At 33.9% G+C, this 66,771-nt stretch overlaps 2 protein-coding genes and 1 pseudogene across 3 annotated transcripts; 1 reads left to right on the forward strand and 2 right to left on the reverse strand.

The window, feature by feature from the left end:
- Positions 1–22,001: 22,001 nt before the first annotated feature.
- Positions 22,002–41,259, forward strand: LOC114271166 (indole-3-acetaldehyde oxidase). Its single transcript, XM_028212776.2, has 10 exons — positions 22,002–22,552; positions 23,890–25,521; positions 25,989–26,248; positions 26,401–26,610; positions 27,262–27,480; positions 28,788–29,753; positions 31,530–31,625; positions 32,287–32,385; positions 39,065–39,254; positions 40,852–41,259. The coding sequence occupies exons 1-10, from the start codon at positions 22,393–22,395 to the stop codon at positions 41,064–41,066; spliced, it is 4,047 nt and encodes a 1,348-aa protein (XP_028068577.2). The 5' UTR covers positions 22,002–22,392; the 3' UTR covers positions 41,067–41,259.
- Positions 34,880–38,088, reverse strand: LOC145807851 (urease accessory protein G pseudogene; annotated as a pseudogene). The gene is made up of 2 exons (XR_014351275.1): positions 37,112–38,088; positions 34,880–34,905 (listed from the first exon to the last, which is right to left on the reverse strand). The product of XR_014351275.1 is annotated as an urease accessory protein G pseudogene (transcript).
- Positions 41,260–59,596: 18,337 nt separating the features above from the next.
- LOC145806807 (uncharacterized) lies at positions 59,597–60,119 on the reverse strand. Its single transcript, XM_082904625.1, has 2 exons — positions 59,797–60,119; positions 59,597–59,633 (listed from the first exon to the last, which is right to left on the reverse strand). The coding sequence occupies exons 1-2, from the start codon at positions 60,117–60,119 to the stop codon at positions 59,597–59,599; spliced, it is 360 nt and encodes a 119-aa protein (XP_082760751.1).
- Positions 60,120–66,771: the final 6,652 nt, after the last annotated feature.

Genomic DNA, 66,771 nt, shown 5'->3' on the forward strand with positions numbered 1-66,771 from the left:
ACTTCAAAATCATCATCATCATCATCACCACATTTGCTTCTTCTAACAACCATTTTCAAACACTAAAAAGTTTTCCTATATCAACAGTGTAATATTTTACTATAAACAACAATGTGACAAAACAAATAAACACTAAACAAAATGCACAAGCATTGTAATGAGACAGTAAAATTTTACTCTGTTTGGCAGTAAAACTTTACTTTTATTGAAAGTAAAATTTTACTCTGATTGGAAGTAAAATTTTACTCTGAAAAATTCATGAAGCAAGTGAATTTGAAAGCATTGAAATTACAGGACCAAAACACTACAGAAATCAAAGCGTAATGAGCAAAGGCTAGAGTTAAAGTAAAATTTTACTCTCATTATAAACAAGTGAATCTGAAAGTAAAACTTTGATTTTATTGAAAGTAAAATTTTACTTTGATTGGATGTAAAATTTTACTCTGATTGGAAGTAAAATATTGAAATTGCAGGACCAAAACACTACAGAAATCAAAGCGTAATGAGCAAAGGCTAGAGTTAAAGTAAAATTTTATTCTGTAATAAGTAAAATTTTACTCATTATAAACAAGTGAATCTGAAAGTAAAACTTTACTTTTACTGAAAGAAAATTTTTACTCTGATTGGAAGTAAAATTTTACTCTAAAAAATTCATGAAGCAAGTCAATTTGAAAGCATTGAAATTGCAGGACCAAAACACTACAGAAATTAAAAGCGTAATGAGCAAAGGCTAGCGTTAAATTAAAATTTTACTCTGTATTAAGTAAAATTCTACTCTCATTATAAACAAGTGAATTTGAAAGCATTGAAATGCCAGGACCAAAACACTACAGAAATCAAAGCGTAATGAGCAAAGGCTAGAGTTAAATTAAAATTTTACGCTGTAATAAGTAAAATATACTCTCATTATAAGCAAGTGAATTTGAAAGCATTGAAATGCCAGGACCAAAACACTACAGAAATCAAAGGGCAATGAGCAAAGGCTAGAGTTAAAGTAAAATTTTGCTCTGTAATAATTAAAATTTTACTCTCATTATAACCAAGTGAATTTGAAAGCATTGAAATGGCAGGACCAAAACACTACATAAATCAAAGCGTAATAAACAAATGCTAGATTTAAAGTAAAATTTTACTCTGTAATAAGTAAAATTTTACTCTCATTATAAGTAAAATTTTACTCTGGTTGGAAGTAAAATTTTACTCTGAAAAATTCATGAAGCAAGTGAATTTCAAAGCATTGAAATTGCAGGACCAAAACACTACAAAAATCAAAACGTAATGAGGAAAGGCTAGAGTTAAAGTAAAATTTTACTCTGTTAAAAATTTTTAAACCTTAACATTCTCACATGATTTAGTAATTTAAAGTATTCTAAGATAATGATAAAATTTTTAGAACAGATGATCCTTAGTCCAACCAAAAATCCCAAATTCTACTCACCCAACGTAATCTCATACACCACTCCCAAAATGATAAATCAAAGCGTAATGAACAAATGCTAGATTTAAAGTAAAATTTTACTCTGATTGGAAGTAAAATTTCACTCTCATTATAAGTAAAATTTTACTCTAGTTGGAAGTAAAATTTTACTCTGAAAAATTCATGAAGCAAGTGAATTTCAAAGCATTGAAATTGCAGGAGCAAAACACTACAAAAATCAAAACGTAATGAGGAAAGGCTAGAGTTAAAGTAAAATTTTACTCTGTTCAAAATTTTTAAACCTTAACATTCTCACATGATTTAGTAATATAAAGTATTCTAAGATAATGATAAAATTTTTAGAACAGATGATCCTTAGTCCAACCAAAAATCCCAAATTCTACTCACCCAACGTAATCTCATACACCACTCCCAATATGAAAACAAACCCACGCAGACTTCATAATATGGAAAACCTAGCAGAAAGAGGAAAAAATCACCTGTAAAATGTGTGTCCAAGAGAGAGAGTAAAGCATAATGCCAAGCGACGAACCAAGCGACGAACCTGTAACCTTGCTAGGGTTTCAATCGACGAAACTGTAACGAAGTAGCTCCAGAGAGCCAGAGTAATGAGACTCAGAGAAGGGTTACAATCGTTGCTAGGGATTTCGAACGATGATATTCAGAGGAGACGAGGGTTTTCAATCGATGAAACAGAGAGAAGGGAGAGAAACGGTGTAATTGTTTCATATTTCCCCCCTTATATATGGATGGACATTTCGGTCAATTCATGCTATTTTTTTAATTGAGGGCTTTTGGGGCCATTGTTTTCATCCGTGGGCTTGAGACAAAATAGGCCTCATGGAAGGGGGTTCTCACCAAAAATCCCTAGTTTAATAGCAAAAGCACAAGTTCAAAAGTAAATGGGCTTAACCGTCGGCCTTTTTCGGCCCAGTCATTAAAGGTCCTTTGTAAGCATCCAGGCAAAATTAATGGGCCCAGACCAACCCAACGAAAAGAAGAAAAACAAATTATGTTCCGTTGCCGGGAGTCGAACCCGGAATTATATTAGTTCCAAAGCAATTTGTGCTACAGCGGATAGAGACATTAGTGTATTACTAAACAATTATTTTATATATACATAAAAGGTTTGGATGATCTTAAATTCGGCTTAGTGAGCCCGTTTCGGGCCAACCTCGGTCATCAAAACCATTTATTTTTTAGGGATCATTGAATAGTATATTCATACAAAAAATAAAGATAATCAGATATCAATAGCTATATATTTAAATTACATTTGTTTTAAAAAAAAAATAGATGATAAATATAATTTCAAGAAACTATTCATTTTTTGTAATATAAATGTGATTTAAACATATAGTTAACAATATACAATTACTTTAATTTTTTGCATGAATAATATATTTAATGAATTTTAAAAAATGAACGGTTCGAATTACCGAAATCGGTCCTAAAACAGACCACTAAGTTCAAACTATTCTCTTAAATTCAATAGACAACTTGAGAGAATTCAAATCCTTGTTGATAAACACATAATCCAATTCATATAAAAAGTTGAAGGATTTCGGAACTATTATATATGTTGATCCCCAAATTTTAAAAATAATGAAAACAATGCAAAAGGTTTATTAAAATGGTCTATATAGTTCGTATTATGTTAAGTAACATGTCATGCCAAGTTTATTTAAGCCTCGTTTGCGAACAAATTATTTTAGCAAATTTTTAACTTTTTATGAAAAGTTGTGCATAAAAGTAAAGAGAGTAAAGTGACAATTTATAGCGACTTTTTAGCTTGTTGACTAAAATGTATAGTTGACAAACGAGGCCTTAGTCTTAGTCAAAAGTAGAAAATGTATATGAAATTTTTTTTTAACAAGTTAAATTTAAGAAAATTAATATCTATTAAATGAATTTATTTATAAAAATATTTAATTTTGATACAATTCTATTTTTCTTACTTAATAATTATTATAGTTTTTTTATTAGATTAACTTTAAAATAATAGAAAAAAATAAATTATCTTTAATTTAAAAAAATTATATTTTTTATTTTGTGTACTTTTTTTATTTTTTAAATCAGCTATATTGAGTTATATAAGCAATTCAAAAATTTCATAACATCTCTTAGGGCATTAAATGATCATTCGCATTGATTTTATATTATTTCATATTATGTGATGTCAATATTATTTATATAATATTCGTGTTATCAGGTATATCATATTCCTATTTGTGTTAAAAATAAGGGAGCTGTTAAGATGTGCACTTTATTAAGAGTGCACATCATGTACACATTTATTCTAAACCATTAGATATTTATAAAATAATCTCAACCATCAAATAGTTTGATTGAAAGTATTGAATATCCTCTCAACCGGTTACAATTTTGTTCACCGATTGTTGTATGTTCAGAAACCCTCTTCACTTTGTTTTCCCAAAACCATTCTTCAGACCAATCCGAAGCTCCTATTCGCCCTCTTTAGACACGACTCCGGAGCTCTCTTCAGAGACGACTCCGAAGCTCCTCTTCGCCTTCTTCAAACACGACTCTGGAGCTTTTTTCAGACACGACTTCGAAGCTCTTCTTCGCCCTCGAAGACTATCCCGCGAACATGACGTGCCCTCGACTTTGCCTCAAGGCATGTCTCTCTCTCTCTCTCTCTCGCTACAACTTGTTTCTCTCCCTTTCTCCATCTCCATTCTATGAAACCCTAGACTAAAATTCCCTTCTTCGAAACTGCCCCTTTCACCATTGTGAACTCACTAGGTTGGTTTATAAAATTAGGAAAATATGAATTGAATCGGTTTAGGTTTTTGATGTTTGTTTGCTTTGGTAGTTGTCCCTTTTCAATATTCCTCTGGAAATCTAGGCATGATGTAGTGAAGCCTTCCCTGTGCCAAAACAATTCGGTCAGTTATATGAGGAAATCAGATAAAGTAAATTCTAAAACTGAAGTGCTGGTAATACTTTTATGGAAACTATCACACACAGCTTTGAGAGATTTTTATTTGGAAAAAGGATTGCAAAATTCCAGGTAATGGAATTGTATTAGACATTCCAATAGCTGTTAAATAATTTCACAAAACCTCATCAAATGTCAAATAGAGAGAAATACCCATAAAACTTAACATGAAAGAATTACTAATTTGCTCAACATGTGGATGGGTTTCAGAAGTATATACATCAGCTTATCTGTGGTAAGCACATTACACCCATGTTTCTCTCCTAATCTACTGCATTATAAAAAATTGCTAACAGTGGAGCCGTGTAGAGGGAATGTTCCAAACGACAATTATAGCTCTACAGACATAGTAATAGTACAGTGAATCAAAGAATTAGCTTTTTTACACTTCTTAACACAAGACTTCACAAAACCAAACCAAGCATGCTGGTAGCATCCAAAATTATTAAAGGCAACAAATCTTATTTGTGAAAGAACATAAAGAATATGCAGACACCATTTGTTATCTAGAACAATGAGTGCACTAATTATGTGTGGAACACTATGAAAGTGAAACTGCCAACCTCTTTTGCGGTTGAACAATTTAATCCTGCATTGAAATGTAAATCGATTAAATCTGACAACATAAGAACAGACCAGAAATCTCAACAAGAGAGTTGAAAAACAGAGGAATATACAAACTACTCTTTTATGTTATCCAAATATAACTGTTTGAACTTGATTATTGATAATCCAAGTTTACTAACATGAATTAGTCCGTGAGACAACTTCATCACAAATGCTGGAGAAACTGCATCTCTAGATCTATAAGCTTTAGTTGATCACTGTCTGATAGTAGATAAGATATGGAGTACTAAATCAGGGAGTTTGTACAGTAATGGCTGATTATGATGACCAATAAACCATTTAGCTCATGAAAGACACTTGTAAGTTGAGAAAGAGGTTTAGAAACTTTTAAGCAAAGGATTCATAAACAGCCATTGTACATATAAATTCCTCACTCTAAACACCTCTCTCTCTCTCTCTCTCTCTCTCTCTCCATATATCTGTTTCAATTGTGCAAACTGTGCAAACAATATTGAGACTGGCCAAACCGCGCAAATTAAGAGATTCAGATAACCTGTAGTATTATATTTATTTTTTTTATGCACATTCACATAGATCTTGACCAGTACCGCATGTTGTTAATTCTTTGAAGGATCTCATCATGCTTCATCCTTAGACAACATAACTCCTCCTCCAACAGTTTTACTGAGGTTCTTGAATCGGCTATGAAAAAACATGACAAAAGAGAATTAGGAGATGAAGAAAATAATAATGCTGCACTATGAGAAGGAAACTCATAAGTTTGCCATAATTCACAAGGAAATTCACTGTGCTCCCTTAAAATTTTAATTCATATAAATTTTGTCTCTTTTTTCATCTCTTTTACGCTAAATATAAAATTTAGCATTGATAATCGATGTGTCTATACAGTATCTATCAGCTCCGATTGCTTTAGCCTTAATAAAAAGGATGTCAAAATATGAATTGAATCGGTTTAGGTTTTTGATGTTTGTTTGCTTTGGTAGTTGTTTTGATTTCATATATATATATATATACACTTGAAGTTTGGCTTGAGTGTGTAAAATCTGATGTGTGGGTAATTGAATTTTGTACTCATGTAACTGATATGAGACTGTAATTTTTTATTTGTTTATTGAAATCTGTTATGTTTGTAACAATTACTCTTGTGCTGGCTTGTTTTTCCTATTAGAAAGAAAATTACAGTGGTTTGGGATGTATTACCTTTAGCAATTGTTTGGGAATTGTGGAAAGTGAGAAACGAATGGATATTTTGATGTTACTGTGACTTAGTTGAATATCCATTTAGTTATTTTTGTTTTTTTTCATCAAAAGTGATAAAAAATTATCTCTAATTATTTCATTAAATCTCATGAAGGGAGAGTTATTTTTTTTAGCAAATTGAGAACCAATAAAGTAAATCTAAATTTGATGGGAAAAAAAAAAGAAGCATTGGAGGTGGGTTTTCTTGATCAAATTTGATGAAACGGGGAATTTTGGATAAGAGGAAGGTTTTTAAAAAGATTTTAATGAAAGGATTTGAGTAGTTCATATAAAATCAAGTTTTTTTTACTCAAATTTGAAATCAAATTAGTTGAAAAAATTGGTGAAAGGTTAGAGATGCTATAAAATGGTCTATGAGTTACCTTGGAGACAATGAAATGCCAAAATTTGATAGGACTAAGGCCTAAATTAGAAAATCTACAAGGTATTAACAATAGAATAAAAGTTATGAAATGATGAGATTTTTAACAGTATATGAGGACACCAATTTCTTACAACTATTTTTGGGATTCTATGTTTTAGGAGCAAATTATTTGTGCAAAGTTCATAGAAATTTAATTTAGCTACCAAGTTGTTATGATTTGAACTTCTAATTGACCGTGCAAAGAAGTAAAAATAGGGATATCTATAACTAGTGGTGTGATTTGTAGAACGTATGTATCTTAATGTGTTGAAATAAACTAGCAAGACTGATAGTTAAAAAGTAAGTTTGTGATGATCGGTATAGGTTGCTTGCATTAGGCTAGGTTGAGAAGCATGCATTGCAGGCATAAGATCAGTCTAAGTGTGATGCTTGTCTTTTATAAGAGCCTTGCTTCTTGGGCTCAAGCCTTTGTTTTTTTAAGCTGCAAGGTTTTGTTGTAAGCTGCTTTCCTTGATCTTCGAAGTGAGTCTTAATCCATAAGCCTCAACAACCTTTTAAATTGATTGTGACATTGTTTGAAAATACAAAAACATGTATTAACAATGAACATGGAGGTAATGCATCTTTTGCTGATATGGCTAGCAAGGTAGGCAATAGAAAGCGCGCTTGCCTAGTAACATCATAATCATAAGCAAGCTTGTAATTGTGGTGGTGGAGATTGTATATTAAAATTCAAATTCAAATTCAATTTTTGTGCCGTGATGGGTTGTTGAGGTGTCTGATTTTGATGACGCTGAATGGGATTTACAACCTTTCTTTCTAAAGGAGCTGGGATTCTGGCTAGTGAGCTAGTCTCTGCCTTCCTTTTATAGGGGAAAATTCAGATTTTACTCAAGCTTCATAAATATTTTCTTGAAGGATGTCTGGAGGTTTCTCTGTCTTCTAATTCTATTTGGTCATTTTCCTTATTTTTGTCTGCTCTAATAATGGCTTACATATCTATTATAGAGGCTTATAGGGTGTTAAATCTTTGCTTTACCAACCATGCTATTGCATCATCAATTTTTCTGTGTTGTTTATAATCCTTTAAAAGATCATTAGGGTTAGGCTTGAGCTGTTTTGGTGAAAAATTCTCAGGAAAATTTTTAGGAAAAGAAATTTCCCTTACCATCCTTTACAAGGGCATTAGTGGGAATGTTTCTTTGGGCTCTATTAGGTTGATGAAAAATTCTTCAGGAAAAAATTCTTTAGGAAAAAAAGAGGGTAACTTAGTGGTGTCAATAGACATTTTCCTCACATGAAAAGACCAGATCAACTTTCTTGAAGCTTTATCCTCCGCTGTAGCTCCTTTTCCAACAAATTCACTGAGCAGCATTAGTTTGTTAATAAACTGACAGCTTATTCAGACCTCCAACTATGACAATCTCCTGTCTACAATTCCCAATGTTGGTACCTGTTAATTTATGTTTTATTTTTATTATTTTTATTTTGTATGTCCTTTTAAATGAATGTTAAAATTGAATTGGTGCTATGGTATCTTTGTTCATTACATTAGGACACTAGTTATTGATTTTTTTTTTAAGCAGAAACACACTATTTTTGTCACATCTATGGATTGCCACTGCATTAGCATTTTGCTAGGATATTGTGTTCTTTTGAGCTAAACAATTTCATCAAACCACAGTATGAAGCTTGGAGTATGGCTTATGCACCAAACTTGAAAACTTTGTCTAGGTGCGTTTCATTTCATTCACATAATTTATTTTGGATGTGAAAAAAAATTTAGTTTCCTTCTGTAAGAAAATTGTTAAGGATGTCTCTATAAATTCAACTGGTTTTGCTAGTTTATTGATATCCAAAAGGTCATCTTCCTGAAAGGTAAATCTGGTTTCTTTGGCTCCCAAAAAAGATGAATCCAATTTCTGTGTTTGTCAACTTAGTCCTTTTAAAAATACTTGCACATTTAGCCACTATATTTTGTAGTGCACAATCAAGATTGGTTCAGACCTGTGATTTGAGAGTTACAACATATCAATTTTCCTAGTTTTATCATAAATTGTAGGTGGGCATTTGTAAACTTCAATCTCAAAACCAGGGGATCTATTTATCCCAATCAATATTGGATGGTTGGGAATGGTAGATGCTCCTCTTTAGTAAATGTTAACCTAACCTTTTTTTCTGCATACAGATGCAAACCAAACATGAAACATATTGTTATTTGTAGGAATTGTTTTTCTGCATAAAAAGTTTGTCCTACATTTTGTAGGGTGGATCAGCACTTCTATACTGTGTTTGGATTTACGATTTGAGAAAAGAAAATAACAGAAAATAGAAAGAGAAATATGATTCTATTTTATTCATTTTCCTTTTCTTATTTCCTTCCCACCACAAATACTTCATCCAAACATAGCCTAACATTGCCTTAAGGGATGAGGTTGTTGGACACAGCAATTAATAATTCAGTTGTACTCCTAGAGAACTGAGGACCACCAAGATCATGTGGTTGTTAGTGCATGAGACCTAAATCATGTGGCCATGTGTGCATGAGTTAGAGGGACAAAAGGCTTTTTAGGTACAAAGGATCCAGTATATGCATGGCTGCATGAGCTATGGGTGAAACTTCGGCGAACAACCTTAGCTTGCAAAATTTAACGCCTTTGGTTAGTATAATTCCAAATTTAGAGTAAAAATTTGTCAATCCAAATTAAATTTGAACATCGCATGGGATCTCTCTAACCAAGCAACCTGGATTATGTTTCATGTTTATAATTTCTCAAGACTTTTATATTTAAAAACAAATTGCAATACATTAGTTTAAGATAATTGAAAAGTTTTGTTGTATTGAGTTTGGATAACTCAAGCTGAGATAAGCTCAAACTTAGACTGGATGGGTAACTCAAGCCGAAATAAGCTCAAACCTAGACTGGATAGGATAGATTTTCTCATCTTAAATTTGCCAAATAGGACTTGTGACAACTGACGGAATGTCGGACCTATAGGTTGGGATTTAGAGACGAATACGCCCAAAACTTAATCGAAAAAGGGCATTTCGGGGGAGAAAATTCAAAACAACTCCCGAACCTCCATTTGGCCGACACGGGCAGCTTCCCCATGCCAAATAGGACTTGTGACAACTAACGGAATGTTATTCGGACCCGTAGGTTGGGATGTAGAGACGAATACGCCGAAAACTTAGTCGAAAAAGGGCGTTTCGAGGGCGAAAATTCAAAACAGCCCCTGAACCTTCGTATGGCCGACATAGGCAGCTTCCCCATGCCAAATAGGACCTTTGACAACTGACGGAATGTTATTCGGACCCGTAGGTTGGGATTTGAAGGCGAATACGCCCAAAACTTAGTCGGAAAAGGGCGTTTCGGGGGCGAAACTTCAAAATAGCCCCCGAACGTCCGTGTGGCCGAAACGAATAGTTTCCCCATGCCAAATATGACTTGTGACAACTGACTGAATGTTATCCGGACCTGTAGGTTGGAATTTAGAGACGAATACGCCCAAATCTTAGTCGAAAAAGGGCGTTACGGGGGCGAAAATTCAAAACAGCCCCCGAACCTCCATTTGGCTGACACGGGCAGCTTCCCCATGCCAAATAGGACTTGTGACAACTAACGGAATATTATTCGGACCTATAGGTTGGGATTTAGAGCCGAATACGCCCAAAACTTAGTCGAAAAAGAGCGTTTTGAGGGTGAAAATTCAAAACAGCCCCCGAATCTCCGTGTGGCCGAAACGAACAGTTTCCCCATGCCAAATATGACTTGTGACAACTGACTAAATGTTATTCGGACCTGTAGGTTGGAATTTAGAGACGAATACGCCCAAAACTTAGTCGAAAAAGGGCGTTTTGGGGGCAAAAATTCAAAACAGCCCCCAAACCTCTGTGTGGCCGACACGGGCAGCTTCCCCATGCCAAATAGGACATGTGACAACTGACGGAATGTTATTCGGACCTATAGATTGGGATTTAGAGCCGAATATGCCCAAAAGTTAGTCGAAAAATGGCGTTTCGGGGGCGAAAATTCAAAACAGCCCCCGAACCTCCGTGTGGCCGAAACGAACAGTTTCACCATGCCAAATATGACTTGTGACAACTGACGGAATGTTATTCGGACCTATAAGCTGGGATTTAGAGATGAATACGCCCAAAACTTAGTTGAAAAAGGGCGTTTCAGGGGCAAAAATTCAAAACTGCCCCCGAACCTCTGTTTGGCCGACACGGGCAGCTTCCCCATGCCAAATAGGACTTGTGACAACTAACGAAATGTTATTTAGACCTATAGGTTGGGATTTAGAGCCGAATACGCCCAAAACTTAGTCGAAAAAGGGCGTTTCGAGGACGAAAATTCAAAACAGCCCCCGAACCTCCGTGTGACCGAAACGAACAGTTTCGCCATGCCAAATATGACTTGTGACAACTAACGAAATATTATTCGGACCTATAGGTTGGGATTTAGAGACGAATACGCCCAAAACTTAGTCGAAAAAGGGCGTTTCGGGGGCGAAAATTCAAAACAGCCCCTGAACCTCCGTTTGGCCGACACGGGCAGCTTCCCCATGCCAAATAGGACTTGTGACAACTGACGGGATGTTATTCGGACCCGTAGGTTGGGATTTACAGATGAATACGCCCAAAACTTAGTCGGAAAAGGGCGTTTCAGGGGTGAAACTTCAAAACATCCCCCGAACCTCTGTCTGACTCTTGCGGGCAGCTTTCCCATTACAAATAGGACTTGTGACAACTGACAAAATGTTTTAAACTTGCTAATTTTGTGAACGTACACACGTGTGTTATTATTTTTATCACATGTTCTAATATCCTCTCTGAAATGGCACTGACATACATTAATAAGCACCGATGGTTTTATATCAAATCTAATGATTCAAGTGCCTTTTGCAAACAAATAATGAGGAAGTTGGTAAAAAAGAATACTTTCTATTCACATTGGGCTTTGATATTGGTTTAGCCACAGAATTTGGATACATGTTGCATACAAATAGAAGATTGTTACATTAGCTGTATGTTACTAATGAAAGATTTAGTAATGATTGTTCTGCATTTAACAATGTTCTGTATAATAAAAGACTTTAGAAAGACTGTACAATAACTGATAATTGATTCATCATGGAAGGTTGCTTCTCACTTATTTTTATTTGTCACTTGTTCACAAATTCATTCATGAAGTTAGGCATTTTTTGGGTCCAATTCTAATTTTTTTTTTTTTGTTTTTTGTAGATGACTTCGTTGCGTGGACTTGCAAAGATATTTTTGTGTATGGAGAAGAAATTGTACTTTTGTATAGAAGTAATATAATTCTTTTGTCGTCTCTAGCTTTTGTGCAGTTTACTATTCCTAATACAGAAAACTATTGGCAGTGAACAGATAATTATTGGCATGGTAGATAGATCACCTTTTGACGTCGTCCACTAAATTGATTTTTTGTCGTGGTACATAGATGTATTTTTGGCTTGGTACATACATCACTTTTTGTCGTGGCACAGATTACGATGGTAATTTGTACCATGCCAAATGGTCATTTCACATGGTATTGTAAATGTAATTTTTGTATATGGAAGGCTTTACTTTTTGTATAATTGTATATGTTGTATGGAATTATTATTTTAGTTTGGACAATAGTTCGTTTGTATATACTTGGATAGTTAAAGTAATTTATTTTTTGTATACGGATGCATATTGTGGAATGATTGATAATTTATGTATCATTTTATTTATATACGTATTACAGGTTGAATGGAATACAAACAGGTTATGGACACATTATGATATTAACAATAAAACATAATATCATGTTTTTGCCGACTAAACGTTTTGTAGCCAATAAAAAGGGAAAACAAAAAAAAAACAAACATTTGGCTACTAAAAGTTTTGTAGCCAAAAGAAAATCAAACATTTGGCTACTAAATTTTTTGTACGCAAAAGAAAAACAACCATTTGGCTACAAAATGTTTTGTAGCCAAAAGAAAATCAAACATTTGGTTACTAAAAGTTTTGTAGCTAAAAGAAAATAAAAAATTTGGCGACTAAAATATTTTGTAGCTAAAAACAAAAGTTGAAGAATAAATATGACTTTTGGCGACTAAAAATTTAGTAGCAAAAAATGTCGTAGTTTAGGCGACTAAATTTTTAGTAGCCAAAAGAAATAGTATTTGGCGATTAAAATTTTAGTAGCAAAAAAAGATTGACTTTAGGCGACTAAAATTTTAGTAGCCAAAACACCAGTCTTTGCTTTTGGCGACTAAAAAATTTAGTAGCTAAAAAGTTTTTGGCCACTAAATAATTGGCTTTTGGCGACAAAAAAATTGGTCGGCAAAAATGTATTATTTAATTAATTTTCAAACCTATTGGTGACTAAATTAGGTTTAGTCGGCAATTATATTTCCCGACTACTCTTTGGCTACTAATTTTTCGACCAAAAAATTTAGTCGCTAAAGACTATAGGCGACTAAAATATGACTTTTTGCGACTAAATTTAGTCACCAAAAGTGAAAATTCTTGGCGTGGAGAGAGAGAGAGAGAGAGAGAGAGAGAGAGAGAGAATTGTAAAACGACAAACGTAGTTGGAGTGTCAGGCATTTTTGTTAGTGATAATGTTTGAGGTAATGAAAACACAACAACAAAATTACATATAAATGGCAACCGATCAATTACTAGTTGAATATTGACTAAATTGATATTAATGATTAGGCTTTTACTAATTCATTGGGAACTGTGAATAAGCTGGGAATTAATTGGTTTAGTGTGGCTTATGAAAACTAATTGATTATTGAATCAATTAGGTTTATTATATCAAGGATCCCTACAATCAATTGTCAGATTTGAATCTCCCTTATATTCTAATGGATTGTACAATCAATTGTGAAAGTTCAAAACTCTGGCCACTAATCGATTGTATAATCAATTGTGGTCTTTCAATCCAATCGATTTCGCAATTAATTATGATTTTCCATTCACTCCAATATGCTATACCAATTGATTACACAATCAATTGTGTTTGAAATTCTAAAAGTTACGATGTTTTGTTAATGTTGTTATGATTTTCGGGACAAAATTACAATCAACATGCTATGTTATGATTCATTGATAAAAGTTATGATAGTTTGTTAATGTCGTTATGATTATGGGAAAAAATGTTATACTCAATATGTTATGGTTATGATTCATCACTAAAAGTTATGATTTGTACCGCCAAAAGTTATGATTTGCCATAATAAAAAATGTTACGATTCAAATGTTATGATAATTAATTACAAATAACTATATTTGTTATGAGTTGTTATTATATTGTTATGATTTATAGTGTCTTTGTTATGACACTTAGGTCAATATTATGACATTGTTATGATTTGTTGTAGTATTGTTATGATATTTGAAAAAAAGTTATGATTCTTTCTGTAACCTGTTACATGACCAGTTTAGCAGGTCACTTTTTATGATGTGGCACGATATGGACTACACAATAAGTGCATATTATATGCCTTTTTATAAAGTGCACATTGTAGACTTTTCCTAAAAGTAATCAACTGTAAGAACATTTTCAATAAATATAAATAATGAGTTAGTTTAAGATATTAAGTAGTGCATTGTTTATGGACAAGTTAAAAAAAAAAAAAAAAACAAGGACAAGTTAACTAAGTCTTCGTTCGGTAAACATTTTGAGGTTACAAAAGCATAAAAAGATAAAATATGTTATATAAGTTAATAAGATAAAATATCACATTCAAATCATAATCATTATATTTTTTCTCTCACAAAAATAGAAAAAGCTCAAAAATAAAAACCAAACGAGACTAAAAAAGTTAGGTTAAAAAAGTCCTAACACAAAAAAATTGACTACCGTATCCAATATCAAACGAAGCGTAAATATATGTGTATCACACTCTTTCTTCTCCCTTCCTCTTGGTGTATTGATTTAATGAGTCCTATTTATTTTATACACATTAGTTCAAATGAGACTCACAATATAAAATTTAAATCCACACACAATAATATGATAAGGGATATGAATCTGAAATAGATAATAGTGTTAACTTTGAAGAAAAGTTTGATTGATGTGGTGAATTGGTTCAAAAAATGTCAACTATTATAATTGCTCATAGGAAAAAAAATCAAAAAACTTTATTAATGTGGTGAATTTTTTGATGAATGATTATTTTTCAAATGTATGAATTGTGTATAATATATTATTGAGTATACTTGTTAAAAGTTTGATTGATGCGGTGAATTGTTTGATGGATGATTGCTTTTCAAATATATGAATGGTGTATAAAATATTATTGATTATAGTTGTTACCATTGATTATGAAAAATGAGTGTTTGGTTTGGTTTTAGGAGATAAATTTTAAAAAAAAATCTAGGAGAAAGAGTTTAGAAATTTTTTTGGTTTGTTTGGTTGTATATTTTAGAAATAGTTTAGAGTATGAAAGTTTGGGATGATTTAATATTTTGTTATAGTTGAGTAGATGCGTGTGAAAGAAAAAGTAATTGAAAATGAAAGAAGAGAGAGAAAAAATGATTGATTGATGTGTAGGAGAGAAAAAGCAATTTTGAAAATTTTTACCAAACAAAAATTTTGGAATTTTTTTTAAAAAATTGTGTTTTGAGAGTTAAACCAAACAAGGTTAAAGTTTTTTAAGTTGAAATTGATTAAATTTGACATTCAGACAACTATGTCACAAAAAATTTGAATATGCAAGCTTGATTAGTAATCTTACATGTTATACTTTGTACATTTTTTTTTTTTTTTTGTACTTAATTTTATTATAAACTTTGTTATATATTTTAAGTAAAATTTTAGTAAACATATATAAAAGTAAGTGTGAAGATATAATTTTGAGTTGTTCACATGATCTAGGTGGTTTAGCCAAGGTGCCAACTGGGTGATTGGCTGAGGTGCGGTCAAACCACATCTGATTCTGAGATTTTTGAATGAGGAACTAGAGTCTTATAGGATGACAGACTCTCTGTTTAGATAGATTAGAACTCTTAATAGAGTTAATCCTAATCCAAGTAGGAGGAGTCCAATATAAGTGCTATTCTTCTAAGGTATAGAGTCTTTTGAAGTAAGACTTAAAGAAGACAAGAGCACCAATGATTACAAAAGGTAGGCATTCCCGTGAATTTAAGATACGCTTTTACTTGAGAGTTATTTGTTTACTTGAGCCAAGATATTAGTGGAATTGTTTGAGATCTTCGGAATGTCCCCTAGTGGATGAGTCACCGGTCGCATGTACTCTACAGATTAGTTTTCAAGATCTCGGCAAAAAGATCCAATTAGATTGTGAGATCAAAATTCCTATAGTAACATTTTTTGTGAGCACAGTGAATTACAAACAAAATTGGATACATAATCTTTTCTTCACAATTTTTTTTTTATTATGTATGAAAAAACCTGGTTTATAAATCGTGTATATTACAAGCTTAGGTACTCTTCCTTCTTTTTTTTTCATATATATATGCCCATATGAAAATCCTGCTTTGAGTTTTGAAAAAATCAGAACCAGCCCTGATTGTTAACATATCAAATTGTTAGAACTTTTTCAGGGATTTCAAATATTTTTTTACAAAAAACTGACTTTTAGGCATATCGCAAAATCGTTTTTATCCCTCTCAAAATTACTTCTATTTTTTTTTTTATTTCATCCCTAAATGTCAACTATTAAATAAGCTCAGTGGAGCTTCCAAAGTTAATAAAGATTTAATAGTTCTGTTGGGTTAATTTTACTTTTATCCCTTCTAAATTATTGTTTTTTTTTTTTTTCCCAATCTATAAACTATCAATTACATCTATTAAATTTCTATAGTTTTAAATTTATACTAATGCAAGGATATAATTGTCCAAATTAATAATCATTAAAGTCTAATTTGATATGCAAAGATTATTTTAAATTTTGAATAGCTTAAACTATTCAACCAAGCACTTTTTAAATTTTTTTTTTATTTTTTTTTTTATTTTGAAATAAGAAGCGGAGAAAAAGATCAGTGTTTGGTTTTAAGGTATAAGTTAACTAATATATTAGTGTGAGGGATGGGATTGGGGTATTTTGGTTTTATGATTTAGGAAATGGTTTGTCTCCAGTTGAAATTTTAATTAGATCAAATAGTTGAGGTCTTTAACTAGTAAGTATCATTAAACAGAAGATTTTGACGTTTAGAAATCATTAAACAGTAAGAGTCTTTGAAAAAATTCAATTGGACCATATTTTGATAAACTCTTAGTAGGTAAGAATACTCCATTTAATGACTCTTACCGGTTAAAGATCACAATTTTGTCTAGTTCAATTTAACTTTTAATTGGAGACAAGCCAAATCTTATAATTTATTATTTAAGTTATCTGAATTGTAAATTATATTTTCGCTCATTAAGTTAAGCTTTCACCATTATCTTGAATTTTGTGGCACAGTAGAATTATTAGATATTATTATTTTACTAAATATAATTGTTATATATATATATATATACATAAAGGGTTTGAATTATCTTAAGTTGAGTTTAGAGAGTCTATTTTGGGACTAGGTCATCATAATCGTTTACTTTTTAGAGATTGTTGAATAGTATGCTAATACAAAAAATAAAAATGATCGAATATCAATATTTATATATATTTGAATTGTATTTGTCTTTAAAAAATAGATGATAAAGATACTTTCAAGAATAATCATTCATATTTTGTAATACAAATGTGATTTATGCATATATATATATATAGTTATCGATATTTAATTATCTTGAATTTTTATATAAATATTCTATTCAACAATTTTTAAAAAAGTAAACAGTTTGAATTATCGAAATCTGCTCGAAATGGACCCACTAAACCCAAACTGTTATATCAAGTTAAATGGCTAAATTGAGAGAACCCAAACCCTTGATAAACAAATTGCCCAATTCATAGACAAAGTTAAAAGATTTCATAGCTATTATATGTGTTGATCCCAAAATTTTAAAAATAATGAAAACTATGCAAAAGGTTTATTTGTTTATATTCGATTCATGTCATGTGAATGTGATATGTCAAGTTTTTTAAATCATAGTTAAAGATAGAAAGTATATGAATTTTTTTTCACAAGTTAAATTTAAAGAAACTAATAAATTTATAAAAATATTTGATTTTGACACAATTCCATTTTCTTTATTCACAAAAACTAATCATTATAATTTTTTTATTAGTTTCACTTTTAAATTATAGACAAAAACTACATTATCTTTAATTTTAAAAAATTATATTAATATTAAAATCTTATTTCATGTATTTTTTTTTCAACAGCTACATAGAGTTATATAAGCAATTTAAAAAATTCATAAGACCCTTAATGCTCGTGTTATCAAATTATATTATATTTGTATTTATATAAAAAAATAATCAACTCTAAGAACATCTTCAACAAATATAAATAATGAATTAGCATAAGACATTAATGTTATGTTTGGTTGAGGGATTTGGGAAGGGATTTGGAAAGGGAAAGGGAAAAGGTGTGTGAAACTATGTGAAATGTAAGTATATTTTTTTCACATTTCACTTACCTTTTCCATTTCCCTTTCCAAATCCCTCCTCAAATCCTTCAACCAAACACAGCATAAGTAATGCATTGTTTATGGACAAATTAATATGAAATCCAAAAAGAAAAGGATAAGTTAACTCTATAAAAATAAATCAATAAATGTAGAAGTTAACAACTTGATCAAATTTGTCATATGTTTATCACACACTCTCTTCTCCCTTGTCTCTTGGTGTATTCTCTCCACATAGTTCTAATTATTTTTTAATATTGACTTCAACACATTTTTAACAACTCCATTGCAACATCTATGTACTTACTAAATTAATAAATTCTTAATACATAAAATTGAGTCTCATTATTATTATTTTTATCATATAATAAATTTTAACAAGTATTTTTAATATTTTCCTTGAAGATACTCTAATCCAATAATTTGGTATAGGAATCGAATTGTGTTATCACATATTCTAAAAAATTTACATCCCTAACTTTGGGAAATTCACAATTGTGCACTTGTACAAGTTCTATTTTGATGGTTTGAACCGTTCATTTTTAAGAATCTGTTGAATAATATACTTACGCAAAAAATAAATCAATTGAATATTGATAACTTTTTGATAAGATCATATTTGTATTTAGGTTAGCACTCAAGATCACACTTACCATTTATTTTTGTTAGATAGAATTGTGTTATGTTCAAAAGGTTATCAGTATCTAATTAACTTAATTTTTTATAAAAATATATAACTCGACTCCATAAATTCTAAAAAATTAATGTTGAACTCAAAGTGGATACTATCAAATGCACAACCGTAATTATTGTGCATAGGTGCACAATAGTAACCCAATTTCTCCTATGCTAAGAACACACAAGAGAACATAGATGTATTGTATAGTTTTTTTTTTTTTTTTTTTTTTTGAGTAAAGTGATAGTGTCATATAAAAGATAACCACTTCAACATCCAGTTCATCTGTTCAAAATACAAACTAGATAAGCAGCAAATCAAGCCAAAAAAACACATTTGCAATAATAATAATAATAAAAAAAAAAAAAAGCAAAATGTATTTGAATAGTTAATATTTATTTGAATGTAGATGATGGGTGGTAACTGTGCTAGCAATCACTTATTAAACCTATTTTGTCAATTAGGTTAGAAGTCAATTTTTTTTTTTTTTAAATTTTTAACTTTTTTGAATTATATCATTTCTTTATTTTTTTTTTTACATTTTTTTAAAAAAATTAAAAAATAGTCAAAAAGTGGACTTTTAACCTATTTCCCAAAATAGGTAGTCTCAATTTGATTATTCAAAACCCCTCACTTTATAAAATATATCAAGTAGATTATATTTATAAAAAATTAAAAGATAAATTACAAATACACCCTCTAAAATTTGCTTAAAGTACTGATTGCTCATTGTGATTTTAAAAATTACAAATACTACATTGTCATAGTTTTTTATTTAACACAATTAACTAAAAAAATGAAATTCATTATTGTTTTCCTATTACTTAAATTATTAATTGAAATATATTTCCAACATCATTAAAAACTGTTACTTGATTTGATGATTTATTAATAAAATAAGCAATTTGTTATGAAATTAGAAATCTCAGGGAGTGAAATGTAATTTCCAGAATTATAGGGGGCGATTCGTATTTTAATCAAACCTTAAGGAGTATATTTGTAATTTATCCAAATTAATCAAATATCAGTATAACTTTCATCAAATTACATTTATATGTAAAACAATAAAGAAAATTTACCTATAAATCTCATCTTGAGGAATGGTGATCCATTTAGTCTTAAGGATTTTCTTATAGACCAATTAATCCCATTGATTTTGGAAAGACAGATTTAATATATTAGTTAAAAATTAGATTTATGGTAATACCCTTATTTCTATTGTGTTTCCTTCTTTTTCTTTTTCTTTTTTTTTTTCCTTTTGTACTAGAAAGATAAAATACACAATTTATGAGAATCAAATTTAGATTAAATTTTATATGAAAATCTTTTCTATTTGGAAAACATTTCAAAATAAGTAAAAAAATGACTTGAAATATAAGATTCTTCAAACATTTCAAAATGACGTGGGATTCTTCAAATATTTTCAAAGGAGTATAAAAACTATTTTGTAAGTTTTAGCCACATGTATAATTTTATACTGTAATATTCTAATGTAACACTCTAAAAAAAAAATTAGTGTAATACCCTAATGTAATATCAAAAAAAAAAAAAAAAATTTCTTAGTGTATTTTTTTCCCAAACTTAACACTCTAATATAATGCTCCATAAAAACTCCTTAATGTAACATTCTAATGTAACACAAAAAAATTTCTTAGTATAACACTCTAATATAACACAAAAAAAAATTTATTAGTGTACTTTTTTCAAACGTAACACTCTAATATAATACTTCAAAAAAATTTCTTAGTGTAACACTCTAATGTAACACATATAAAATTCCTTAGTGTAACACTTTAATATAACACACAAAAAAATTCTTAGTGTATTTTTTCTAAATATAACATTCCAATGTAACACTAAAAAAAAAGATGTGAGATTCTTCAAACCATTTCAAAATATGTACAAATATTCTTTAGTAGGTTTTGGACAAATGTATAATTTCAAACTCTGAGTGTTGCGTTTTGACAAAGTACACTAAGGAGGTTTTTAGTATTTTTGTGTGTGTTATATTGGAGTGTTATGTTTGGAATTACATTGATTAGAGTGTTCTGTTTGGAAAAAGTATACTAAGGATTTTTTTTTTTTAAGTGTTACATTATTACGTTTAGGAAAAATATACCATGGAGTTTTTTAGTTTGTTAAATTAAAGTGTTATATTATTAGAATGTTACGTTTTTGTTCATAATGTGAGATTTGTTTTAGAATGAGAAAAAAATTCAAAATTTCTATAGTGCAGATTGCCTAAATATGTAATTTTATATTTTGAGAAACTCACCTTTATTCTTAAAAAATTAAATCCAAACATGTAAGTGATTATCCTTTTATGTAATTTCTATTTTAATGAGATCTTTAGATTCAAAAAAAAAAAAAAAAGAAGAGATGACGAAATAGTTTATAAAATTATATTTTAAAATTTATTGATACTTCACCCAAACAATAAACAATAAAGATGATTTTCAATATAAAATTAAATATAAATATTGTTTAATAAAAAATATTAACATCCAATCAACTTAATTTTTGTAAAATATAGCCGCTCGCTATATACCATAAAAAATAGAAAATGAGTGGGAGCACTAATTAGTGCTACCACTAATGATGTAGCAGTAGGCCCCACCATGAATGATTTGATGTTTTAGTCTTGGTGTTTTATTTTTTTTCTTTTTTTATTGAGTGTCATATCGATCTTTTTAGAGTTCCAAAATTAGTGGTCTCTATCAATTTTGTAAAAAATAAAGGAGTCCAATTGAGCGCGCACAACGGCCACCCTCCTTTCAAACTATGCCACGTGGTTCGGTTTTTTTTTTTTCCACTGGCCATGTGACATCAAATTTTTTACTAAATTAGTTAATAAAAATAAAATTAACTAATTTAATTAAAGAAATAAAATATCACATTTAAATTATAATGATTTTACTTTTTATCTCATAATTATTAAATCAATAAAAAATAATTAAAACTTATCTAAAACACAATTTTTTTATAAGTCTCGTTAGCCACTTATACATTTTAATAAAAAAAAGTCAAAATATCTTTATAAATTATTATATCATTCTCTTTATTTTTTTACATATTTTTTTTTTATAAAAAATTAAAAAACTATTAAAATTATCTATCTCCAACCGAGGTTTAAAATAACTAAAAAAAACAGGCTAAATTAATTGATGCAAAGGAGGGCTGAATTTAAAACAAGGGTGCAGCTTACCATAAGGAAACCACAAAGCAAAGCAGAGCATCAGACACTCTCACTGACCCCTACAAATTATTCATTTTTCTGCAACAGTTGAGAAAATGACAAAAGCCATTACAGGAGGAGTGTTTTTTTTATCATTTTACTTCACAATTATCGATTCTCTACTCCACGCCACCACTAGAAATTCATCAAACGATATAGACAGAGATTTGACCCCAGCAAAAATGTGAAACTCTTTGTAAACTGACATCACTGTGGATGTCAGCATATGCCTACGATTTTGCACCCTTGTTCTTCAATTTTGGGTATTTTGTTGTTGGAGAGAGAGAGAGAGAGACAGAGAGAGCTTGGCTGTGCCTTGGTTGGTGATGGAGGAGAGAGAAACAGCGATAAGAAGAAGAGAGAATCTTCTCTTTGCTGTTAATGGAGAGAGGTTTGAGCTCTCCACAGTCGATCCTTCTACTACTTTGCTCCAATTCTTGCGATCCCAAACTCGGTTCAAGAGTGTCAAGCTCAGTTGTGGTGAAGGTCTCTCTCTCTCTCTCTCTCTCTCTCTATATATATATATATATATATATTAGTTTTTTCTATGTCATGTGTATGTATTGGTGGGAATTGATGGATGGCAATTTGGGTTTCTTTTGCATTGATTAGTTGGTTGGTTGGTTGGTTGGTTGATGGGTTAAGGGATTTTCTTATCCTGAAAGTTTGACTATCTAGTAGTGTTCTGTTATTTTGATTTCGATCATGTAGCCATCATCAGCACACCTTCACAAAGCTCTTCTTTGAGCTCTCTCTGTCTCATACTCTATTAAAATATTGATTCATGTATATATGTTGAGAATTTGGATTTGGATTTAGTACAGTTCAGCAGCAAAATGTGGAGATCTATTTTCTGTAAATCTGCAATCCCCAAACAAAATGCCAGATTCATTCATGACCTCCATGGCTGCTTCCCTTAAAATTGTTATCTAGTACTGGTTTTCAATCGGCCAAGAGGATGAAGTTAGGGAAAGAAAAAAGGAGGTGGTATGAGTGCTTGTGGGCAGCAATGGTGATGAATCAATCAATGATGACTCTTGTTATCAACAAAGCACAACACTAGAACAAAAATACCGACTCTAGCTTCAATAACAAAGCCAAATAAGACAAATGGCCATGAGAAGAATGGAAGTCATGTTGTTTTTTCTTCCTACGCAATTGTTGAGTCACTGAAAATGGTGATCAAATCCATCCATTGATTTATCACTACTTCTACAATGTTGTTGAACTTGTGCAACTCAGCCCGCAATGTGCAATTCAAAACGTCATCACTCGAGGTTTAGACATGGTGGAAAATTTAGGGGTGGTGGTACAGGCAATAAAGGAGTTGATGGGGGGAGAAGAGAGAAAAGTGAGGACTAAAGTACACGAATGAGTGGATAGAGAGACGGATTTGGGGGAGAGTGTTCATGGGGATTGTTCAATGGTCACAAAGTACGCATGTAACCATTGTTGGTCCAAAATTTTGACAAGCAGTTATTAATTAGACTAAATTGATACAATGTGAAAAATTGCAAGCAAAATTTGTCGCAATTGGAACTATGGGAATTAAATTGACACATGTTGTAAAGTATAGGGATCACTTGTGTAATTTTCCCTTAGTTTTACTTTCTTTTTCCTTAATTTCACTTCTCTTGGCAACCAAGAATCAGGTCACATTAAGTCTTCTGGTTATGCTACTTTCTGTCAATTGTCTTGGGTTTATAACAATCTCTCTAAGTGTTCCTTGGTATTGACAAGGGTTAACAGGTTTGAATTTTTGTTTAAAAGTCTCATATCTTCATTTATCTGATAATAGTTTTTTCAAATTTTTATGGTCACAGGTGGTTGTGGTGCTTGTGTTGTTCTACTGTCGAAGTATAATCCCGTGGATGAAGAAGTTGAAAATTTTACAGTAAGTTCATGTCTTACCCTTCTTTGCAGTGTAGACAAGTGTTCAATTACTACAACTGAAGGCCTTGGAAATAGTAAAGATGGGTTTCACCCAATCCACCAAAGGTTTGCTGGTTTTCATGCTTCTCAATGTGGATTTTGTACACCTGGAATGTGCATTTCGCTCTTCTCGGCTCTTATCAACGCTGAAAAAGCACCACGGGCAGAGCCCCCTCCAGGATTCTCCAAGCTGACAGTTTCAGAAGCTGAAAAGGCTATTGCGGGAAATCTCTGTCGATGTACTGGGTATCGGCCCATTGTTGATGCCTGCAAAAGCTTTGCCGCTGATGTTGACATGGAAGATTTGGGAATCAATTCTTTTTGGAAGAAAGGAGAGAGTAATGAAGTGAAGGCAAGTAAATTACCATTTTACAACCCAAGTGATCAGATTTGTACATTTCCTGAGTTCTTGAAAAACGAAATTAGATCTTCTATGCTTTTGAGTTCCAAAAGTAATTCTTGGTATCAGCCAGTTAATGTTAAGGAGCTTATGAGCATGCTGCTGGCTGAAAATGATACACGGGTTAAATTAGTTGTTGCTAACACAGGGACTGGTTATTACAAGGAAGTAGATCACTACGACAAATACATTGATCTGAGGCACATTCCTGATCTCTCAATGATTAGAAGGGATCAGATGGGGATCATAATTGGAGCAACTGTGACGATCTCTAAAGCTATCTTAACTTTGAAGGAAGTAAACAATGGTGAGTTTCATTCACAAGGTGAGTTAGTGTTCCAAAAAATTGCCAACCATATGGAGAAGATTGCTTCAGGGTTCATCCGAAACTCGGGTAGTATAGGGGGAAATTTGGTAATGGCACAACGGAATTATTTTCCTTCAGATATTGCTACGATACTTCTTGCTGTGGATTCAGCGGTGAATATAATGACAGATCTCAAACATGAAAAGCTTACATTGGAGGAGTTCTTGGGAAGACCTCCTTTAGATCCTAGAAGTGTGCTTTTAAGTATACAGATTCCATGTTGGGAAACAGCTAGAAATGGTTCCACAAAAACTGACACGAAGTTACTGTTTGAAACCTATCGTGCTGCACCTCGATCCCTAGGGAATGCTTTGGCTTATTTAAATGCTGCTTTCTTGGCTGAAGTTACTTCATGTAAAACTTCTAATGGAGTTATTATAGACAATATTCAATTGGCTTTTGGTGCTTACGGTACTAAACATGCAATAAGGGCAAGAAAGGTCGAGGAATGCTTAGCTGGAAAACTGTTAAACATTGATGTTCTTTTTGAAGCTATTAAATTACTTGAAGCCACAATTGTGCCCGAAATCGGTACTTCAAGAGCTGCTTACAGGTCAAGCTTGGCTGTTGGTTTTCTCTTTGAGTTCCTTCGTCCCTTCATTGATGTTTGTGGTGAATTAACTAATGGCCTGGTAGATGGATTTAATGAAAACCAAGCATTGTCGTTGTCTGCAAAACAGGTGGTGGAATCAAACCAAAAGTACTATCCGGTGGGTGAACCAATTACAAAATCTGGTGCTGCTATCCAAGCTTCTGGTTTGTACTGCCCTTTATTTTTGTTTTGACATGCATGGCTTACTTCATACTGCCACGCTCATTTATTCATTTCAATGAATGCTTGCAGTTGGAGAGATGTATCTTGTTTGATATAAGGCCAGGTGTTACAGAGTCCAAAAGATTTTTAATGATGTTAACTTCTAGCTCTGATCAGCTGAATTGAAATGTGTTTTTAGATTAACAACTTCAAAAAAAAAAAAAAAAATTCTTCTTATTTTTGTTTTCTACGCTTTCCTCCCTTCCTCTAGTGTATTTTTGTTTTTTGTTTTTGTTTTTGTTTTTTTTTTCCCCGTGTCTAGAATATAAAACTTGCAAGGGGTTTTATTTAATTGGATATTATTTCTATTGTTTTCGCCTTTATTTATTTTTCACAGAATGTTGTCTCTTCAACCCTCAAGCAATACAACTTTTCATCTTACTTGTAATTTGATTGGCCAAATTTGCAGGTGAAGCTGTCTATGTGGATGATATTCCTTCGCCAACAAACTGCCTTCATGGTGCATTCATTTATAGCACAAAGCCTTTGGCACGGGTAAAGAGTGTCAAAATTAAATCTGAGTCACAACAAGATGGCATAGCTGGAGTTATTTCTTACAGAGATATCCCTAATGGTGGGAGCAATATAGGTGCTCAGGCCATGTTTGGTCCTGAACCTTTATTTGCTGATGATCTTACTAGGTGTACTGGCCAGGCCCTTGCATTTGTGGTAATTCCGTGTTTCAATTGTTTCTATTTGATAATCTAATTGGTCTATATTCTATCATTGGTCTATATATAATGGATATATACAAGAAAAGGTATTCCATTTTTTTCTTCTGGTTATTGTCTTATATGTAGTAAGTTGAACGTTGTTTTTAGGTTGCAAATACTCAGAAGGTTGCAGATATGGCTGCAGATACTGCCTTGGTTGATTATGACACTGAAAATTTGGAACCCCCTATTTTAACCCTTGAAGAGGCTGTTGAGAGATCAAGTTTTTTTGTAGTCCCTCCTTTCCTAAATCCGGCACCGGTTGGTGACTTCTCTAAAGGAATGGCTGAAGCTGATCACAAGATTCTCTCTGCCAAGGTACTTGTGATAATTTTATTTCTTCTTTTTTCCTGTTATTTATTTATTTTTGATTTTTTCCCCATTTCTATGGGATATATTTTAAAAATGATCATTTCAAATTTGACATTGTTATAATGATTAAGAACTTTGTGGGGTACAAACTCTCATAATGTTTGCTTCTAAGAAGCACAAACACTTCTAAGAAGGTGGCATATCACTCATCAGACACTTCCCAACGACTGTCAAATACACGTCCAAATATGTCCTACTATTTAAAAAAATTTCTAGACTCGTATATGCTTTGAAAGCTTGGAGAACGCATGTCTATCGCTTAAACACACATGAAACACACTAAAAATTTGAATAAAATGATTTAGAATCTAATGATAAAAGAAAAGCAATGTAAATTTAGACATATTCTCCTCCTTCAAACATTAAAAGTTATTATATTTGAATAAAATATTCATGTATATGACATATAGTTATTGTTTATCCTTAAATATAACATATAAGAAATATATAAAATTATATATTTTGCTTGTACATGTCGTGTTCTACATTTTTTGAAAATTTCAGTATTGGCAGGTCCAACTGTGTCAAGTCACATGTCCGTATCTGTGCTTCTTTGGTATGCTTAAATCAAATTCCTTTCTTATTTTTGGTATGCAGATCAAACTTGGGTCTCAATACTATTTCTATATGGAAACACAGACCGCCCTTGCTATCCCAGATGAAGACAACTGCATGCTGGTTTACAGTTCTAGTCAGTGCCCTGAGTTTGCACATGCTTCAATTGCAAGCTGTCTTGGTATTCCTGAACATAATGTCCGTGTGATTACAAGAAGAGTTGGAGGAGGTTTCGGTGGCAAGGCCATAAGAGCTATGCCTGTAAGTATCCAATTGAATGACTATTAGAAATTAACTTTAAGAAAAATTAAAAAATGAAAATTTGTTCCTTTATGAGGATTTCATGGTGTAAGTTTCCGGACTGACTTTTTTGAAAACCTCATGGTAAACTATTGGATTTTCTTTAATTTCAGCAAACTAACTTTTTAGGATGATGCATTTGTTCTATTCACTATTCAATGAGGAAAAGTAAAAGGAGACTCTTGATTCATTCTTCTCCTCTCTTTTTTTCCTTGTATATTTTTGTTGGAAATATTCTTTTGGGTTTGCACATCATACAGTCTAGTATTTGTTTCGTCTTAGAAAATATCTTAACCAAAAAGAAAAGAAAAGAAAAGAAAAGAAAAAACTTGAAGTAAGTTTGATTCCTTTTTTTACCTTCCTTTTTGGTGTTTGTTCTTTTCCTCATTTTGCTTATTGGAAAGTGGGAAAGGTAAATTGGAAATTACCATTACATTTTCTTTTGATGGACAAAGAGAAAATAACAATTAAGAAACAGTATTAGTAGATACAAGATTCATCCTGAAGAGCCATTCTTTCTATCACATGAGCTAATTGATTTCCTTGTCGACGAATGTGTACAAGTATCACTGGTAAAACTCCTCAGAATTAATCTAATGGAGCGGATGAATGCACCTATATTGGAAAGGTCTTCCGACTGCGCCTTAACAGCTTGCACCACTGCTAGTGAATTCCCTTCCAATAGAATATAGTTCAAACCAATCTCCTTGGTGAACATAGTAGCTTTGAGTGCACTTAAAGCTTGAATATGATCTACATCTCAAACTTTATAAATTCTTTCCAAGCATGATGCAATAACGTCACCTATGTGATTTCTCACAATAACACCAATTCTTGTAGTCCCATCTTTAAACAGGGCACCATTGGAATAGGATTGCCTGCGATCACCAAAGGTGACACTGTTTCTATGGTTAACACACCGTTATTGTAGCTGGATTAGTTTTGTCCTTCACTCCAAACCACAGGGTGGGTCAGTGTAGATTTCTAAGCCCCAAGGGTTACGTGTTTTCGAACTAAACATCAGGGATAAAGTGTAATTAGCTCTTAATAATATTGTTAATGTTACTGTACTATTTGGTTATGACATTTTTTAGCCTGAAGGGGTTTTTCCCCATATATATGTTTGTTTAAAAAGTTTTTATCCTCTCTCTCTCTCTCTCTCTCTTTGGATTTTAGATCTGCTTCCTCCAGTTACTGTGGAATAATGCTTTGTTTCTGCCCTTACATGTATGAACCACTTGGTGCAAGTACTTACATGTATACTTTAGGTTGCTACAGCATGTGCACTTGCAGCACACAAATTACAGTGCCCTGTCCGGATATATCTTAATCGCAAGACTGATATGGTAATGTCAGGAGGAAGGCACCCCATGAAAATAACATACAGTGTTGGGTTCAAATCCAGTGGGAAGATCACTGCTCTACATCTTGATATATTAATCAATGGTGGATTGTCTGTAGATATAAGCCCAATCTTGCCACTGAACATGTTGGGTGCACTAAAAAAGTATGATTGGGGTGCTTTATCTTTTGATTTTAAGGTGTGCAAGACAAACCATTCTACTAAATCTGCAATGCGGGCCCCTGGGGAGGTGCAGGCATCTTTTATTGCCGAATCTGTAATAGAACATGTAGCGTCTGTGCTTTCAATGGAAGTGGATTCTGTGAGAAACAAAAATCTCCACACATTCGACAGCCTGAATATATTCTACGAGGGTAGTGCAGGTGAATCTGTGGAGTATACTTTGCCTTCTATCTGGGATAAATTGGCTAGGTCTTCATGCCTTCACCAAAGGATTGAAATGATACAACACTTCAATATGTGTAATAAATGGCGGAAAAGAGGCATTTCTCGAGTTCCTATTATACATGAAGTGATTGTGAGACCTACCCCGGGGAAAGTAAGTATTCTTCGGGATGGGTCTATTGTTGTAGAAGTTGGAGGGATTGAGTTGGGCCAGGGGCTGTGGACAAAGGTAAAACAGATGACCGCATTTGCTCTCAGTATGATACAATGTGATGGAACTGAAGAACTCTTAAAGAAAGTTCGGGTCATACAGTCAGATACCCTGAGCTTGATACAAGGGGGTTTCACTGCTGGAAGCACGACATCCGAATCAAGCTGTGAAGCAGTTAGACTTTGCTGCAATATCTTGGTTGAAAGACTAATCCCCCTTAAAGAAAAGTTGGAGGAGCAAACAGGTTCTATAAAATGGGAGGCTCTGATTCTCCAGGTATATTTATCTTCACTTTTGAATGTTTTTTTAAAAAAATTTCATTTCTTTAATGTATTAGAGTTAGAAGACTAGAAGTCATATTGCGGGGCTGATGTATGTTGCCTGTCTGAGAGTGATTCTCACTCTAAGACACTCTTGCATTTTTATATTGTGTATAATAATTGTTCACACTAACCTAATCATGCTCTTCAAATGAAAGCTTTGGCAAATGTCAGAAACTATTGTGAGAACTTTCTCAGTTTTAATGTTGTTGGTTCGTGTGCGTCCATCCAAATTGAGTTTGCGTATTCTATGGGTGACGGCATCTTGCAGTGTATAGGTGCAAGAAATTAGAATTCCAAGTATTCAAAATATGGAAGAAGAGAGTATTGAGAGAATGTGAATGTGATGGCTAATGAAGGAGGGAATGAAAGATTAAGGTTCTCTCCTTTGTTCACTTGTGTTTATACTACCTTGACTCAAAGTATAAAATAACCTTTTAGGCAAATATATTGAAATGACTAACAAGAAGGACATATTCTATCACTCCCCTTCAAGTTGGTGCATAGGTATTTCTTATGACCAAAGGACAAACAATGTGGTGAAAAACCTTACTACTGAACCCTTTAGTGATTATATCGGTCAACTAATCTTCCAAATGTCACAAAGGTCATACAAAATAATCCTTTATTCAATTTTTCCTTGATGAAATTCTTGTTGATCTCAATATGTTTGGTTCTACGCTGAACGGATTGTGGGCAATATTGATGTCAACCATCTTGTCACAATATAATTTCATATGTCCATCATCACATACCTCTAATCTCCTAGTCAAACACGAAGCCATGTAACGTCACAAATTTCATCTGCAATAGCATTATATTATGCATTTGCACTGGATCTAGCCATCACTGTCTATTTCTTGCTTCACCAAGCAACTAGATTCCCTTTTATAAATTTACTGTATCAAGAAGTAGATCGTCTATCATTAACTGGATCAGCCCAGTTTTAATCAAATCAATAAATGCCTCAATCTCAAGTGAACATGGTTGAAAAGCAAGATTCCTTTCCTTGGAGTTGACTTAAGGTACCTCAAAATACGACAAACAACACCATAGTGTGCATAACAAGAATCATGCATAAACTGACTGACAACTCCCACTAAATATGCAATATCTAGTAGAGTATAAAAGAGATATATCAGTCTCTCTGGTACCTCTCCTTGTGTATTGTCACCAACACCACTGCTTGACTTGACTTGGAAAGGATTTCAAAGAAAGAAAGACTGCAGAGAGCCAAGCAGTCGGCAAGGATTTCAAAGATGACGGGGTCCTCTGGATGGTAAGTCAAGTAGGAGCTTTTTGGTGGTTGGAGGGCATTTGTATGTTTGTGTGTGAGGAAGAGAGAGAAGGGGTACGTGGAGAGCAAATCATGGAGGCTTTCTCAATGATTTTTTTTGGAGTTTGGAGGAGGGAATTGAGTGCGTCACTTGATTTCATTGGTAGAACTCACAACTGAGGGGGAGGGGCACTTTAGCCTCTTTTTTTTTGTCTTGGGGTATAATATTAGCTTACTCCTGTAGCAGGTTGGTTTACTTCCATATTATCAAGTTGGTTTTGTATATTTGAGATAATGAGATTTCCAATGATAAATTGTCAACAAAATGTTTGCTCAATTTTTTGGACTAGATTTTATATGCTGGTTGATAATCATGTTTTACAAAATGCGACAATAGAATAGTTTGAGGTTTTTGCTATGATGCTGTCTCACTTTTTTGTGATGTTCTAAATGCAGGCACATTTGCAAGCTGTGAACTTATCAACAAGTTCTTTCTATGTGCCTGACTTCACTTCTATGCAATATCTGAATTATGGTGTTGCAGTGAGCGAGGTAAGTTCAAGTTCGTCTGTTACTCATTTGTATCTTATCTTGAATTTTTTTTAAAATTTGTGTTCTTTTATGCTTTCCCATTTATTGAACTACACACTGAGCAGTGCTCCTCGAATGCTAAGTATTTCGCTATTGCATACTGTTGAGAGTGATACTGCAATCATTCTAGGAATTGTGTGTCCTGGCCTATGTTAACTGAAATGCAGATTGTTCTGGTACGAGAAACGGGAATGGAAATGTGGTACATCAAGTGCTCTAAAATGTGATATGATAGGGCTAGGCTTGTATATATCAAACTATCAGAATTTAAAGTACTCCTATACCTATGAGCAATTGTCTATAATACCTAGACATCGAATAAAATATTGTCTATTATTTTCAAATTAATCATATATAAAAATAAAAATAAAAACATTTCTATGAGTATTACATCCCAATTTTTTTTTTACATTTTTTCTTCTGCCAAAAATCCACTCTCTAGATTTTAGTTCGTTGTATGATTTTTTATCCTCAAAAAGTAAAAATGGAAAAAAAATGTACCATATTTCAGGAAGTACGTTCCACACTATAAATAGCTAGGTATTAACATTTTTTGGTAACAAAATGGTCTGCCGTATCGTAATATCAAATTGAATAATAAAAATGGCACTGGGTTTTGCAGGTGGAAGTAAACCTCTTGACTGGAGAAACTAGTATTTTGCAAGCAGATATTATCTATGATTGCGGGCAGAGTATGAACCCTGCTGTGGATTTGGGACAGGTTGGCCTGACTGCCATAGTATTTTAAACTCAATTCCAATCCCAAAGTACTTGTCCTTTGTTGTTTTCTCATATGCACTGTAATTTCATTTAGTACAAGATCATATTCTATTAATTGCAAAAAGTTGAGTTTTTGCAAGAGGTAAGTTTTTACAAGTAAAAATGCTCAATATAATTCATCACTGATTGTAGGGTGTGAGAATATATTGTGTATTTTCTATTATTTTCCAAATTAGGCATGATTGTGGTTGTACAACTTAGAGTCTTATTAGAAGTATGGTTGTGTTAGAGTCCTATTAGAGGCATAATTGTATTCTCCCTTTTGGTTTAGGATTTCGGGCTGTATAATCTAAGGTCTGATTGTAATCATTCACACGTTGAATATACGAGATACAAAAAGCTTTCAGGAATCTTACATGGTATTAGAGCCATGTTTGAAACCCTAAGTCTGGCCGGCATCCACGCCTGTTGTTCGAAGTTGTCGCCTGTTGTTCGAAGTCGTCTCTGTTCTCTGGTCTTTTTCACAGTCGCGACTTAGGGTACGTGGGTCTCTCTGGTTCGTGGGTCGCGATCATCTTCAGTCATCATCAGCAACTCGCGATCAGCTTCACCCCCGCTCTACCCATTGGGCTGGTTTGGTTCGCGTTCTTCACTATCTCAGGGATACTATCTTTCAGGGCTTATTATTGTCCTCTACTTTCTCTTTGGACTTGGTAGCCTATGCTGACTCTGATTGGGTTGGTGATGTTACTGATCGTAAGTCTATGTCTGGTTTCTGTATGTTTCTTGGATATTCCTTAATCTCTTGGAAAAGCAAGAAACAATCAATCGTTGCTCGCTCTACTGCCGAAATTGAGTATCGTGCTATGGCTCATGCCACTGCTGAGATTTTTTGGCTTTGTTGTCTCTCGTCTGATTTGGGTGTCTCTCAGTCTTCTCCGACCTCTCTCTATTGTGACAATCGCAGTGCTGTTCAGATTGCTCACAATACTGCCTTTCATGAGCGGACAAAATATATTGAGATTGATTGTCACTTTGTTCGCCAACATCTGCAGTCTGCTTCTATCTCGCTTCTTTTCATCCCTTCGGTTTTACAACTTGCGGACTTCTTCACCAAGACTCACACTATCGTTCGGTTTCAGTTTCTTCTTAGCAAACTCTTAGTGTTTTCTGCTAAAACACATTGAGTTTGAGCGGGGGTGTGAGAATATATTGTGTATTTTCTATTATTTTTCAAATTAGGCATGATTGTGGTTGTACAACTTAGAGTCTTATTAGAAGTATGGTTGTGTTAGAGTCCTATTAGAGGCACAATTGTATTCTCCCTTTTGGTTTAGGATTTAGGGCTATATAATCTAAGGTCTTATTAGAAGGGATGTTTGTCTGCTTTGTCTGTGTTTGCCTCATCTTCTCAGCAATTGCTGATTAAGTTCTACGCTCCTTCTCTGAGTACCATTCGACCTCCCGCCGATTCTACTGTATCTGCTCCGGCTCCTGATCTTGACTTGGCTTCCTTGACTGCTCAGATTAGTCAGCTTCAACATACATTGTCTACCTCCCAGCCATCTCAATCTGCCTCCGTTGTTTCATCTCTTCATTCAGGTTTGCTTGGGTCTCCTTCAGGTATCTCTTCGTCTGTCTGGCTTTTTTACTCTGGTGCCTCTCATCATATAACTCCTCATCTCTCTTTACTTCAGAATTGTACTTCTCATTCCTCTCCTATTACTGTTAATACTGCTAATGGGTCTGGTATGTCAGTTATATCTGTTGGGTCTGTCCTACCATCTGCTATGTCTGCAGTCTCTATTCCATCTGTTTTATATGTTCCTCTGTTATCTGTCAGTTTATTATCTATTAGTCAACTTGATGCCTCTGGTTTTGATGTTATCTTTTCTTCTTCTATTTGTTCTGTATAGGATCGGATGTCCAAGCAGCAGATTGGGACTGGTCGTAGAGTTGGAGACCTCTATGTGGTGGAGAGCTTGCATCTGCCTATGACTACCTCTCCGACTACCTTTTCTTCTTTTCAGTTAGATTCTCTGTCCAGTCCTTTCTATTTGTGGCATTCCAGATTAGGGCATTTGTCTGCTGACCGCTTACGGTCTAGCTCAGTCAGGTATATTGGGCAAAGTTTCTCCTAGTCAACTTACCGAGTGTCGGGGGTGTAAACTTGCCAAAATGACAGCCTTACCTTTCCGTAACAGTACTTCTATATCTACTACACCATTTTCTTTAGTTCATACCGATGGCTGGGGCCCTTCTCTTGTTCTCACCAAGGGGGGTTCTGCATACTATGTGTCATTTGTTGATGATTGCACCCGTTACACTTGGGTTTATCTTGTGACTCATAAGTCTGACTTCTATCAGATATACCGTACTTTTCAGTCTATGATTACTACTCAATTTGGGTCTACAATTAAAGTGTTACGGTCTGACTTGGGTGGGGAATATTTTAAAAATGAGTTTTGTGAGTATTTGACCAATTTGGATACTATTCACCAAACTTTCTGTACAAATACACCTGTAAAATAAATTGATAGAGAGAGAATAAACTGTATGTATTATTGATTCATATATTGTTATGTTTACAATGATTCCTATATATAGAAGAGAAGAATAGGTAGTAGGTGGAGTAGGTGAAATGGAGTAGGTGAAGTGGGTGGAGTAGGTGTAGTGGAGTAGGTGAAGTGGTTGAAGTAGGTGATAGGTTTTAACAGCCCCCCGCAAACTCAAGGGGGATAGGAACTAACCAACTTGAGTTTGGAGAGAGTAACAAAACAAGAAAATAGATTAATACATAAAATAAAAGAGGATAGGAGACACTGTATGGTCGTGTCAGACCGTTGGTGAAGACACTGTATGGTGGTGTCATAACGGTGTAGAGGACACTGTATGGTGGTGTCATAACGTTGTAGAGGACACTGTATGGTGGTGTCAGACCGTTGGTGAAGACACTGTATGGTGGTGTCAGACTGATGTAAAAGACAGTTTATGGGGTCATGTCGGACCGTTGTAGCAGATAATGTTGTGACAGTTGTTGTGACAGTTTACAGAGTCTTGCTGGACCCTTGTAGAAACTAACCGGAATCAATGTCGGGACAATTTACAGAGTCTTGTCGGACCCATGAAGGAGCTAATCGGAATCAATGTCGGGACAGTTTACAGAGTCTTGTCGGACCCTTGTAGAAACTAACCGGAATCAATGTTGGGACAGTTTACAGAGTCTTGTCGGACCCATGAAGGAGCTAACCGGAATCAATGTCGGGACAGTTTACAGAGTCTTGTCGGACCCATGAAGGAGCTAACCGGAATCAATGTCGAGACAGTTTACAGAGTCTTGTCGGACCCATGAAGGAGCTAACCGGAATCAATGTCGGGACAGTTTACAGAGTCTTGTCGGACCCTTAAAAAATCGCACCCTCAAAAGGTGTGCCCAATCTTTCAAAAGGCGTGCCATCAAAAAGCGTGCCCAATCCATAAAAAGACGTGCCATCAAAAGGCGAGCCCAAGTCATAAAAAGGTGTGCTGGACATGATGGCGAGGCGCGTCACCACATTGGCTTGCGCGCCCGTTTTGTCGTCTGGCGGCAAGTGGTGCGCGATGCGCGTGTCTGCCCTTTGTGTTCTGAGAGAGATACTCTGTAACACTCTGTTGCCAATCCTTCTCTGAAAGTACCAGTCGGAAATCGCTGCTTCGCTGAAACACACAGCAACCCAAAAACATGGCCTCTTCTTCCCGTCCAGCGACCCAGAACATGGCCTCCTCTTCCCGTGGTCTGCTCACGCTCTTTCCAGACCTGAACGAGTCCACAAGAGAAATAACTGGTGCGGTGGCCAGTGAACCGCAACCAAACACCTCTGGTTTTGCTCCGTTGAACTTTCCGATGCGGTCTGTGAAGCAAAAAATGGCAGTCCAAACGGATATTGAAGCCAATCAGTATACTTTGAAGTCATGTGTGGAAACCATGACTGCGGTAACAAACTTGTCGCACCGGCTTCAAAGTAGGACAAATGAGGTGCAGCAGTTAAACGCCCAACTGGCTCTGCTCCAACGCATGTATAAGGATGCGCGAGCAGAGATAAGTGTGCTAAAGGCAGAAAACAAGGAGCTGAAGCGGAAGGCCACTGTGATGTTCCGATTTGGAGGTCCGCCATATGCGGCAATGGAGGAGTATGGGGGAGTGAACGTGCTCGGCGGCGTGGGAAACACGGAGGCAGCACCGTCAAGGACCGCCCAGGACGGAGGCAAGAAGAAAAGACCGACGTCAGAGTAGAGAAGAAAAAATCCCACTGTGGGTGTGGTTGTTTTGTTGTGGTTTTGTTTGTTTGTTTGTTTGTTTTTTTTTTTTTTTTTTTTTTTTTTTTTTTTTGATGTAGAATGGTGAGCGGGGTGAATCCCTGATATGAATAAAACAAGTGTGTTTTGCAAACTCGAATGGAAGGTGTGGTAAGGCAGAAAAATCAACTGGAATGAATATAGTTTTGTTTTGTTTTTGTTTTGTGTTGTTTTTTTTTTTTTTTTTTTTTTTGGTGAAAATAATAATAATAATAATAAATAAAATGAAGTGTTGGAAGCCAGTGGAATCAATGAAGGCTAGTATAATATATTTGAGTGGGGAAAAGAATGATGAGTATGTTGATTATATAATAAAATAAAAGTGGGTATTTGAAAGAGATTAAAAGTGGTTTGGAGAAAATAAATAAAAATAATAGATTTTGAAATCAAACGTGGAGCAGACAGAGGGACAAGCCCATGTGAGAAAGTGGAGAGAGGGCTGGGTATGCATATGAGCATGTTTGGTGCTGGTGGAACTGGGTTTGATATATGGAGGAGGTAGTTTGATATATGGAGGAGGTAGTGGAGAATTATTTTATTGGAGAGGGGCAGGAAGTGGGAATAAAGAGAATAAAAAGGAGAGCATTCAGCTCCAACTGCTTGTGCAAGGTCAGTCTTGTTTATTACAAGGAGGTCAGCTTGTGTAATTCCCGGGCCTCCTTTTCGAGGTATTTTATCACCACCAGATACATCAATTATATCAATGATATAGTCAGCCAGTTCTCTGCTGAAGTTGGCAGCCAAATTATCTCCCCCAGATTCACAGAGAAGTATATCCGCTTTATACAAGTTAGAGAGCTCCTCAAGGGGGCCAAGATTTATGCTGATGTCTTCACGAATGGCAGCGTGTGGGCAGCCCCCAGTTTCCACAGCTCGTATCCTTTCCTCTGGAAGTGCTCCATGCTTCACCAAGAATTCACCATCCTCTTTTGTGAATATATCATTTGTTACTGCCTCAAGACTGTACTTGTCCCGCAAGAATTGACACAAAGCCAGCATTAAAGCAGTTTTCCCAGTACCGACAGGTCCACCAATACCAACAGTGAAAGCTCTTTCCCTGAAATCCCTAGTCACAAGAGGCGGTGCCCTTCTGCTGAAATACCCAGGTGAGTAAATGGGTTCATGTGAGTGTGGTGCCAGTCCATCATGGCTGTGGTACACCTTACCATCTGGGCCCACCCATGATGTTGTTTCTGTTGAATCCCCATGAGAGTGGTCGTGGGTTTGATGATGGTGATGATGATGATGATGATGATCGTGTTTATGATCATCATCATGATGGTCTTGCGCTTGGTGATTTTGTGACGCCATTGATTCTAAGCTTGCAAGATTTTAGCAGAGAGAGAGAGAATTAGGGAAGGCTTTAAAGTTTGGTGAATGAATCCATCATGGTGAGTTGTTGAAGAATCTGCCATGAAAGAAGAAATTAAGGAAATTTGGGTTTGTCCGGCGGACGGCCAAGGCAAGATTGCCGCCCGCCGGTGGAACGAAATTACTAGGTTCTTAACCTAGCTCTGATACCATGTAAAATAAATTGATAGAGAGAGAATAAACTGTATGTATTATTGATTCATATATTGTTATGTTTACAATGATTCCTATATATAGAAGAGAAGAATAGGTAGTAGGTGGAGTAGGTGAAGTGGAGTAGGTGAAGTGGGTGGAGTAGGTGTAGTGGAGTAGGTGAAGTGGGTGAAGTAGGTGATAGGTTTTAACAACACCTGCCCAAAATGATTGAGCCGAGCGTAAACACCGTCATCTTCTTGAGACCTCTAGGTCTCTTCTTCTTGTAGGGATGATTAAGATGTGTTTTAGAATCTTACAATTCATGATTTGATTCATACGATTCGATATGAGTTTCAAGCAAAACGATTGATTTGTGCATTTGAATCTTAAATGAGTAAATCTTGAGATTCAATTACAATTCATTACGATTCATTAAGATTCACTATGATTCAAACAATTCAATTTTGTTCGCATAATGTATGAATTGACATTGTCTTCGCAAATTTTTTATAAAAAATCAAAAAAGAAAACTGATGATATTGATCTACATGATTTTATATATATATATACATATATACAATTTAGTTGTATTAATATTTATTCATGTTAAACAACATATGTATATTTTTGTGTATGTATGTATATAAAATTATATATTATGTTAGAGAAAGTGAATATAACGACAATTTACGATTCAATCTAATTCATGATTTGATTCACAATTTGACAACAATGATTATGACTATCAAGTTTTTATTTATTTATTTATTTTTATTGCGTTTGTATTTGCTTTGTTAGCCAAATGGAAGGTTTAATCTTTATTTACTTGCTGCTAACAGGTTGAAGGAGCCTTTGTACAAGGAGTTGGATTTTTTATGTTTGAAGAATATCTCACAAACTCTGATGGATTGGTTGTTTCGGACGGCACATGGACATACAAGATCCCAACTGTTGACAACATACCCAAACAGTTCAATGTTGAGCTACTAAACAGCGGACATCACCAAAACCGTGTTCTCTCTTCTAAAGGTATGTTTTTGAAGTTCGTTCAATTCTTTGTGAAAAAAAAAAAAAAAATCAAAACTTTCTTCGTGGATGATGCACTTAGATCACTCTGTTATTGAAATGGGGTTTGGCTAAATCCTTGGAGATGGAAGTAATGTGATATCTGTTGAAGATTTAAAAATAAATCAAAATCAAAAATGAAAAACTTTGATGGGTGTACCTGATTATTTCGAGATGGACAGAGATTTCATTTTTTGTGTAAATTAAAAAATGAAGAATATGTGAATAGCAGTGTTGGTAATTAACTGATGTAGACGAGATAGGAGAAGAGAGGAAGAGAAACACACAACCACCACGGCCTTTCCTCAAACAACATAACCAAAACTGATCAATACACTGTAAAGCTTAGCATTTATAGACTATGAACCCTAATTGAAAGAGAAAACTATTCCTGTTATTATTTGGAAACACAATTAGATATATCTTACTAATAATTATGTAATTTAACTCTTTCTGTACTCTTTGGATGACTTAATTGGTTACGAGGTTGGGCCTTCCCTTATAGGGGTTCTCCTTTTTGTATTCTTTTGCATCGTCTTGATGCTATTCTAAATATCAATAATAATAATCTATCAACCACATCTTTGAAACCAAAAGGTCTTTGAGCCCATGGGCTTCACCCTAGGCTTCCAAATCTGATGATGAACTTCTAATCAATCAAGGGCTATGCCATCATTAGCCCTCTCAACTTCTTAATACAATGCAAGTAATTTTTTCTTAAATTGTATAAGTGGATTTATTTTAGGGGGGGAATTGCGAATTAGTGGAACAAGTGAAAGCAATTGCAAAAAAAAATCTGGAGGTGCTAGTGGGATTCTTGTTTTGGTGCAAGTGAGGACATAGTTTTCACTTGCACTAGAACATAGATCCACTTGCATCTCCATTTTTTTGCAATTATTTTCACTTGTTTCCACTGGTTTGCAATCTTGGTTAAGTTTATATTCTGAAAATGATTTCATGTTAGCTGAAATGGAAACATTTTGGAATCCTTTCCGAAACAACACAACTTTTGAATTTTGGTAATGCACACCAACATAAATAAACAAGCAAAGATAATTAAATTGTATTATTCAGATCTGGATATGACAACCATCTACAATATGCCAGTAGAAATTGCATGAACTAAAAGTGAAATTATTAAAAAAATTGATAAAAGTAATTATAAGGCTGGTCTTTATCACACATATAGGTATTTTTGATGAACTTTCTATAGTGAATGATTATCACCCATCTCAATATTTAATAATACTGATGAAATACATATAATATGTTACAAAAACGTGTCTGCAAACTCCCATTTGTCCCTGTTCTGAATGATAAAGGGTATATTTGGTGCAACTTATTGTAAGTTAAAAGCTCATAATCATCATAAAGCAAAAGCTAAAAGAGCTTATTTAAGTAACTTTCGCTTAATAAGCTATAAACAGAAATTGCACCAAATAGTTTGTCACATGACTCCAAAAAAAAAATCTTAAGCAAAGCAGCTCCATAAGCTGCTCCAAACAGCACCAAGTTTTGTTTTGGTTCAGTCATTAAATTGAACTGAGACATTTTTGTGCAGCTTCTGGTGAGCCGCCATTGCTTCTGGCGGTTTCGGTTCACTGTGCAACAAGAGCAGCCATTAAAGAAGCTAGAAAACAGCTTAGTTCTTGGAAAGGGTTAGATGGGTCCAATTCAACGTTCCAGTTGGAGGTCCCAGCTACGATGCCAGTCGTGAAGGAATTCTGTGGATTAGACATTGTGGAATGGTACTTGAAAAGTTTGCTATCTAGCTGACTAAACTTCCATTCCTTTGCTGTCTGGATTGTAATTGAGTTATGTGATGAACATTATAAGCCCACAAATGTTATTGAAGAACTGTAACACTTTGTTATAGAAAGTTACTGATAAACCCTATGATTCAAATGTAATGAACGATGGAGATGACCTAGATTCATCATGGTTATACAAATATATGATTTAGGGTTTAGGTCTGGTTTGCAGCATCCCTTAAATGGAAGTAACTTTGAGCAACAGTTGCGAATGAATAATGATATCGGTGGTCTGGAATTATACCCAATATTTTGGAACATAAGCCAGTTGAAGTTGTAAGTTTTTTTATTTTTATTTTTTATTTATTTATTTATTTTTAAAGGTGAACAAAAATGAGAAAGGAAAATTAAGTTTGTGTTATGGTCACCAAAAATTAGGGTCTGTTTGGTTTCATTTCCATTTTATGATATATATATATATTTTTCATATTTTTAGGGGAAAAGAATAATTAAAAGTTTAAAAACACTATCATTTTCATTTTTGTCCAAATATTTGAGAAGTCAGAAAAGAACTTTTAAAGTGCTTCCAAAAATTAATTTGTCAAATCAAGTGTGTCAATTATACCGTTGCCTAGAGAAGGGTGCTCATATCGCTGATTGAGGATCTCTGTCTTTAAATTTTAATTACTTCTTTTTTGGAGTTTTTAAAAATAATTTTATGTTTTTTATTCATATTTTTTTAGTATTTAGTGAATTTTTTTTAATATTTTAATATTTACTTAAAAGGTATAAAATTTGAGAATTTATTTTACAAAAAAAATCACTAAAAATAAAAATATATATAAATAATACAAAAAATAAGTATATTTTCGTATTTATTGGTACTTATTGAATTTTTTAAAGATTTTTTTACAAATTTTTATTTTTTAAATACATATAGATTAGATGCATTTAAAAAAAAATTGACTAAAATATGAAAAATGTTCAAAAACATCAAAAATTCAAATTGACTAAATCAAATCAAACCAAGTCTTAAGTCGTATTAAATAGGGTTAGCTATATGAATTATTTTTCTCTATTCGACTCTATCCAAGGCCATTTCGTTAGTCAAATTAAGAAAATTCATATCTTTATTTACTACACTAGCCCACGTCGTGTGCTCTTTCCTCTAATACTTCCATTTACCGTCATTGTATCTCACCTCTTCACTACTGTCTTTATTTGTTTCCTTTGTATATGGCCAAAGCATCTCAATCTATTCTCTCTCAACTTATCTTCTATCGATACTACTTTTACACATTCTCGAATATACTCATGCCTAACTCTCTAGTCTTGCCACACATCCACCTTAACATCCTTATCTCAACAACACCTATCATATCTACATACTAGCGTATGCCCGTGCCTGAAGGCACGGTGTAATTCACAACCCATATCTAGATTAATCAGTGGGTAAAACTCTGTTGACCTCTACTACCCCTACAAAGTTTCCAAATCCAAAAACTGAATCTCTAGTTTTCATAAAATGTCAGGTTATTTCATCTAGTTTTCAAATACAGTGGAAAGAAACAAATAAATAGAAATTCATAAGACATGAATTATTAGTTTAGCTATCAGTGTCATGTGCAAATTCAAACTTCTAGGAACACTCTGTTCTCTCAACAGCCATAAAAATTAAATCATAAATAGATTGTCAATGAAAAACTCAAAATCAGGAATAGGTAAGAACAACTTACTTAGTCATAAATACTAAACACGTATTTTCTAACAAAGCAAAAACAAAAAGAGTTGTTGTCCTCCCATACACCGCCGGTACGACCATTTTCGTCCTGTACCTTTCCTTCACAGAATTTAATTTTGGGACCAAACCCAATGAAAATATGGATTTACAGAACAGTTGTTTTCTCTATCATTTCCCTCAAAGTAGAAAAATCAATGCAAAAAATCACTTCACAATTAATTTTTTTTTTTTTTATTACAAAAAATCAAATTTACGAACACTAAACACTATTAATGAAGAGAATAAACACTGATATACACTTACAATGATGTACACTTACAATGAGAAAATAAAAATCTAACAACAAACAAATAAATCAAATCCAAACAATTGCATCAAAACACATAAGATTGCAGTATACATTAATTTGAATCCAAAATAAACAAAACTGTGAATTTTCAATCAACAATGTGATAAATATTATTTAGCAATAGTTTTTTTTCACCACTCATACAATACCATTCTCCCAAACTTTACCATGTTCAACAATTTATAGTCAAACCCACAAAAAACATGAAAATTAAGCATTTAGTGCAAAAGTTCCCATTTTTCGACCACAAAATAGAACCACAATACCTAGATTGGATGCTCTTATGAACTTTGCAATGCCAAGCTAACCTGCTAAGAATTTGATAAAAACACAGATTTATAAGACATCAAAATTAAAGTGAAAGGAAAAAATGAACATAATGTTGAGAAGCATGAGCGTACTACTTGGAGATTGAAGCTTCAACGCTTCAAAAACTTTGGTCGCACAACTACCAAAGGAAACATGTTGTGATCTGATGGATTTTTTTGATCTACCAATGAGTAAGTGCGTTTCAATTAATATATCATAACAATGAGTGGGTTGTGGGATTATTTGGTGGGTTTTCTTTACTTCTACAACTTATATGCTGTTTTACATGCACATGGCTACCAAGAACAGTTACCTTGCAAACAATCACAATTTGTTATTGCTTTGCGAACAATCACAATTATCAGCCTCTTTGCGAACATCATCGAGAACAGAATCGATCAACTCAGCGCCCTCAATGTAGTGACCTTTGGCCCAATTAAAAACAAAAACAAAAAAAAACAAAAATGCTCCAAAAGAAATGTTACACTAAATGGGATGCTGAATTTGGATGAGATAGCCTCTGTTTTTGCTGAATCTAGATGGGCTAAGTCCATGATGGTGAGTGTTTGTGAAAGGTGGGAAGTTATTCGATGTGGGAAGCCTGGCAGATACAATTATTGAAGTTAAGGCTGTTAGTAAAAAAATTATGAGAGTATGGCTCTAAAGTAGCTGTTGGCTTTTAATTAAGTCACTATACGAAGATACAAAACTATAACAAATTGTATTAGGGGGAAAAAAAACCAAATGACACTAACTAATAGGGGGGGGAAAACTAACCAGTGGTAATGAGAAAAACACTAAATGGTGCGATAAAAAAAACCAACTCTAACTAGTTTACAACAAAATTGGTCACCACAACCATCTTCCTCAAACCAGTTCAAAAAACTAATGTAGTTCTTGGTGGTTGGATGGGTTTAATAAACAAATTGTGGGTTTATATTTTGTTTAAAAAATGTATTAGATCGATTCAAAAAAATGTATTAGATTGATTCAAAAAATTGTGGGTTTGGGAGAATGGAATTCTAATAATAACAATCTAAAATAACACAATGTAACTGGCCCATAAACAATCAACACAAAGAACTGGATTGTCAACACAACGAACTGGAGAACTTACCTCTGTTGAACTGAAGAACGATGCGTTTGAATTGTAGCAACACTGAACGAGAAGTTGAGAGACAGAAATTGAGTAAAACACAACATAAAAAAACACTGAAATTACCTGAACAATATTTAATCAAAAACAGAACCAGCCAAGTGATAATTATACTATTTACCCCAATCTATCAATCATTTAAGAGTTTTATTTATTTATATTTTTAAATCCATATTTCTCTCACAATCCCTGTTTCTATAACAATATAACAGTTTGAATCATGTGATATAGAACAAACTCAAAAACTATTTACCTCATTGCCACTATGCTTCTCATTTCTAATGGAGGGCCTGTGTTAGGTAAAATAGATATGCATATGCATAGCACTGCGAAGAGATAGTAATCGAGATAAAAAATAATGAAAACTGCGAATTATCAATAAACAGGAATTCAAACAATTAATAAATACAACTTTAATATACAATTGTGAAGTTAGATTTAACCTATAAGTCTGTATTGGCCACCAAAAAAAGGAAATCAAACCCCAAATTACACAGATTGGAAGGTGGGAGGGTTTGAGACGTAGAGGAGCATCGGGTGTGTTTTTTGCTTCTGTTGAAGAAGAAGAACAGAGAAAGAGAGAGGGGGGGAAGGTGAGAGGGGGATAGGGTCAAACATGGGTATGTGGGTATATTAGGCGGCAATCAACATTCATCTGAACCAATCTGAACCATTCATATATACTTAAAATTCATCTCAGCCGTTAATATTAAATGTATCTCTAATACATTTTATATATTTTCAAAAACAGTCCTATCTTATCTCTAGTATATACCCGTGCCTAAAGGCACGGTATAAATAATGTTACGATCAAAATATAATTGTAATTTATATGTATCATGTTGAAATTTGTGAAGTTTGTGTTATTTTTTGATAAAGATACTGAAAAAAAATATATTGAAATTTTTTTTCTTCTTAGAGAACTTGTTGGTTTTATGTTTTCATTTTAGTTCCTGTTTTACAGACTTTAACGTTTTGTTTTCCACTTTCTTAATTCTAGTGGTAATATAAGGCTCCTCAAAAGGGCATAAAGATTTTATCAGATAATTATAGAAATACATGATTGCGTCTTTCACTTTTTAACTACTCCTAACTTCTAAGCCAAGGTAATCCCCACAGAATTTCACTATTTCATTTAGTTATATGCATCATGAAGTGGACCAAACTAAAATCTAGTATCCGTTAATCACTTCTATGTACTGGTTTATTTTGGACAGATAGAATTTGTTTCCAAATCAGGAAAAGATCTTTTGTGCACCTTAGAAATTGTAAATTAGTGTTTATTTTATCACAATTATTTACTGGCTTGCAGATAAGCAGTTCATATCATGTATACGCACACAAACATGTTTTGTCCACAGTTCTACTTCATTGTACTGTATGCTACAATGCTATGCTTGCTAGTCAATGATTTAAAAAACAAACAATCCTTATATTATTGAAAGCTTCTCTATTCCTACATCAAATATATAATTTCATTTCCATGTGGATCACCCAAATATATTACTAAATTAATCCTTCGTAGGAGAGAACTTATACTAACATGCCTTGAACCATTTTCAGTTCAGACAACACTGCTTTTACCTTTGGATGTTGTGTTACCCTTCTTGTTCAATTGATGAATGTAGGAAATTGTGATGTAACCAAAACATTCTTCATCAAAGTCTTAACTTTCTCAATTCTTCATACCAACAATGTCAAAAACGTTTAACATGAGCCATTTTTTGAGAGAACAAACCTTGGAGAGGAAATTGAGGTCTAAACATTGGTGTCTCTGGTATCACAATACTCTGCAAAATCTATCAATGACAAATATTTTTTGCATTTAGCCTCTTGCTTTTTCCCTCACACCCCAATGGAACAACTCACAAAGTAAATAACTCATACAGAGCCTAGACATAGATATATCCATGTGTGAGTGCATGTGCATGTATGCCAAATTGAATGAGAATTTACAGATGAACACACCTCAGCCATTTTATATGGGAATCCAACTGCATTAAACAAAATTTGGCTATCTAAATGTTGTTAACAATGGAACAAAAATCAGAGCACACAAACACAATAAATAAAAGAATAAATAAACTCAATAACAGAGGAGAGAACACAATGTATCTGCCTAAAAAAAAATACAACAGAGAGTAATCAACATAATCCAAAAAATTCTGAAATTACCTTGCAAGTGCGAGTTCGAAAATTCAGAATTCATAAAGGGAAAAACACAACAGCGAGTTCGAAGTCTTACCTAGTTCGAAGGGAGCCGGAGGTGGAGCAACGTCGTTTGAACCTAAAAATGCTAACACAACCATGAGCCAAAAACAAACCCAGCCAAAAACAAAAACAAACACAACCATGAGCCAAAAACAACTGAAATCAAAACAAACAAACAATCTTACCTTGCCAAGTATGAACCAAACGTCTTTGAGGAAAACAAAAAAGAATAACGAAATTGTGAGTTGACATAGTTGGAAAAAAAAACAAAGGAATCGTAGGCTGTCTCATATCTCTACACGTTTTTATATCAAATAAATTTGTTACAATAACTATAAAAAAATAAAAATTGGTTACAAAATCTAAATCTTTAATATCGAAAACATAAATTAACAAATTTTATACTGGAATGCAATATTTTATTATCAAACATAGAAATTAACAATTTTTATACTGGAATGCAATATTTCAAATGAGATAAATTAAAAATCAAGAAATTTATTAAAATACACCAATTTAATAATAAAAAATGGGAAAAGAAATTAATAATCAAGAAATTAACAATTTAATTAAAAGAAGTAATAAATAGATTCTATTTATTGGTGTTGGCACACACTAAACTGAACAATCTTATATCTACAAAAGAGAAAGGAAATAGATTATTTTCATTGTCTTAATTGACAGTGGCATCTGTATATCATATTTTTTTAGGCTTCATTATTTGCATTTGTTTTCTATAGGCAAAGGGAATGAATTATCTTCATAACCACAATCCTCCTATGATCAAGTATATATATATAGGATAAGGTATCTAATATTTTATCCAAAATCTAGAGACTGTTTTGTTTAGTGAACTCGTTTGGCAGAATGTTTTGTTGTTAAAACACAACATGGACAAATGAGATCATATGCAGATTTATATGGGAATCCAACTGCATTAAATGAAATTTGGCTATCTAAATTCTATTCACAATGGAATAAATAAACTCAATAACAAAGGAGAGTAATCAACATAATCCGCAAAAAAAATTCTGAAATTACCTTGCGAGTGCGAGTGCGAGTGCGAGTTCGAAGGGACTCAATAACAGAAGAGAGGGACTTAATAACAATTTATATAACCAAAAATTTAATAAACGCCACTGCAATCAGATTTTTGCTAAAATTCCAAACCAATATCAAGGATTCACATCAAACAGAATTCAAGCAATTCAAACAACTCAACACAGCGATGAAGAGCAAAGAAAGGGAGTGAATTTGAAATCTTACCTTGCGAGTGCGAGTTCGATGGGAGCCGAAGGAGAGCAGCGTCGTTTGAACTGCAGCAAGGGAAATTCTTCCTATATTCCAGTTGGTAAATTTTCTATCGGCAAGGAAGAACAGAACTATTCATTTAGTTATCTAAAAAATTAATGAAATTTTGATTTCGAACATAATTCTTCATTTAGTCAATTAGTAGGAAACAAAATTAATGTAACAGAGGCAGAAAGGGAAGAGAAAAAGGAAACTTTAAAATATAAATTTCCCAGGAGGGGATGCTCTCAAAGCCTAAAAACAATATGTACATAACCCACAAAGAACTGAAGAACTGAATAAAAAAATACAGAACAATAACAACAACACACCAGACCATAACATTAAAAGCTAAAACAACAAAAGCTGAGAGATGAAAAAGGAGAGGAGTGAAACAACAAAATTTGAGAGAAATAACCTACTGGAGTGAGCTTTGATGGGGTAAAGAAGGAAACTACAAAAGCTGAGAGAGAATGGAAACTAAATGACCCATAAATTAATAATAGTATGGAAAATGACCCGTATGGTGTTTTTCCTCCCCTATGCACATCTTCCTGTATCATCAAAATGATGATGGAGGCATTCATCTTTGTTTAATTTTTTTTTCTTTTCATTGTCCTAATTGACAGTGGCATCTGTATATTTTATTTTTTTGGGCTTAATTATTTGCATTTGTTTTCTGTAGGCTAAGGGAATAATTATCTTCATAACCGCAATCCTCCTATGATCAAGTATATTTTATTCAAAATCTAGAGACTGTTTTGTATTATTTTAAAATATTTATTTTCTAGATAGAGAAAATGGAAATGGCTCAGTGAACTTGTTTGGAAAAATGTTTTGTCCTCTGTTATTTGGCTATCTAAATGCTATTCATAATAAATAAAGGAATAAACTGTTTATTGAGTCCCTTCGAATTCCAAACCAATATCAAGGACTCACAGAGCAGAGAAAAAATATACAGTGAATGTGAGAATAAGGATTGCTTGATCATAGGAGATAGCTTCCAAGCTTCCAAGCATTCAAATTGATTTGATTATATATATTATACATATAATAATATACATCAAGTCTTGCCCTTTTTGTTCAATCAAGTTTGCGATTTAGTAATCAACCAACAACAGTAATAAAGAGCAAAGATAAACAACCAGTTCATGCACTCAATGATGATCTTGACAACCATATAGACAAACCAGTTAATTGTAAAGGGGATAAAAGTGAAATTAACCCTTCGTTGCTAAATGTTGTTTCTTTTTGTTAGTTGAAATTGAAATCTGTGATGTTATGGGTTTTAATGGGTTTCATTAGTTAAATCTGAAGATGTCCCAATTTAGATTCATGAATCTGTTTATTTCAGTTTGATTTATGTTTATTTCAGTTTAAACAATCTGTGTTTATTTAGATGCCACAATCTGTGTTTATTTCAGTTTAGATGCCCCAATCTGTGTTTATTTCAGTTTAAATAGGTTTGATTTATGAAATGTTTGATTCTTTAATGGGAAATGGGTGCTAATTCATGAAATGGGTTCTAAATACTCTTGAAATACTAATATGGGATGGGAGTGGGGATACACTCAATTTTCCTACTATTTTGAACAAATTACACCCATAACAAATTTAATGGGTGTTTGGACCATATGAACAAAGATCAGAATTTTTTTGTTTGTTGAAATTGAAATGAATGTGATGAAATCTTTAGATGAGATTGATAGTTTAGAGATGAAGTAGAAAATAGTGATATTGTAAGGGGGATAAAAGTGAAATTAACCCTTGGTTGCTAAATGTTGTTTCTTTTTGTTTGTTGAAATTGAAAGGAATGTGATGACAGACAACTATGATTAATTCAAAATTTCGCCCTAAAACTGAAGGCTCAAGATTCTCAAAGAATTGAAGAATTGAAGAAAGAATTGAAGAAAAATTTTTGCCCTAAACTTGAAGCCTCAGGATTCTCAATGTAAAATACCTCTGTTTTGAGGTTTGGATTGTAGGGAACCCATGGAAATTCAACCTAAAATAGCGATCAAGACAGACAAAAAATGGAAGAACTGAATGAAAAATACCTTGCAATTTCGAAAACTGATGGTGATCAATGGCGACAGTGATAATGAGCAACGGCAGTGGTGGTGAGCTGGTCCATCTCTGTTTGAATCAAATTGTTGGAAGATTATCTTAGGTTTCTCTGATCTGCTACCTCTGGTCGCCAGTTTCAAAAGAGAAAGAATTTTGAAACCCTAATCTTGAAGAAGATTATGGATGTTGAAGAGAGAACGTTAGAGAGAGAGTGTTGAAGAGAATGGGTTTTGGGCAGACGTGGGAGAGAGAAAGCAGAGAGTGTTTGGGAGGGAAAGAAATTGATCTCAACCGTTAGAAATTTATTAGGAATCATCTCAGGCGTTTAATTGAAATGTATCTCTGATACATTTTTGACATAAATTCAAAAACCTTTTTCCTTTATTATATAGATTGTTTTTTAGTTGCTCAACATTCTATCCCATGCAACATTTTCATTATTTATGATCGATTATTGCAACAGCTGGGGAGATTAGAGTAGATGTGATCTATAGAATTAAAGCAGAATGACTTAAGTGGAAGAGTACGTTTGAAGTATTGTGCGACAAACGAATATCCACTAAAGTGACTGTGTGTCATTTTGGGAAGTTATGAAAAAAGTCACGTTTTTTATCCAATGCCAAAAAAGCTGGCAGCCAAAAACGCAGTGAATTTCCATTTGGGGAGAGCAAAAACGCAGGTGTTAAAATTACAAATTGGGGCCTATGATAAAAAAGTTTTTAAAAAAAAAATTTCTTTTGTTGGGTAAGGGTATTTTGGTCATTTTAATTTGATTTGACACCATAAACAAATATTAAATCAAAAAGTTAAAAACTAACTTTTTACCAACTTCTCAAATTACTTTCTAAAAAACTAAAAATCTTGATAAAAAGTCAAAAGTTAACTTTTTACCAACTTTACAAAATATCCCTGTATTTATGTTCTAAAACACTCATATTCGGACGTAAGAATATCAAGACATAATTTAACAAAATGATGGGAGATCTTTTCTGTTTTTTTTTTGTCCATTAGATTTCGGGGAGATCTTTTCTATTAAAAAAACATATTTGGATAAATTCAGGTAGCGGAGGGGTTATTTTTTGAAAAAATTATAAACTAATAAAACCAACTGAAAATAATTTTAACTTAAAAAAAAAAAAACGCACGGTTTGTTTTTGGTGCAAATAAAATACAATTATTTTGAATTTTTTTTTCAGTTTTTTGAAATTCTCCAACTCCACAACTGGTCTTGGATTTGGAAAGTTCCAGCTAGCCCTTGGATTAAATTAAACAGTTCATTTGGCTAGCTGGCTGAACAACTTAAAATTTTTCTTCAGAAAATTTGTGCTACTTTAATTTCGTTTTCATATTTTAAATAACACTAAAAGTTAATTTGGTTTGAAAAATAAAAAAATTAAAATACATCTTTTTAATGTTTATAGAAAAATAATTTTAAAATTTTAAAAACAATTTTTTAATATTTATTTTAACTCAACTTAATTTTAAAAAATAAAAAATAAATAAAAACAATGCAATTGAGGAGGCTTTCCCATATCCTTCATGATTGCCCAACAACTCAAACTCAAAGAGGTCTGGCAAATCACTAACATCTCTAGCCTTGACTCGAGACCAATATTCTTTCTCTTTAACTTGTCCAACTGGTGGAGTTGAAATACAATACAAGTATACCTCCTCTCTGTACTCCATTATTCTACTTTTCAATTGTTTGTCACGCGGCATTATTTCAAAACAAGCATGATTTATGTGGGATTTATCAAATTATTAGTCCAATTTTATCATACTAAAACAAATATAATATTAAAGTTTAGAGAAAATATAATAAATTTTATAATTTTAATATAATTGCATAGACCTCTCTTTTAACAAGGTTAGATGGATATTGACATGATGGCTTAGTAAATCCGCTCATGATTTATAGGGTTTGGGATTATAATTTTGGCCATACGACTATGTTGGGCAAAATTTTTAACCCCAATTATAATATGGGACGACTTTGAGAAGAGTGCTTCAAGCCGAACTTAGCCCATTTCGCGGACAAATTATATTACACAATATACTTCTATAAATATGTAGATATATATATGTTTTACAATATTTAACTTTATTTTCTATAAGCGTCAATTATGTATTACAAATTGTGTAATAGTTATAAATTTGAACTACTACTCTTGAATAGTTTAAAGAGGCATGCAAATAATTAAATTAACTATAATTTTTATTTCAAAATATAATAAAATTATATTAAATAATATCCAAGTTATGTGGGTGGGTTGAGAACTTTTACTTTAGTTTTTAACGGGTCAAGAATAAAGTTTAGGTTTAATCTTGGCCCGAACCGAACTTGGGATGTGATTTTAAGTGTTATTATATAATATGGGCTCGGCTCATCCATGCCTACCCTTAATGATTTTATAAAAACATAATCATAAATAAAGTAAAATATATATTTCAGTGTAAAAAATATAATGTGTGTATTTGGTTTTAAATTTTTGGATTAAATTTTTTGAAAACTAAATTTTTTATTTTTCATATTTTTTTGTTTTTATTGAATATTTTTAAATTTTTAAGCATTTTTTTAAACTTTTTTAGATGCACCTTATTTAAATGTATCTAACAGTAAAAAAATTATAAAAAATATTTTAAAAAATTAATAATACATAAAAATATAAAAAAACATAATGAATTCTTGTATTTTTTTTTGTAGTTTTGGTATTTACTAAATTTTTAAAAGAGTTTTTTCACAAAAATTATATTTTTTATGTGTATTTATGTTAGGTGTGTCTAAAAATTAAAAAAAATTGCTTAAAATATTAAAAAATAATAAAAACAAAAAAAAAAAACATAGAAAACAAGAGAGTAGAATTTTCTAAAAAGTGTTTTTGGAAAAAAAAAAGAAAGAAAGAAAAGTAATATATTTTTTTTCTTCAATCTATAACTAATGGATTATTGATGAAAATGGATCAAAGAGTCATGTGAATTAAACTCAAAGAAATTCAATATAATTATGTTAAATTTGTGAGAGTTATTATATTTTTTCTAAATTTAAAAAGAGATTAATGCTATTTATTGAAAACAAACAGATCAATACTATTTATTCATAGAAAGAATAAATAAGATTAGTGTTAAATATAAGACTTCATTTACTTCATGCAAATATAAATATATACATATATGTGAACTTTGTTGAAATTATTTTTCCACGCATCCAGCTTGACATTTGTTCTAAACACAACTCATTGAAATTATTTTAATCTTAAAAGAGTTTTTACATGTTTATTAATTTTTGACCCAAAAAAATGAGTTTTTTTTTAATGATTGACAATTTATTGACCTTTTTTTTTTCTTTTTTCTTTTTCTCAGCTCACAAATCTAAATTTAAATTTTATTTGACTTAAAATTCACGCATTTATGACATACTTGTGTAAAATGATCAAACTACCTATATTTTCCGTCTTTCTCTCTCTAGAGAAGACACGTGTATTTCTACTTGCTAAACCCAAAAATCCTACCTGCTCAACTTCTCTCTCTCTCTCTCTCTCTCTCTCTCTCTCTCTCTCTCTCATTTCTGTCTTTCCATCATTGATGGCTCTTTTTCCTCGTTCTCTTCCTCCGCCACTACCGATGATCTCAGATCTGAGATCTAAAAGAGATCTGTAATATAGAGCCAAATGGCAGTATACGAGTTCTGCTCTTCAATGCCGCCACCCCTGCTACTGCTATTGCTATCAAAACAAATCCGATGATGGCAAACCCACTTTTCATTTCCAATTGAATTTAAAGAAGCTTGCTTTTATTATCGATACTTTTATGCTGTGTTTGGTTGGGAGATTTGATAAGAGATTTGGAAAGAGAAATGGAAAAGGTAGGTGAAATGTGAATAAAATATATCTACATTTCACATAGTTTCACACACATTTTTCCTTTCCCATTCCAAATCTTTCACCAAACCTTCCAACCAAACACAGCGTTAGGGTTTACTTTCTTCGTTGACACTTATACATACATATGTAATCGATTTGATTTGGAGCCACCATGAGTGCGAATCAAGAAGATGAAACGAAAGCTGCCTTTTCGTCTTCAAGCGTAAATGAAGCGTTGAAGCCCTGTAGTGAGCCCTTATGGTTGCCTTTGGTGGAGGAAATTTGGGGTCAAGTAAAGTTTTAAAAAGCAGTGTTACGCAGCGATTGCAGTGGTAAGTGCTACCCATTACACCTACTTTTACAGTGTGACGGAAATTCACATGTGTAACGGTTGTAACGGCTCTGTGTATGTCAATTTCCGACCACATTGCCAAATAGGTAAACACCGGCAGAATAGATTAAGCCCGAACGACCTGTTAACCAAAAAGATAAGGATCCGGCGGTGGTTCGTCCACCCGAGGGCACTCCGACGATCAAGTCAATTATCTCTCTAAGATAGCAGAAGTGATTAACTCACTGTTCAGAATACAAAAAGCGTACCTTAGACGCATTGCCTCTTTTTTATAGCCAACACAGACCTAATCCCAGTAAAAGCCTAGCTTCAATGGATTATGTCTCATTGTTAATCTTGGACTCCCAGTTAGACTGGGATAAACTCTCTAAGAGTCTTATCTTTATCCAAATTGAAGTATTCTCCCATTCTAGGACTCTTGTTCCTTATTCGTTTATCCCGGATTCCGATATCTTCGCAGATAACCTCGGCCTAGCCGAGATCATCTTGGCGTTATGACCAGGACACGTGGCACCTCGGCTGACACATCGGTGCCACCTCGGCCACGTGTTGTCATCCAAAAATTATGTCCCCACAACTGCCCCCTAGGTTCTATTACATCGACATCCTGAGGTGATGGAACCTATATCATTCGTTCCACTTAGCACGTCGGCTAAGTTCGTTTTATCCTTCATTACCGAGGTGATCATTCGTCGGCTCAAATATGACCAAGACTTAGTCTGCTTTCACTGCGCCTTAGAACCATCAACCAAGTTAGTTCAAGTTATTTAGCCGAGGTCGTCCTCCTAGCCGAGGTCCTGTTCCGTTAAATCAAGAACTCCAAGAGTTTTAATATGCGTATGAGCTGTCACACACAGTATCTCAACCGTTTCTACCACGTGTCTTTCCCCCACTAAGCCATGACTGACACGCGCCATTAAGTCACTTTGTATTTGTGTGCGCTGTCTGACAAGCACGTTGTCCTAGGCACCATAATTGCCATTTTGTCGCCATTTCATGTGTTTGATCAAAATTACTTCTTTCTCTCCGTCTTTTCACTTCTTTACCACCGTTTTCATGTAAGTTCTCTCTCTCTACTTTCCTAAATCCGCCATTATTTCAAGCTCTCAAGCTCTGCAACCACCTCCATTCTTCCCTTCCAGCGAAGCTTTTGCCGATCTTTTCTAATTGCTGCCATCATCTGACTCCGGCGTACTCAACACCGGCTTCATTTTCTTCGGTGAGTCACCATTTCCTCCTTTATTAGTCTGTGTTTTTCTTCACTGTATTACTCGCTGCCATTGCCAAGTTCACATTCTTGATTACAAATTTGTGCGTATGAATTTAATCACGTATCTGAGCATGTTTATTTTATGATTTTGCTTTTACCCAATCTCCTTCTTGAATATACTCACATTGTTCACCCATTTGCTCATTTTTGGTAGCTTATCACTGTCCTTGATTTTACTTTCTAGGTTCTGAACCAAGCACACACTCATTATTCTACCACTGAACTTGGCTTTGTTCACTTGCACAAACTTTTACTCAGTGCTCTTTGTATTCTTGCTCGTCTTCTCGAGTCTGAATCATGTTTTTGTTTCTGTTTTCTTGCTGTTTCCTCTAGATTCCTGACTTCAATTCTTGTCTCCATAGCCTTAGGTTTGGGATTTGTTGTAGAACCCACGACTTTAGAAAAAACTGAAACAAACATCACTTAGATCCTCAAAATTTCTTGCCCCATCATTCTTATGGGTTTTGCCGATGTCCTTCCAACCTTTACAAAACCACATCCTTCTGAAATCCACCACATTCCCCCCAAGCCAACATCATGGGTATGCGGAGTCATAGGTAGATACCTCAACTAAGTTAGAATACTTTAGGCAGGAGTTTTCCATTCTGGCCGACGTTTACCTTAGGTCGGTTGGAGAGGACGATTCCATCATGCCCACAGTTGGCTCCATGCCCTTCCTAATCGTAGCTTTCATAGAGTGTGGACTTAGGCTCCCTCTCGACATCCTTTTCCGAGAAGTCCTTCATTACCATAAGCTCAACCCAATGCAGCTAGCCATTAACTCTTACCGAGTTATCAATGGTATAATTGCCTTAGCTAAAAAAGAGAATTCTAGGGTTACCCTTGCCGACATATAATACTGTTACACCATGTGTAGCCTTAAGTTAGAAAAAGGCTACATTTACTACCTTAAGCCGAGTTCCACAGAATACAAACTCGTTGCCGACCTCCCAGACTCCAACAAAGGAACTGGGGATGATTACCTCATTGTATCGGGCAACTGGGAGTTCGCTCCAGACGAGGACCTTCACCTCTACCCTCTCAGCTGTACACTATTCAGAGAGGGAGATAGTAAGAACCAAGTGTTACATTTACTTGCTTTCAAGTCTTTAATACTTTGTTTCTTCTATATGTTCTGACGTCTGTTTTTTGTTGTAGTTCTTCCACAGCTACCCAAGGACTTTCGCAAATCCTTCTTTCCCAGCAAGGACCTCAAAAAGTTGTTGGATCTACCAGTTGAGCGGCGGAGAGCTCCTTTGCTGCTCAACTTCATCCCGACTTACAAGTCAATGCTTCCCGACGTCCTGAAGAAAAAGAAAAACAAGTCTCCTCCTTCCGCCACAACTCCACCAACAACCTCATCACCTCGGCCAGATCAGGGATCAACCTCTAATCCAGCAAAGCAACCGTCGACCTCGGCTCCACAACTAATCCCTTCATCCTAACGCAAACGTCGATGTCGAACTACAATCACCGTCGAGATGGGTCGCAAGAAAACTGTTGCAGACGACCTCTTTGCCGACATCCCCAACACTGTCACGACACAACCTTCCCCATTATAGTCTCAACCAAAACCAAAACAAAAAAGGCCGAAGAAGGCCCAACCTAAGGCAACGGTGACTCAGATCGACTGTGAGGATACCTTGCTGATCTCTAAAATTGCCAAGGTAAAAAAGAGTGCCACCGCCACTGAAAAGAGGCCCACCGAGGCTGCTCCCTCTGAGTCAACACAGTCAAAAAGGCCGAGGTCTAAATCCGCTACAGCCTCGGGGTCTATGAAATTCGATGCCCCTTGGGCCCCTCCAATCACCATCGAGGACAAGCCGGTCAGGGCTGGTGACAGTGCTGACAATATTGAAGTCGGTGTTGCCCTCTCTACCGCCTTGCTCCTTCCCACAGATCTCAACCGCAATGCCAATTTCAACGAGTATGAAAACTTCGCTCTAATGTTGCAACATTCTGTCCACGTAAGCCCTCAACACTTAATACTTTTTATTTTCTGCTATATCATACTTAGAAAGTTTTTACTAACATTTGTTCTTTCCATTTCTTCTAAGCAATCCAGCATGGCCACTTCTTCGCGATGCAAGCCTTTGCCATCAAGAAGGAGTTGGCCAACAAGACCAGGGAGGCTGCCAACTTTCCAAGTCCCTTAGCAAGGCCGAGGGCAAAATGAAGACTTTAATAAACCAAGCCGAGGAAGCCAAAAAAGCTAAGGATGAGGCTGAGGAAAGGGCTGGGGCCGCTAAGGCCATTGCCAAAGTCTCTGAAGCCGAGAAGAAGGAGGCCGAGGAAAAGATGGTCGAGGTCCAAAAAGAGCTTCAAGATGAGCTGGCCACAAAAGAAGCCGAGATCAAAATGACAGATGAGAAGGCGTACGCCGAGGGGGCGGCCGACGTTAGAGAAGATTATAAGAAACAAGTGAAGCAGACATGCAACAAGGGTTTCTCCCTTGGTTGAATGGCTGCTCTAAAAGAGTTGGTTGTCCCCAAGGGCTCTCCCCTCAAGAACGCCGGCAACCTCGTCCTACCATTCCTTCCATCTTCAAGCCAGTCCGAAGACGAAACTAAGTCTGAGGATCAGGCTGAGGCCGAGAAGAAAGAAGAGGTTATTGGGGCCAAGTCCCCAACTCTGAATGAGCAAGTCTTAGACTTGACTCAGGATGAGAAAGACGAGGTCTCAAAAGAAGCCACCCCTGAGAAGACGATCTGACGCGCCTATTGCTGAGAAGAGCATCGACCAAACTCTCCAAGAGATTGATGTCGAGCTCGCGGCTGAGAAGGCTGCCGAGAAGAGTTCTCAGATGTCTTCCGAGCCCCAAACTAATGCTGATGCCGAATAGTCTAGCATTCATATTTTTCCTTTGTGCTTTTTTACTTTTGAAACAATGTAAGCTTTAATTTGGCCAACGTGCCTGTTTTGTAATCTGAACAACTATCATTTAATGTCAGGCCGAAGAGCCTTCTTTCCATGTCTGAATGCAAGTCTTCTATTTTTTCTTCTAAGTGTTGCATGTATGCCTTTTCTCTACTATCTTGTGTGATCCTATACTTAGAATAATTTGCATGTCTTCAACATACACCTTAACTCTGTAATCTTCTTGGTGTAGAATACTTCAGTTATTCCCACCGATTATTTATCTCGGCCTTGGCTTAATGCTTGAAAATATTTTCATAAGTGTTAGCACCTTACTTTTACTTATCAAGACTTCTGTCTTCCAGTATTTTCCAAATCTTGGTAATATGGTAATCTCGGCAATATTTTGCAGATACTTCTTTAGAAATAACTTTGGCTTAACTTCAACTTGTAAATTGTTCTTAATTTCAACAAGTGTTAAACCAAATTTTCTTTCAACATGACCTCGGCTTAACTTCAACTTGTAAATTCTTCTTAAAATTTTAACAAGTGTTTAAACCAGTCTTTGCTTGTAAATTCCAACTCCCAAGCATCATTCTCCAGCTCTCTTCCCCTTAATGTGAACTTAAGTTCCACTTGGGTTCTCATTAAGCACGTGCCAGTAATCTTGTCGCCGAGATCAGATTCAAACAGAGACTGGCCCGAGGTCATCAACCTCGGTCTCCTTGTTAATCTAATTGATATAGATTAATTCAACTTAGTTCAACTCTATTATATACAAGTATAGAAACTCTACCATAGAATAAGTCTAAGTTATTCGTCATGTTTCAATCAGAAACATCGCCAACTTAGTTCAACTCTATTATATGTAAGTAGGAACTCTGCCATATAATAAGTCTAAGTTATTCGTCATATTTCAATTAGAAACATCGCCAACTTAGTTCAACTCTATTATATGCAAGTAGAAACTCTGCCATATAATAAATCTAAGTTATTCGTCATGTTTCAATCAGAAATATCGTCAACTTAGTTCAACGCTATTATATGCAAGTAGAAACTCTGCTATATAATAAGTCTAAGTTATTTGTCATGTTTCAATCAGAAACATCGCCAAGTGACTGGTCAGTCATACTGCACAAGTTTAAAAATCAAGCAAAGACTTTATTATTACTTCGGCTAATAACAAGAAACTTAAAAAAAAACAAGAAATTTAATGATAAAAAAAACTTCAAATTGCAGGTATTCTAGGGTCTTGGCAACTCTTTACCCTTACTGTCTTCAAGCCGATATGCACCATCCCAGGACTGAGGTGATTCTGTAAGGTCCCTCCCAATTTGGGCCAAGCTTGCCCTCTTTGGGATCCTTTTTGTTCCCGACGACCTTTCTAAGGACGAGGTCCCTAACGTGGAACTCTCGTGGGTTAACCTTTTTATTATAAGCCCTGGCAAGCTGTTGCTGGTATGCCCCAAGCTGAATTGTTGCTTTCTCCCTTCTATCTTTTAGTATATCCAGTTCTCGGGCTAAGAATGTATCATTAGTCTCATTCTCCACTTCCTGGGTTCTGATCCATGGGATGTCGATCTCTAATGGGATTACTACCTCTGTGCCAAAAGCCATGGGAAATGGGGACTTCCCAATTAATCTTCTCGACCTAGTCTGATATGCCCATAGTAGACTGCGTAACTCATCTACCCACTTTCCCTTAGCTGCTTCCAGCCTCTTCTTGATCCCATCCAAGATGACATTGTTGGATGCTTCTACTTGTCCATTGCTTTGAGAAAAACTTAGAGTGGAATAGTAATTCTTGATCTTGTATTTTGCACAGAAGCTCTTAATTAGCTTACTGTCAAACTGTGTACCATTGTCTGCTACAATTGCCCTTGGGATCCCAAACCTGGTGATGATGTTCTTCCATATGAAGCTCTTCACGTCAACATCTCGAATCTTTGCAAGAGGTTCAGCTTCCACCCATTTGGTGAAGTAATCTGTTGCTACTAGCAGGTACTTCCTTTGTCCAGTTGCTTAAGGCAGTTGTCTAACAAGATCCATGCCCCATTGGGCAAATGGCCAAGGGCTGGACACTGGGTTCAAGTTCGTTTCTGGTTGATGTATCAAAGGTGCAAACCTCTGGCACTTCTCACATTTTCTGACATAGGTTTCAGCATCGTTTTGCATACAGGGCCACCAATACCCCTGAATAATGCCCCTATGAGCAAGTGACCTGCCCCCAATATGGCTTCCATATACTCCTTCATGTATCTCATACAATAAGTCTTAAATTAGTGAAAGATGCACACACCTCAAAAGGGGTCCAGTAAAAGATTTCTGTAGAGATGTCCTTCTTCTGTCAGACTGAATCTTGCCGACTTCAGTCTGATCTTGTGTGCTTCTTTATGATTATCTGGCAGCTTTCCCTCTTTAAGGAATACTATTATTACATCTATCCAGCTTGGTCCCATCTCCACACACATTGCTTCATGCTCTGTGTTCAGTGGTTCTATGCTTGGACTTGAAAAGTAGTCCACCATTATCGTCCTTGCCTCTCTAGTTCCATTGCACTAGCCAAGTTGGCCAGAGCATCAGCATGGCTGTTGTCATCTCGGCTAACCTGCTGTAGTCGGCAATTCTGGAATAAGGCTACCAGTCTACCTACCTCCTTTACATAGGCCGACATCCTTTCATTTCGGGCTGCGTATTCGCCTGTTGCCTAGTTGACGATAAGCTGGGAGTCACAGAAGACTATTACTTCATCAGCTTCCATTGTTACTGCCAACTTTAATCCTGCGATCAGTGCTTCATACTCTACTTCATTGTTTGAGGCTTTAAACTCCAAATAAATGTATTGTTCCAGTATCTGCCCATCTAGAGATACTAGTACTACTCCTACCCCCGCTCCTTGTCGGTTTGAACTCACATTAACAAACAGCCGGAAGGAGTCGCCGATGTAAACACTGTATGGCCTGAGTTTCTCTTTTTTCCTCTGTTTGGTTATCCCTAACTAGATTTCTCCTTGTTCACCTGAACCTCGGCTCAACGGAGCCCGATGTGTGATGGAGCTTGATGTGAACTCAGCCACGAAGTCAACCAAAACTTGACCTTTGATTGTTGTTCTAGGTCTGAATTCCAGGTCATATTGGCCCAACATCACTGCCCATCTGGCTATGCTGCCTGTCAGATCTCCATGCTGCAACAGGGACTTCAAGGGATGCTCAGTTAACACCATAATCTTGTGGGCTTGAAAGTAATGATTCAGCTTCTTGGAAGCCATTACTAAAGCTAGTGTCAACTTTTCAAAGGGCAGATATCTGGTCTCTACATCTCCTAGGGTTTTACTCACGTAGTAAACTGCCCTTTGCTCTCATTTTTCTTCTCTAATCACTACTGCACTTACTGCATGTTCTGAGACTGCCAAATATAAGAACAGCTCCTCTCCAAGCACTAGATTTGAGAGGACTAGAGCTATGGTCAAATACTTCTTCAAGTCGGCCAAGGCGACTTCACACTCTTCCATCCATAGGAAGTCTGTGGCTTTCTTCACTAAGCTGAAAAAAGGTTTACATTTGTCAGAACTTCTGCTGATGAATTTGTTTAGGGCTGCAGCCTTTCCAGTCAGCATCTGCACTTGTTTTGCCGACGTTGGGCTCTTTTGCCGACGTTGGGCTCTTCAATTCTAAGATGGCCTTGATCTGATCTGGGCTAGCCTCAATGCCCCTTCTGGTAACCAAATACCCTAAGAACTTACCAGATCCAACTCCAAATGCGCACTTCGATGCATTGAGTCGGAGCCGATATGTTCTAAGGATGTCAAAAACTGCCTTTAGGTCGGCCAGATGATCTCCAGGTTCCTTGGTCTTCACGACCGTGTCATTTATGTATACCACCACTGTTTTGCCTATCAGATGCCTGAACATCTTGGTCACCAATCTCTGGTAAGTTGCTCCTGCATTTTTCAACCCAAAAGGCATCACTTTGTAGTAATACAGCCTTTTTGGGGTGATAATTGCAGTCTTCTCCTCATCTTGGATGGTGTTTGGGAAGTGAGTTTTTATGTAGATTTTAGTAGATGCAGGTTTTTATGAGATAAAAAATTTTTGGTGTTTGGGAAGATAGTTGGGTTTTTATGTGGTTGGATGTGATGTTTGTGAGAGAAAAAGTGAAATGATTATGGGGTTGGATGTGATATTTTGTTTGGATGTGTTTTTTTTGGTTTTGCAAAACTTTTGTCTTTTAGTGGAAAAAATGAGAAAAAAATTTGGGAACTTGCTTCCCATTGCTCCTGCATTTTTGATCACATAGCTATCGATATTCGATCAACGTGATTTTTTACAAGTATATAGTACTCGACGATTTCTACACATTGAACGGTTCAGATTATCAAAACGGGACCCGTGGTGGGCCCCCACGAGCCCAACAGCACGGTCCAGTCCGGATCGGACTGGACAGAAGCCATACCCATCCAAAATATACCTCAAAACTCATTTCAAAAATTAAACAAAAACAGAGCTAAAGTACAATTTCCTCTATCAATTTGCAATGGAATAATCATAATAATAATCACTGTGTTTGGTTTGAGTTTTCTGGATTAAGTTTTTTGAAAGTTGACTTTTTTGGTTTTTGTGTTTTTTTTTTGTTTTTAGTGAATATTTTTTAAATTTTAAATATTTTTTGTACTTTTTTAGATGCACCTTACTTGAATATATTTAAAAAGTAAAAAATTTGTGAAAAAATATTTTAAAAAATTAATAAATACATAAAAATATATTGAATTCTTGTATTTTTTTGTATTTTTGATATTTAGTGAATTTTTAAAAGATTTTTTTTACAATTTTTTTATTTTTTAAGTGTATTTATATTAGGTGTGTCTAAAAAGTAAAAAAATTACTTAACAAATTAAAAAAATTCAATAAAAATAAAAAAATACGAAAAATAAGAAAGCAGAATTTTTTAAAAAGTGTTTTAGAAAACTGAAAACCAAGCAAGTGAATATTTTTTATTTTTTTGAAAGTGAGCATGATTAGATTTGCTTCCAACGGTCACATTTGAGTATTTGTTTAATCTGGAGATAAGGTAACGTTCAAATTGTTTCAGACGTTTGCTTTTTCTGTTTTTAGATGGACAAAGTTTGCTTTCAGATGTCGCATTGTTGTACGTGCCAAATTAGGACGAAAGCTAATAATTTAAAAAGTAGAAGTATTTTTTTTAATTTTTTTTTAATAATTATTATTTTTAATCTATTTAATTTTTTTCTAATAAGTTATAAATAGAAATTATATCAAGCAGACACGAACTTTTAATATAAAAAAAAATGTTGGAGGCTTTAAATTTTTTAACAAAGATTTTATCAAATGTCTCACATTAGTGTGAACCTCACACTTATATGAAGTTCATATCCATATGAGACATTTGATAAAATCTTTAGTAGAGATTTTGATATTTTTAGTATTACTCAAATCGAGTTGGGCTTTGGATTAAAGGGTATGTGTGTGCCAGTATGGTCTACCACATGTTCAAATGCGATAATTCAAATAATTTATTTTATCGATTCCTGCGTATATATCATTCATAAAAAAATGTAGGCCAATTTAAATTCGTAACCCTTGCATTTTATCGAATTTGTCTAAAAAAAATTAACGATCAATGTGTTATTAAAAATAGAATTTTTTTGGGTACAAATGCAGTAAAATCAATGAGTAATAAATATTGGATAGATTTAATTTTTTTAATGAATGAATAATATACACTTAAGCATAATAACATAAATAATTTAAATCATCAAAACGAGACATATGATGAATCACACGAATCTGAATAATACCCTCCCATCCAAATAATGGATTGAAGAGAAGTTCTGCCCTTACCTTCCTTGCCAAATAACATTATTGAAAAAATCATTAAAAAATTTGGGAGTAATGTCAAACTTTGAAGAGGGTTCTGAAATTTGAAATCTATTCTAAATTGATAGAATCGTTTTATAGAAGTTAATCTTTTTAGAATAACAGATTAAGCATTTGTTAATATATGGAGTTATTTTCCAATGTCAATTTACAAAAAAATAAAAATAAAAAAAATAAAATGAATATTTTATGCAAACATATATCAAACCAGTGAAGATTTTTTTTAATATGTAGCATATTGCGATAATGTGCCGTGTTTTTTAATATTTTTAAAAAACATAATATCATTACAATTTTAATTTTAAATGTGAAATCTTTTCAAAATGGGGCTTAAGCTGGCTCTTAAAAAAAAAAAAAAAAAATCATGGGAAGACAAAACAACAAAATGGAGACAAACGAGAGAAATGAAATGATAATAACAGTAAAGAAATGGACAAAAAAAATTTAAAATGATAATAGACAAAAAAAAAAAAAAAAAAAATCATGAATACGTGTGTCCGTGTTGTGTTTTTCCACGTTCTCTGTCAGGGGATTGATTGGTGGACGTGGACTGGTGGATTTGAAAAAGGTCCAGATTCTCTACCGCCCACATAGTGGCCTAGACCGTGTTGTTCGGATACATGAAATATAGCCTATTTAAATTATTTAATATATAGATTTTGTTTGAGTATTTATTTTTACAAATAATTATATTGATCAAATATTAATAGTTATTTGATCTTATTATATTTCTGTTAATAATTTATTTTAAAATTATATTTAAGAGTTGTTTGGAGTGTTCTAAATAAGTGTACTTTTTATTTTTTTAGACTAAAAAATTAAAGGAAAAAATATGAATATTTGAGTTAACTTTTTGACTTTTATGTAGGCGAAGTTTGGGAGAGTAGCAGTACGGCCGACCTATCTGGCAGAGTAGTTTGAAATAAGAAATTGTTGCCTACTTTTCGAGCCTTGCATTGGACGGTACAATTCGGCCTGTGGGGGCCATCACGTGTCCCTTTTTGATAATCTGAATTGTTCAATGTGTAGAAATCGTCGAGTACTAAATGCTTGTAAAAAATCATGTTGATCGGATATCGATACCTATCTGATCGGATTAATTTTTTTTTCAACCGCTAACTATAACACCATCTATTTTTTTATACAAAACTGATTCGATCATGCAGTTAGCGATATCCGTTCAATGTGATTTTTTGTAAACATATAGTACTTGACGAGTTCTACACATTAAATGATTCATATTATTAAAACAGGACCCATGATGGCCCCCACGGGCCGAACAGGACCTTGTTGTTTGTGAACTGATCCTGTGCAATTTTTCCATAAAGTTCATTTGAAAAGTTTTTTTTTTTTTGAACGGCATTTCAAAAGTCTGTGGACGGCAGAATGTGTTGCAATGTATAAAATTATTATTATTATTATTATTAGTAAATAGTGGTAACTTTTTAATTTTCTTAGTAATTTTTTGACTTTTTGAATTATTTGCAATATGTCAAACCAAGCCTTACTGTTGACAAAAGTATTATTTGATCAAATAGCTATTGATATCTGATTAAAATAATTTTTTATAAAGATTAAGTAATCAATAAATTCTACACATTATTATCAAAATAAGATCCGTAATAGGCTCCATAGACGTAACAAAATGTTCTAGACCAATCTTAAACTGCAGAGAAGCTTAACCCTTTGAAAAACAAGTAATGTTAGGATTTTTTTTTTTAAAAAAAATTATCAAAAATTTTATACTCCCCAATTTCAAAATATTAGTTTTTTTATTTTTATTTTTATAGAGAATTTAACTTTTTTAGTATTATACTTCAAATTTTAATTAACTTTCCCAAAATTATTCTTTGATAGCATAATTATTACACTTTCAAAATAATAATATTAATAAATTTAAAAGAATGACAAAATAAAAAAATTATGTTATTTTAGTTTTTGATCTTTGAAAATGAATTAATATTTTAAGATAATAAAATGAGCTCTAGTTATATAACAGTGGAAAAAAAAAAAAAAAAAAAACTAGCACATACATCACATCATAGTGGAGTCGAGCGCTTTGAAACTCTTTTAGAGCCCATGTTTTAGAGCTCTAAAATATTTTTCATACTATAATATTTATATTTATGTAGAACTTATTATAATTCTGACTTTTTTTAAAAAAAAAAAAAATTGTAATAATTTTGTGTATTGCTTCAGTCCACAAAAGTATAAAGGAGCACCATAAGTCTCATTTTAACATTCTATTAGTGCGTAAATTATTTATAAAAAAAATTAAATTTATCTAATAAATAAATATGTATTTGCAAAAAATAAAGTATTTATAATTTTACAAATAAATTATTTATATTTTTACAAATAAATCTGATAAAATC

The sequence above is a fragment of the Camellia sinensis genome, chromosome 14 (genome assembly GCF_055761805.1).
Source record: "Camellia sinensis isolate YWXY chromosome 14, ASM5576180v1, whole genome shotgun sequence".
Lineage (NCBI taxonomy): Eukaryota > Viridiplantae > Streptophyta > Magnoliopsida > Ericales > Theaceae > Camellia > Camellia sinensis.

Excerpts from the sequence above, each read along its gene's own strand:
- LOC145806807 (XM_082904625.1), bottom strand. The coding sequence starts at position 60,119 with ATGGCTTTTGGCACAGAGGTAGTAATCCCATTAGAGATCGACATCCCA. Across the intron at positions 59,634-59,796 it reads ATCACCTCAGTCCTGGGATG|TATGACTGACCAGTCACTTG; the intron begins GTGCATATCGGC and ends AAACTTGTGCAG.
- LOC114271166 (XM_028212776.2), top strand. The coding sequence starts at position 22,393 with ATGGAGGAGAGAGAAACAGCGATAAGAAGAAGAGAGAATCTTCTCTTT. Across the intron at positions 29,754-31,529 it reads GGGAGGCTCTGATTCTCCAG|GCACATTTGCAAGCTGTGAA; the intron begins GTATATTTATCT and ends TTCTAAATGCAG. Across the intron at positions 31,626-32,286 it reads ATGGTGTTGCAGTGAGCGAG|GTGGAAGTAAACCTCTTGAC; the intron begins GTAAGTTCAAGT and ends TGGGTTTTGCAG.